This window comes from Myxine glutinosa, chromosome 2 (assembly GCF_964187855.1).
Source record: "Myxine glutinosa chromosome 2, kmMyxGlut1.1, whole genome shotgun sequence".
NCBI lineage: Eukaryota > Metazoa > Chordata > Myxini > Myxiniformes > Myxinidae > Myxine > Myxine glutinosa.
In genome coordinates, this window is record NC_136262.1 from 110354669 (window position 1) to 110416320 (window position 61652).

General features: G+C 43.5%; 1 protein-coding gene across 7 annotated transcripts; it reads left to right on the plus strand.

Annotated features, from left to right (window-relative positions):
* The first annotated feature begins 2085 nt into the window (after window positions 1–2085).
* Window positions 2086–37582, plus strand: LOC137421434 (cytoplasmic dynein 1 light intermediate chain 1). Of its 7 annotated transcripts, none has more exons than XM_078771407.1 (14): window positions 2086–2232; window positions 2552–2625; window positions 3227–3343; window positions 3518–3748; window positions 4292–4491; window positions 19681–19774; window positions 20042–20177; window positions 30906–31017; window positions 31135–31194; window positions 31622–31666; window positions 31808–31931; window positions 32101–32223; window positions 36714–36796; window positions 36898–37582. In XM_078771407.1, the coding sequence occupies exons 1-14, from the start codon at window positions 2168–2170 to the stop codon at window positions 36916–36918; spliced, it is 1485 nt and encodes a 494-aa protein (XP_078627533.1). In that variant the 5' UTR covers window positions 2086–2167; the 3' UTR covers window positions 36919–37582. The 7 variants fall into 7 exon arrangements, with proteins under 7 accessions (XP_078627533.1, XP_078627534.1, XP_078627535.1 ...); XM_078771408.1 differs by having other exon boundaries at window positions 32104–32223; XM_078771409.1 differs by having other exon boundaries at window positions 31808–31898.
* The last annotated feature ends 24070 nt before the right edge of the window (window positions 37583–61652 follow it).

A 61652-nucleotide genomic window follows, 5' to 3' on the forward strand; every position in this document is an offset into this window, starting at 1 on the left:
TGGGTCAAAACATGTGCCCAGTGGGCTGGCCATTTCAATGCAACACTGGACTGCAAGACCAACGGGTATGATGAAGTCCACCTCGTGTTTGACCGATATGATCTGCCAAATTCACTGAAAGAGGCCACACGGGAGAGGCGCCAAGGTGGCAAGCCGCCCACTGCTTACCACGTTCAAGACAGCACCCCGATTGGGAAACTGACAGCAAAACAGTTCCTGTCGCACACCAACACCAAAGATGAGCTAACTGTCTATCTGGCAAAGAAAGCTCTGTGTCACTTTGAGGGGACTACCAAGGTCTTCATCGTCACTTCAAGGCAGGATGTCTTCTCCAACTGCATGGATGTACAGCATCTCCGTAGCTCCCAGGAGGAGGCTGATACGAGGATCTTTCTTCACAGTCTAGATGCCGTCCGAAGAGGTGCAACACAGCTGTACATTCAGTCACCTGATACTGATGTATTCATCCTAGCACTCCACCGGTACCATGAACTATGCAAAGACACATACTTCATCACGGGTGTGGGGAACAAGAAGAGGCAAATCTCACTGGAACCAATAGTACATGAACTTGGTGTCAGGAAGGCTGCAGCCCTACCAGGATTCCATGCATTCACGGGAGCAGACCAGACTGGTCGGTTTGCCGGCAAGGGAAAGCTCACATGTTGGCAAGCCCTCAATAGGTGCTCTGTTGAGGTGGTATCTGCGTTTCATGACCTTGGGGCCTCTGAGGAGCTGAGAGCTGACACAGAAAGTGACATTGAGGCATTTGTATGCCAGCTGTATGAGCCTCGTACTACAGTTGTGGATGTGGGCAAGCTGAGGTGGAGACTGTTTACCAAGAAACAGCTAGAGGCACAGAAGCTGCCACCAACACGGGGAGCTTTACATGAAGCCATTGCTCGTGCACATTTCCAGGCCATGGTGTGGCATCAGGCTGATGTACCGGACCCCCAGCTTCCACAACCAACAGAACATGGATGGAGAGCAGAAGGAGATCAGCTGGTGCCCATCACAACCAAGGACCCTCCAGCCCCAGCTGCCATCACACATCTAATCAAATGTAACTGCAAGAAGACCCAATGCATGTCTCACTGCTCATGCAGGTCTCAGCATCTCAACTGTTCTGAGATGTGTATGTGTGGGGCAGATGAAGAGGTGTGTGGTAACACGGGTCAGGAGCGCCCCATGGGAATCGATAACACTGATGATGAGGAGGATGGAGATCCTTCAATGTAACAATGAACACTGCCAACTAAAAATATTGCACAAAGACATTATAAGTGTACATTTGAACACTAAAGTCCAGCCTTTATGTGATTTAGAAGTGAAAATGATGGAAAAAAATATATATATGTGTTGGCATAAGTGCGTGAAAATCCAAGATGGCTGCCATAAGAACCCTTTTGATCATATGTAGGTGTATAAATGTGTGTTTATTGGATTAAGTATCCGCAAATATGTACATTTGGACACCAAAATTAACACTCTAGGTCATTTAGAAGCCAAGATAATGACAATTTCGGTGTTCAACAAACGCCATTTTGATAATCCAAAATGGCCGCTATAAAGAACTTGAAAAAAATGGAGACATATTTTTTCTACAACTTCTATCATCCCTAAAGACAACCCAACCAGTGTCCACAAATTAACATTTGAATTCAACGGGAAAACATTGGCCCCCCCACTATCATCAGTTTGAAATTAAAACTTCTTTGGGTGTCATCCAAATACTATGTTATTCTACCTGTTAACCAAACATGTTAACATACATCGCTGCTGCATGGGAGTTCAGCACAAATCATTTTATTTCGCTCATTGTATTGTTTTTATTCTTTATGCTCTTGTAACGTTAAAAGTCCGTATCAGTTGCATTTATCGTGACTATAGTTTAATTTATATCGATTTAACAGTATTTGTTACATTGATCTGTGAATACATTCCTGTGGGTGTAGTTGGGTGCAGTGCCTTCGGCGAAGACGTTCTTTTTCTGACAGATTGAGCAAAATGTATTTGTTTTGTGTCCATGTTTAATGGGTGTGCATTGTTTGTATATTGAAATTACATTGTATCTTTAAAAAAAACGAGTCAATGATGACATAACAAGGATATTCATTCACATCACACTGACATCACCGAGGCCGACGACTGCGGGTGGGGCAGCAATATGGCGCCGGTGGGAGAGAAGGTGTCCGAGCAAGCTCGGCCCGAAGATGACGGGCAAAATCTCTGGTAATAAAATGGGTCATTCAGGGTGATGAGGGTGTTTTTAACCGACAATTGCTTTTCCATATTAAAAATGGCGGATTCGGTTTCCTGAGCTTTAGTATTATTATTCCTTCTTTTTGTTTTCTTTTCTTCCCCCTGCGCGCGTTTCGCTCCGGCTCTCTTCATTTGATGCTTATCTATAGGCCTATGCACCGTTCTCTCCATCCTCCCGGTGAACCGAAACACTCATGGAGCCGTCATTGTTCGTCTTCACCCGCCGCCTCTCCCCAATGTCGCTGTTCGTTACGCCCGTTGACGTTTTGATGCCCTGTTTCTTCGGCAGGTTGTCCATCCTCAGCGAGGTCTCGACCCGCTCCAGCTCCAAACTTCCATCGGGAAAGACGATGCTTGTTCTCGGTGAGCGGTGATTTTTGTCTGACGCAGTTTGTCCCGAGCTGTCTGCGATGTCGGACTTTGGTACCTGTGCCCCTTCGGTGATAATGCTCCATCAAGATGTCAGCTGAGTGTAAGCAAACTATGCAAAATGGAAAAATGCCTGGCTTGGTGGCCTAGAGGTGTGCGCATTCGCCTCTTGGCTGTCGAGCCTGGGTTCGAATCCCGACCCAGGTATAAACTTCCATCCAGGTGTTCCACGGGCAGGTGATTCGTCAATGTGTGCGTCGTCCCTCGGATGGACGTTAAACTAGGCCCTCCGTCTGCCAGTGCCAATGGTAGTTGGTGGACGTTAAAGGTCCCACGGTGTCCTTTGCGAAGAGTAGGTGAGTTATCGCCGGCACCATGTCCAAATTCCTACTCTAACCTACAAGGGGGCACCGCATCAGCGCACAACTGCAAACTCGGGCTGCACATGAAATGAATGAATGAATGAACCTCCCTGCTGTTAATTTGCTTGTTGTCTTTCCTGGATCATCTTCCATGAGCACCATACAAGGAAAAATAAAAGTATGGAATGTTAATGCGATGCAAAGACTTTTTACCTGGTTTTATTTTATTGCAGGTGAGGATGGTTCGGGGAAGACCTCCCTGATAGCTAAACTGCAGGGTGCAGATGATGCCAAGAAGGGCCGAGGACTCGAGTACCTTTATCTAAACGTTCACGATGAAGACCGTGATGGTGAGAATGCGGTCGTTTTAATGGCGTATCTCGATGAAGGACGTTGTCCTCTAGGTGGTCCCCTATCTGCAGGCCTAACGGCCGACCATCCGAATACCTGCATGAGTTCAGCAGAGTGTCGATGTGTTCTTGTGGTGTGCGGCTTGCTGAGATTCTTAAATTCTCGTTACTTAGACCATGCACGATGCAACGTTTGGGTGCTGGACGGAGATCCCTACCACCGTGGCCTGCTTAAATTTGCGCTGACCGCAAAGAACGCGGCCGATACCCTTGCCTTGCTCGTGGCCGACCTGTCACGACCATGGCAGGCCATGGAGGCTCTGCATCGCTGGAGTGGTGTCTTGCGCGAGCACCTCAACAACCTTGGGTTGTCACCAGAACAGCTGCATGGCATGGAGCATAAATGTGTGTGAGGGTTTCCTGTCCAATTGGAAATGAAATGCACGTGTATTTTGTTGGTTCAAAGGTTGTTTTTAGGATTCCGTTCTTTTCGCTATTATCATCACGAGCAATTTATTGCGGACAGAGTTTGGTTTTGCTTATTGCCGTGTTATCATAAATCGGCAGTAAGCTTGGACGAAATTTGGTGGGCAGATTGGGTGTGTAACAGGGAAGAATTGATTTGATTTTGCTGAAGATTGGGTCCAAATACAATATATTTTATAAATTTTCAGTGATTCTTAACGATTGAGAAATGGGGCCAGAAACTATCTATAGCACGATGTTTCAAAAGTTGTGGACGGTTGATGACAAATTGGTGGATGAGTTGGGTGGGTGACGAGAACCAGCCGATTCGATTTTGGTTCAGGTCCAAATCCAGATGCAGCCTATCGGTGGAATACAAAACGTAAAACTGTTCAGCATGGCGGAGATTTGCGCTCTGCCGAATGCTGTACGTGTTTTGTGACCATACCGTAATCGGCCACGTCGTGTTTTTGTCTCGGTCAGTGGTGCGTGACTTCCAAAGCTATTTGGAACCGAGCGAAGCTGGGACAAGATCTGGCGTTTTAGGCAAGGCCTCAGGAACCGCAAGTGCAGTGTCTGGCGTTGTCGATGTGGCTGCAGATGACGACGGAGATATGCTGCCGTTGGGCGAAACGACTCTATCGTACAACCTCGGACTGCCTATCGTCGTGGTGTGCACAAAGGTAATGGATGTATTGCAGTTTGTTTGATATTCCATCAAAACGTTTGTAACGCATGTGTCTTACCTTGAAATCTAGTGTGTGCATGTGTTTGTCTGTCAGACAGCTTGTCTGTCTTCTTTTCTTTGATTTCTATACAATTCCACATCCCTTGACCAATCTCCACCAAGTATTGCAAACCTGCAGGGGGTAGCCAGTGTCAGGTCATGGGAATAGCCCCCTCCCCCACCAGGCAATTCTCTGTATTATAGTATGTGTGCTTATATATACCCCTTGAAAAATCAAGAATTTGACCTCAAACAAGGAAGAGAGAGAGAGAGAGAGAGAGAGAGAGAGAGAGAGAGAGAGAGAGAGAGAGAGTGTGTGTGTGTGTGTGTGTGTGTGTGTGTGTGTGTGTGTGTGTGTGTGTGTGTGTGTGTGTGTGTGTGTGTGTGTGTGTGTGTGTGTGTGTGTGTGTGTGTGTGTGTGTGTGTGTGTGTGTGTGTGTGTGTGTGTGTGATGTGTATATATATATATATATATATATATATATATATATATATATATATATGATTGTTGCAGTTTTGTGTTTTTATAATAAAGGTTAATTTCCCCTCCTAGTTAGTTACACTACAACATATAGCCTCGTTTAAGATCAGTTATTTCTTTGTAAATGTAAGCGTATACCTTTCCTGTGTTTAGTTTTGCGTTGAGTAGGATAATGAGAATTAGGTCCCTTTACGATGCTTTTGGTTTTGGCGCGAAATACCACGAGGCAGGCCTGAACAAGTCGATCAAGGCCGAAGGAAGGCGGAGGAGGAGTGGACGGTAAGCGCGAGCCGCCAATCAGGGCTCGAGGGGAGTGACTTACCACTGCGGCAAAAGGCGGGGTTTGGAACGTTCGATTCGGGCTAGGGCGGGGCAATATAACCCTGTGCCCAGAGCCCTCCACCTCAGTTATGAGTCGGGGTCCTCCGTTGAGTTGAGTCGGGGCGAAATGCGTGAGTTCTCAGTTGGTGAGTCAGCAGATGAGTTGCGCAGCCCATGAGAAGAGTTACAAATCAGAGTTGTGAGAAGACGCGCGTGAGATTGCGTTGTCGAGTCAGATCTGAGGAACTGAATAACTCCACGTATACGAACTTTGCCCTGCTCCCCGCGCTCCGCACAGTATTAATCGCAGCTGTAAAGAGAGACACACGCCGGGCCACAGACGCGCGTATTTTCCCACCTGCCTGCCTTTGCCAATATATGCGCCGCGAGGATTTTCCCGCCTGCCTGCCTTCGCCGGAATACGTCCTGTGACCGCCAGAGGGCCACGCCGGGTGAGCTGTTCCTGGAGCGACCGAAGCAGGCGCGTTCGGCATGCGAACATTCTTCCTCCATCTCCCTGTGTGTGTAAGTGGGCCCATTGTCTGGGGAATAAGTAAGACTGCTTAAGACTGCCCTGTGTCTCTTCTTCTTCCAAACCATTGTAAATAGTAAATAAATCTGTTCTTCCTTTTGATTCGACGGTCTTGTGTATTCCATCATTGGCTTAGCGTGGTACGAATTAGATCGCTCTGATCGGGTTCTATAAGCAAGGTAACAGCACGGGTCACGTGGTATGTCATCCGCTCGGGCGTATTCAATTATGCGTGGTTCGTGCGAGACTCGATCCCCGCTTCCGCTGTGGCGTGGGTACTCAAGGTACGTGCGAAATTGTCCCGAGACCCATGTCCACGTCTGCCCGGAAGTGGCGACTCAGTCTCGCGGTTTCGAAGACCCAGAGAGAAAAAGGGGCTTAGTCTTCCCTTTGTAAGGGAACGGGCTTCGGAAAACCGCAACAATATATATATACTTATGTATATGCTGGGACAGTATCGGTAATCGGCATCGGTTGATTCGAATCATTGTGATTGCCGATTAGAGTAATGGACTGTATACGACCCAAAAATCTTGATCCTTGAGTAGCTTTCTCCTTTTTTTAGGGTGAATTTCAATAAACAAGTTAAAAAAACAACGTTGCATTATAGAAATTTCAAGATGTGTACACGAACATGATTCTTTATAGACAGACGTCAATTGTCATGTGGCATGCAGAAAATATTTGGCAAACAGCTCGGAATTTGGGTGTTGTCAAATTTATTTTGCTTTGAAATTCACAAAGAGGAACAACTTACTTTTCCAAAGCACAGTTGATTATACAAATTATCCAATTGCTTTCGAAACTACTGGCAGTACAAAGGAAAATGCGAACCCTCGTACACTGCTGAGATTAAAAGTTCAAACCTACTGGACCCCTTTCCTGTCCGTACCAAGATAATGTGTTACCCAAGCAGTACATTTCAACATCATACGTTGCAGACATACCCGATATCATCAAAGTGTCGTTTTAATTACCTCCACCACCAAAGGTGGATGGAGGATATATTTTCACCCCTGTCTGTCTGTTTGTCTGTACGTTTGTGAACAAAATATCTCAAAGTTGTGGACAGATTCAGGCAAAATTTGGCTGAGATGTCGCATATGTGACGAGGACTAAATGATTAGATTTTGGTGAAGATCCGGATTGGGATCCGGCTACTAAAAATTTTAAAGTAATTCTTCACCATTGGGAGATCGGGCCAAAAAGATACAAAGCAGGGTATCTCAAAGAGTTGTGGATGGATTTGGATGAAACTTGGTGGAGAGGTTGGGAGTCTGACGAGGAAGAATCGATTCAATTTTGGTGAAGATTTGAATATGGATTCGGATGTGGGAATTATTTAATTTTTTAGTGATTCTTCACCATTGGGAGATAGGGCCAAAAACGATACATAGCAGGATATCTCAAAGTTATGGATGGATTTGGACGAAACTTGTTGGACAGGTTGTTTGTGACGAGGAACAATCTATTGAATTTTGGTGAAGATCCGGATCCAGTGATTCTTCACCATTGAGTGATATGGCCGACCAGGTGGAAATATGCTCTCTACCGAGTGTCGTTCTAGTTTATACTTTTTTTAAACATTTTAAGCTAATGGTTGGTCTCACGCTGAACGTGTTAAATCGCCGACTAGTAGGCCTCACTCGTGCCCTGATATCACCATTTATAACGAGTCAACAGGCGATCAATTTATTTACTGTATGGACGATTGTTCAGAATGAAATCCTTTTGTGACCTTGGACTCCCTGTTGTGTATTTCGCACAAAACTTGCTTTTCACATGACCAGAGAAGTACGAAACTATTAATTTTATATTGGTCAATAGTTTATCGAATGAGCGCATGGTAGCTCATCATTCGTTTAAAAATGGCAGGATGCTTTGCCATTCGATGCACCAATTGATTAGGCGAGTTTAAAAAGTATCAATTCACATGCACACCACAGCATCAATCGCGGGCACGGCACCGATGAGGCACTGTATCCACTTCATATGTGCACAATGCACTTTGCCATCGTTATTGAGCACTTTATAATCAGTATTGGCTAATTTTATTTATTTATTTATCTATTTATTTATTTTTTCCTTCCTGGTTTCCTTCTTGTATGTGAGTGTGTGCTTGTTGGGTTTTTTTTTGGGTTATTTTGTTTTCATTGTGTGCCCAGAAAGAACCACCCATGGTCGTGCCCTGGAAACACAACAACAGCAAAAACAAAACAATAACATTGCTAAGATTTCTCGGTAAAGTAAATCAAAGGTAATTAATTATACATTGGATGGAACTGACTGAATAGTTTTTGGTTATATTATTTTTTTGCTTCCGGTAAGTGTGCGAACCAGCGACTCTGAACCTACACACCACATGAACCTGTGTGTGCTTCAAAAATGCACATAAATTGATATTGCGTGAATATCAATATTTTTAGACGTCTCAGTGCACTGTCCAGACCCAATAGCTCTTCAATGAGGTATCATCCAGCGTTTTACATGCTGTGGTTGTGATGCTTATCCCGTTCAGACACAATCGGGCAACTTGCATTTATTTATGTATGTATGCATGTATGTATGTATGTATGTATGTTGAGATAGAAAGATAGATAAAAAATAGTTTGTATGTTCATTTATGCATATGGACCCTGCAGGAACCAGTGCAACCAAGCTTGTGTAGCCTCCTCTTTCATTCAGAGGAAGATCGCCATCTGTTTGGGTTGTTTTTTTTTATGGATTTTTTTTTTTTTTTTTTTTTTGGGGGGGGGTTGCAAGATATTTGATCTTCGGCCTCATTTTGTGCTTATACACTGCCTGCGTTTTTTCCCCTGGAGCGATTGAATAATGTCCATTGTGAAGATTGTATGTTGTAAGACAAATAATTAGTCATACAGAGTTGTTCTAGTTTTACTGGTATTTATTTTATTTATTTTCTTAGCCACTGTATTTTGGTCTGTTCAACCGGACATGTCCGAATTAGAGTTTCTGTTGTGATCCATTGTTGTTTATGGTATATTTTTATTGCCACATGTATTGAATTGTCATTATGTAATTTATAATGATTTGTGCCAGGGAGTTGATTTAAATACACAACAACAACAACAGGCATTTTAAAGGCCATTTTCCCTGCAAGAGCGGGGGTTAGCCCTGCGGTCCCCATGACAATCTTCTCCATTTTGCCCTAATTTCTGCATCTCCCCTTGTTAACCCCCTTGCCCGCATTTCTTCTTCAACCATCTTTAGCCAAGTCTTTCTCAGTCTTCCCCGTCCTCTACTTCCTTCCACATTCATTTCCATCACTCTTCTCAACCAGTCGCTTTCATCCTTCCTCAACACATGACCAAACCATCTCAAACTGTTTCTCTGCACAGCATCCATCACAGGCTCTATTCCCATCATCTTTCGCAATTCATCATTTGTCTTCCTCTCTCTCAACGATACTCCACACATCCACTGAACCATTCACATTTCCACCCTTTCCAGCCTTCGTTGCTGCTCTACGTTCATTACCCATGTCTCGCTCCCATAAATCATAACACTTCTCACACATGCAGCATACACCTTTCCCTTCAGCTTCAACGACACTCACCTCCTCGTCAGCACGCCACTCAGTTCCCGAAACTTCTTCCATGCACATCTCACTCCAGCAACCGTTGCCGAGTCTGATCCACCTTCTCCATTCAGCATGTCTCCTAGGTAACAAAATGTTTTCACACCTTCCAGCGTCACGCCGTCTCCAAGATCCAACTCAACATTTCCTCCATCTGCAGCTCCCTCTGTGCACACCTTACACTTGAATGTAGCTGCCACACTGGTTAATGACCCTCTCAAATCACTACATTTTTGATGAACCCACTCAGCGCACATTGTACATTGAATTGAGTTCACTCCGACACCCTTCCTGCACAAAGCACATGGCCACTTCCCAGTTCTTTCCACCTCACCACATGCTTCACCACTTGCCATCACCTTTGTTTTTCCGATATTCACCTTCAGACCTTTCGTCTCCATACATTCCTTCCACTTGTTCATCTTCTCCTTCAGTCCATCCATACTTTCTGCAATCAACACCAGATCATCTGCATACAAGAACTCCCATGGTAAACCCTCCTTTACGTTCCGAGCCAGCACCCCCATCACAGCTACAAATAGTAGTGGACTTAGTACCGACCCCTGATGCACTTATGAACCGTTTTGTAAATAATGAACACAAGCTTAAGTTATTTTAAAATATATTTATTCTGAAAATCATTAAGTTCTTCAAGCATATTATAGACTGCCATTTCGTTCTCGAGATCGCCTCGCCGTACCGTCAAACATTCCAATGCGTTGATCGCGTCAACACTGCGCATGCGCATGTGGTCTAACAGGCCGATGGTCTCCCACGATCTCTTCTCCCAATCCACCAGATTATCACAGACACTTACAACTTCATGACAAACGAGATAGGATCCAGGCCTAACTAACGAGACCACCTGCAGCTCTCTAGGCCTTCTGGTTGTTTCACACGAACCCGACAAAGAACGTCTTCGTTTCAATAAATGACAATATCCAGCCGATTGGATTCATGACGTCACGGCACGCAACACTACTCATATCTTTGGAACGGCTGGTTGGATTTGGACAAACTAAACGTAGTTTTGTAAGGGAGAACCGTGCGCGAACGTCGATACCAATGGCGACCCTCACAGACCCGTATCTCCCGAGATCAGGTGCAGGCCCGGCAACAACAGGCACGTGCTGTTGTCGGTACCGTTGGAAATTTAAATAATAATAAAAAATGTTGATGCGCAGGGTCAAAATCGATGCGCGCGCTGACCAGAGACCGGAAATATATTTTTCTCGGCCTTATTCCTAAAGTACTATTGTTCATGGAATGCATGATTAGTAGTAAGTTTTAGATTTTTTAAGTTAACCTTTGATAAAGTACGGGTGACACTATATAATTGGGAACATGCCGTTGTGCCGTTTATAACATAGGCGGTGTAAATACACAAAATGGCGTTGCACACCAGAATGGAAAAACTTAACCAATGTTTCTAACTGATATGGAGTATTAACACTGATTAGTAGACATAGTTGTTAATTTTATCTCGAAGATCTGTGATATCAGCCTGCATGTGATCCTGTATTAAATTACAGGATGCTTGATGTTGATTGGCTAAAAGCATTAAACATAACCGTTAATGTCGGCACATGTCTTATTATAATTAGCCCACCTCCTTCGCAGCGGGGGAGATGGGGTTTTGCAATAGTGTGTGTGTCATGTGTCGTTGGTTGTGTTCTCCATATGCAGGTTTCAGAACGTGGAAGGGAGTCCTCCCAGGTCTCGAGTGGCCACCTCTGTTTCAGGAAGGGATCATGATTCATGTACCAGTTTGTGATGTTTTCTTATTCTCAGTTTTGTTCCGAGGGCTCTTTTAAGGAATGTCGCCATGCCTCAGACGGCTTCCAACTGCAGTTCGTTTGTGGTAATATTACCACGGATGGATTTTACGATCTCCAAGGTTCTTTTTTATCATTCCCATTGCTCCAATAAACACTGGTACAATTTTGGTGCTTTCAGCTTCCAGGATGCTTTCACTTAATATTCGAGGACTTGGTATTTAGTCATTTTCTTGATTTATGTGTTGTTTAGGCCAAAATTGCTGGGGACTGACTTCATTTTTTGCTTTTGTGTGTCAAAAGGCAAACCCCCTGTATTTGCTCAGGGGGGTTATGTTAGTATGATTTTGATCTTCCCAATGGCACTCCGCATTCCAGTCCCCAATGTACTAATACAGGATCACATGCAGGCAATTAGCAATGCCATCTTTTCTTCTTTGTAACTCAGAACTATATCCGGTTGCAGTCTTGTTTTCTATGTTCATGCTTTATTGAATCATTAGATAATACGTGAGCATTACTTCCTCATTTTCAGTGATATGAACCAAAAGCAGTTTCCACAAGTTTTCTGGAACTGGGATATTGAGACTTTTGCAGATGTTCCAGTGGATTACTCGACTTGCTTTGTTGTGCCTTTGGGTGTACAGCTGCTATGACATGAAATTTTACATCCTGAGAGGAGGTGGCTTGTTACTTTCTGTTTATACCTTGCAGAACTTGCACTTGTCCGATTGACTCGGTCCCGCCATTTCCTTACAGCCATTGGTGTTATGTCCCTAGTCTTGTTCATTTATAATGATTCGTTCTCCATCCCATTTGAGGTGACATTTTCTTAGCCATTCCAAGGAGGCTTCTTTGTCTACTTACAATCTGTCCAACTCTTTTCTTCTTTTTTTATACTTTCCTGCTCTTTTATCATTTTCCCAAGTATCGGTGTATGTCTGTTGATATTTCGTTTTATGGTTTTCTTTCTTTCTTGCAATTGTTGGGGCTGTACTCATTTCGGTTTCTTGTGTGACGTCTTCCATTCACACCTGTCTTTGGAATTTTTTTGCTAGGTTGGTTTGGAGAAACCTTCTCTGGTTTGTTGTCTTTGTGTTTGCTTACAAATTGGATTTTGTTGTCTGTTGCACTTTTTACGTATTCAGCCAATGCTACATTTGTCATTCTGTGCACTTGGTTGAGCTCCATCAGGCCGCTACTTCCTTCTCGTCTCGGCAGGTACATTCTTAGGATGCATTGATTTTTGTAAATCCTTTTTGTGGATGGTGACTAGTTTCCTTGTTTTGATATTTAGTTTATTGATTTCTGATTGTGGCCATTTTCTTATCCCGCAGCTGCACTGGGATACTGGATTACTGGTATTGTGAGTTGGTTTATTGTTTTGATTTTGTTCCTTGGAGATTAGGTATGCTTTCAGGATCAGCCTCGTTCTATCCAGGTAATCTTTGGTAATTGTTTTGCGCATTTATTTGTGACTTATTTCGTGGCCCCTCTTCTACTCCGAGGTATTTGTATGATGCTTTGTTGTCTAGCTCCTGTGTTGTATTTGTGTCAATTTTTATGTTGTCTATTTTTAAATCACCTGGAACGAAGTTCAGGGGAGCTTATGCGATGGTGCATCGTCAGTCCGTCTGTCCATAAGTCCGTCCGTCCGTAAACACTTGAAACTTCTCCGAAACCGCTGATGAGATTGTGCGACCAAATTTGGCACAAATGATATTTGTTGTGTTGTGACTAAAGTTTGTTCACCGCATTTAAAAAAATCGGGGTCTACCGGGGGTCAAAGTGGATCCAGGCTTGACCCCCAAAATAGGAATTTGCTTTTTCCTCTGAAACTACACACACAATTTTGATGAAACGACACCGCAACCTTCATCATCCGTGATGTACCAATGTTTTTTCAAGGCGTGAGGGGTTACACGGGGTTGGAGGGGTGGGGGGTTGCCCCCCAATATAGGTATATTTTTGTTTGTTTAAAGTCTTATGATTATGTTGGTATGATTCTACATGCTGCCCTGTCTTCTAGCAACCATTGAAATTGGTTTAAAATACCTTTAGTCAGTGCAGTATACTGTTTATTCTACCAGGCGAACACCAGGGGTATTGCCCCTTTGTTTTTTGTCGACCTTGTATGAATGTACACTTGGTACAGAATCTAGGCCAAATTCCACTTGAATGTCAATGGAGTACTGTTTCACTAATTTGAGTTGTTCTGCCAATTTTTCGTCGTTTGGTGCAAAGAGTTTTCAGTCATCCATGTAAAGTAGGTGTCACCTTTTTTGTCTCTTTGGACATTTGCTTATTTGACATCAGGGTGTATTCATGTCCTTGCTCATTAATGAGGTTGCTCACTGGGTCTCGGGCCAGGCAAAACAGGAGGGATTAAAGGTCGTCTCCCTGGAAGATTCCTCCTCGATGTGTCTTTACTCCTGGTATTTTGATCTTTCCTTCTGAATGGTGTAATATCAATGTGGTATTCCAAATCTCCATTGCTTTCTCTATCGATTTGATTATTTGGCTATTGATCATGTACAATTGCATGCATTTTATCATCCATGAATGTGGAATACTATCAAAAGCTTTTTTGTAGTCTATCCATGCTGTGGATAATTTTGTTTGTTCTTGTATTGTAATTTTCAAGTATTTCCTTGTTTAGTAGGAGGTGGTCTATCGTTACATAGCATCCTCTTTTACATCCCTTCTGATCTGCTTCCAGGCCTCCTTGTCATTTCTGTGATTATTCCCATCAGGAGTTTGTACATTGTTGGCAGACAGGTTATTGGTCTATACTTGAGGTAGTTTGGTCTCTTCAGACTTTGAGATGAGGAAGGTGTTACCTGCTGTGAGCCACTCGTCCAAGGTCTCCTCCCCATGGATAAGTTTGTTGAATGCTCGAGCACAGCGATTGTGGAGAGCATCTAGTTTCTTTAACCAAAAGTTTGGATTCCATCTGGGCCTGGGCTTTTAAAGTTTGACATTTGTGCTCGTTTTATTTTTTTCCGCCATTAAATATCACTAAGAGACATTTCCTTTATATGTTGTTTTTTTTTTTCTTCCAGGTTTTGGACCCAATCCTTCTTTGTTGTGTTATTTTGGGTCCTCATAGATTCCTTTCCAGAAATTTTCAAGTGTATTGCTTTCTCAGGGGGATTTGACACGTTTTGCTTTTGTTTCCCTAGTTAGCTGTTGAATCTTTTGGGGTTATTTTCAAACATTTGGTTCTGTTTTCTCCCTTTGTGGACTTTGTCGTAGTTTTATTTTCATCTTTCTTGCGATCATCTATTTTGAGTTTGCTTTCAACAGCCATTACCTCTAGGTCTTTATTTAAAATTTTGTTTTAGGTTTTAATTTTTGGATTCTCCTCATCTTTGGGCTTCAATTTCCCCTCATAAATTGTTGTATTTGTTCCGTTTATTTTATCATTTGCTACCTTTGTGCCTCTCGCCTCAGTTTCCATGGTGCCTGCTCTCTGACTGAATGGGCTGGTTTGCTCTTATTGCAGTGTTTTCTTGTTATTTTTTTTCTTGTATGAGCAGTGCCAATGCAATGCTCACGATGTTGAGTTACTTTAATGGAGACTATTTTGACGCCAAGCTTTTGAGTGCTTTGTTGGTTCTCTCAACAAGCATTTTTGTGCATTGGTTGCTTTCTATCTAGTCTTGTTTGTGTGGTCTTTCCCCAAATGGTGTCTATGATCTCCACTATTTTGTTTCTTCCAGTCTTCTGTATTCAGCATCCTTCTCCTCCTCTCCTTCACCTCTCTTTTCCCCCTCTGTCCTTCACCTCTCTTTTCCCCCTCTGTCCTTCTGCCTGTTATCATCCAACATTCTTGTTTTCATCCCCTCCAACTGTGTAGGTGTTGTCACTCAGTCCATGACTGGAAGACAGGTCTGTTCCCCCTCCCCATTCTGGTGGTTCTGTGTCTCCTCACCCTCTGTCTCACCTTGCCTTCGCAGCTGCATCCCCAGTGACTCTGGCCGCTGGGTCCCCAATGGCACTCCGCATTCCAAACCCTTGCCTTGTTGGGCAGCCCCTCCCCGCGATCCATTGCTGCCATCCATCGTGCCCACTTTTCCACCCCCTGGCGAGTCCTCGGCTCCCATCTTCCTCGTATCTTTGTCTGCTTGTGTCCTGGCCTTCACATTTATCTCGCTTATTTTCTTTTTATTTAGCACTTTATGTGCTGTTGACACAACTTTCAAATTTGTTGGATGGCACCATCTCTGCTCTGGTGGACGATCTGGTCTTCTTCAGCGGGTCCATGAATATAGTGCCCCTACCGGCCATCCCCCTTGTTCATGTCTTGAAAATACTTTACAGTAGTAAATGGCCTCCTTCTCTGTGCTCCAACATTCGTTTTTTACTTTCCTCTTAAGCTTCGTACAAGGTGTCTATGTCCCATAGTTCGTTTTATTTTCCTTTATTTCCAACACATGTTTTGTTGGTCGAAGATTTTTCCCTTCCTCACCCCCTTTCTTTCCCGTCCGGCTTTGTTGAAGTCTTTTTCCCCTTCCACTGCCCTTCCCCCACCATCCCTCGGTTCATCGGAGGAAGTTTCTCACCTCGGGAATTATTATTGTTCGAGGCTGCTCGTAGCATGTCCGATACGTGCCCTTACCCCACCCTCCCTCGGTCAACAATGTTCTGCAAAAATAATTATCAATATAACTCGGACTAACGTGTTGATAACTGACTATCAGAACTATATGAAACGACCCAGCGAAAACCTATTGGACTCTGGAAGTAGCGTACTGCAGGTTCAGTTTATCCAAAACCACAAAGAAAGAAAGAAAAAAAAAGGTACCAATGATGCCATCTTTATGATGTCTATTTTCCATCTGCACCTGACGGTCAATAAAGGAGGAATCTCCTCCTCTACACGAGTGTCAAACTATATAGTTTGTCCATGCTCTATTTTTTTAAAATCGAAATGCTGAGTATCGTGAGGAAGCCTATCGGCTTTGGTGTGACTCAGCATTGGAATTGAACCACCGTCCCAGTTCTAGAGTGGACTCGCTAACCATTAACGCCATCAAGACTGCTAAAGCTTTAATTTCATAATGTAGCTTAAAGAAAAATGATCTTTTCAGATTTTTATGGTCAGTACTGAATCTGGGTGGCAGGATGGCCCACACTAGAGGTACGCACACTTGCTTCTAAGCTGGTTTCACCTGCGTTTGAATCTCGGCCTAGCTAAGAAAAACTCTCATCGTGGTGTTTCACGGGCAGGGTGATTCATCAATGTGTGTGTGCGGTCCTTTCGGATGGACGTTAAATTTGGCGTTCCATCTGTCAGCATTAGTTTGTGGACGTGAATGACCCCACGGTGTCCTTTGCAGAGATGAGGCGAGCTATCGCTGGCACCATGAACAAATTGCAAATCCCTGCCCTAACTATCCGGTCGAACTGACTATATATGGTTAGGGTCTGTGAGGCGGGGTCTGTGAGTTCATGAAAGATTCGGGCCAAAAACCTCTCCCGTCCAATCCCATCAGCCTGTGTTCACATGAAAATGCCTTGTTGGGCAAGCTGAGTTTGGCCATACATTTGTGAATATTCAAATAATTTGAATGATGCATGATTGGTTGAAATATTCTCCTTTCAAATCCATTCTATTTTGACTGATTTGGAAATGTAAAAACTAAAAAAAATTTAATGTAAATTTTAGCCACAAATCCAGACTCGTGGAGAAGCTAAGCAGCAGAGGGCAGCAATTTCACAGCCGGACAGGATGATAGTGGAAAAGGGAGACAAACACATCACCTGTTTGAGTCTTAAAAATGAGTGATGGAGGCGGTTGGATGGTAATCGGCGATTGCATACGAGGGTTGATTACGGAATCTCACCAAGATCAGCCACAATATCATGCATTTTCTTTGCGGTTGTGCATAAACTGAACCTGCTGTACGCTCCCTCCAGAGTCCAATAGCTTTTCGCTGGGTCGTTTAATTTGGTTCTGACAGTTAGTTAGTGGTCTCGGGTTCGCAACCTATTGCACCTCAAGGCCCACTTGAGTATATGTCAAAAAGGGCAGGGCCCACATATGAAATTAAGATAACAACTTTAAAAAACAGGGTGCTCTGAACTTAGTTACATGTAGCTGTCTGCGGCAATGGATTAAATAATATATAATAATAATTTTATTTGGTTCCTTATTTAAGACATTTAAACCTTAAATATAGAGTGCTGCTTACTTCAGTGGGATACCTGGGCTTGCTTCTGAGAAACAATCATATCAGGCCAAGGTGGGATGGGTGAGACGCCGACTTGCAGAGTACCTTTCAAAGTTGCTTTCAGTTTATTCCTGGTCTTTAATTTTGTGCCAGTTACAATTGAAGAACCTGACTCACACGGGTATGTGGTGGTGGTGAAAGGTAACGATGACTTTGCTTTTCACCACCTTTTTAGCAACTCCTGAAGTCTCGCCACCACCATCGGTTTTTCTTTTAAGGAAACGGTCCATGTTTGGCAAAATATAATACAGTAAAAGTAAAATACAGCAGCTTGCCTTTTCGCGTGAAGACGAGACGCCCGAGACATTCTCTGTACTGGGAGCACCTTCGATGAGCCAAATACGGTCAATGGTGAAACTGCAAATGCCGAATCCGCGAATGTCATGGATGGAAACCCTCACGTCATTTCCTAATTCTCCTTTATACTCGATCTCTCTATATTTTATTCTAAACTGCATCATTCCAACCACAAATTAATACAATAGCATTAACGTAACTTTTTTCCGTGAGGTAAATTTTACGAACACTCGTGAGGTAAACAGATAACGTGCTTTCTCAGGTTGGTGTATGATCTCCACAGACCACTCTGGCTGCGCCTTGCAGCCCACTAATGGGTCACGACCCACCGGTTGAGAATCCGAGTTGATCAACACATTAGTCTGAATTACATTGCTATTAATTTTTTTAGACCATTGTTATCATTGCCGGAAGGAGGCATTGTTTGTTGACTCGATTTTGGTGAAGATTCGGATATGAGAAATTTTTAAGTGATTCTTCACCATTTAGAAATGCATCCAAAAATGATAGCCGATACAGCATGATATTTCAAAAAGTTTTAGACCAGTTCTGATAAAACTATATAGATGAGTTTGTTTGGTGACAAGAACAAGCCGATTAGTTTTTGGTTCAGGTCCGAATCTTGATCCGGCCTATCAGTGGGATAGAAAACATAAACTGTTCAGCTTTGCGGAGGTATGCGCTCTACCGAGTGTCATTCTAGTTACCTACGCCACCAAAGGTGGATGGAGGTTATGTTTCCACCCCTGTCTGTCTGTCTGTCCGTTTGTGAACAAAATATCTCAAAAAGTTGTTGACGGATTCGGACGAAATTTGGCAGAGATGTAGCGTATGTCAGAGGGACGAAATGATTAGATTTTGGTGAAGATCCGGATTCGGCTACTATAATTTTTTAAGTGATTCTTCACCTTTGGGAGATAGGACTAAAAACGATACATAGCAGGATATCTCAAAAAGTTGTGGACGGATTTGGACAAAACATGTTGGACAGGTTGTGTGTGTGATGAGGAAGAATCTATTCGATTTTGGTGAAGATCTGAATATGGATTTGGATATGAGAATTATTTAATTTTTTAAGTGATTCTTCAACATTGAGTGATATGGCCAACCAGGCGGAGGTATGCTCTCCACTGAGTGCCGTTCTAGTTTTAACTGTTGCTATTTTGGAAATGCATTTTTGTGGGCTTTACCATACTTCTCCTTGCCGTTATTTATTACTTGCAGAATCGAAGTTTTTTCAAGTATATTGGTCTGTTTGTCTGTTTTTGTTTGTCTGTCACCGGCCTACAGGTCACAATTCTAAACCGATCGTCACGAAACTTCACCAAGTTGTATAGGTCGTCCCACTTCAGAAGCCTATTGTTTTTGTGGTCAAAAGTTCAACATAGGCCAAAGGTCACCAACTTTGCCAAATTTCTAAAATCCTCAATTTTCATCCGATTGACTTGAAATTCTAAGAGGATTTACATATATGGTCATTGGTCACTGAATTCAACCACCAAGTATATTTGAGGTCAACATAGGCCAAATTTCTAAAATCACCAATTTTCATTTGATTGACTTGAAAATTGAACAGCATTTGCACATTGTCACTAAATAGGGAAACTAACTATTTTTGAGGCCAAAAGGTCAAAGGTCAACTCAAGGTCAACCTTCCAAATCATCATTTTTCATCTGAAAAATCGTCACTTTTCTTCCTGTTGACCCGAGCTTTGATCAAGATTGTCAATTTTCATCTTCATGAAATGGACAATTTGCTGTATCAATGGAATTTTTTTTTCTTGGGGGTGGGGGGCGGATTTTGCAAGTATCGTGCTTCGCATGATGTCTTCTTGTTTATTTATTTTCGAAATTATGCCAATTCTTGCTGTTTTATTCCCAATACCCACGTGCATCCTTCCCTAGAGTGATGCTGTGGCCTTATTGGAGAAGGAACATGACTACAGGGAAGAGCATTTTGACTTCATACAGTCTCAAATCCGCCAATTTTGTCTGCGGTGTATCCTCAACCTCATAATCTTTGGGGCTAGGAACCACAGGAATTTAATCTATCATCTGTGTTTTTTGTTGTTGTCGGTTTTGAGGTTATTCGAAAACGATGATTGAAGTTTCAAAGAGATGTGGAGATATCTTGTTTTTGGCATCACCTATGGAGTTACTTGCAGAATCGAAGCTTTTTCAAGTATATTGGTCTGTTTGTCTGTCTTTGTTCTGCATGCTTTCTTTGTGGCTTTTTCCTTGACTTCGGTATTCCGGAATCACTCAGATGGTGCAGCACTTATATATACATCGCTCAAAGAAGGAAAGAATGTGGAGCTGTTGTACAAGTACCTCGTCCATCAACTGTACGGTTTTCCCTTCCAGACGCCAGCCCATGTTGTGGACAGAGACGCTGTATTTATGTAAGTTGTGCTCTTGATAACTGACAAATAGCTCGAGTACCATGTCTATCCAACATTCGGTAATGTTACTCAACTTGAACTTCAATAGGTTTTCCATTTTATATACAGATATATACGAGCGTGGCTCGCCTCACCAAGTGTCGTTACTGAGGAACGGGCTTATTTTAGCTGAGGATAATGACTGTACCTGAGTTGCTGTGTTGTCATGATTTACACCAATCATAATACAAACAATTATTTTGCACAAATGTATTTGTTGTGTTTGTGATATTACATTTTTTAGGCAATTTAGGTTGAAGATTCAGGTTGAATGTTTTTTTGTTTTTTTTTTCAAGAAAGAACCCCTCAGCACATACATAGGGGACGGTAGGTGCAGACTGGAAGTTTGGGACGATTACACCTCACCACCACGAAATTCAAAACACCTCACCACCAAGTAATTTAAAACACCCATCAAGTAATTGAAAACACCTCACAGCCATAAAACACGTAATAACACCTCACCACCACAAAATTGAAAACACCTCACAGCCATAAACACGTAATAAAAACACCTCACAGCCATAAAACACGTAATAAAAACACCGCACAGCCATAAAACACGAAATAAAAACATCTCACAGCCATAAAACACGTAATAAAAACACCTCACAGCCATAAAACACGAAATAAAAACACTTCACAGCCATAAAACACGTAATAAAAACACCACCACCACGAAACACGTAATAAAAACACCACCACCACGAAACACGTAATAAAAACACCTCACAGCCATAAAACACGTAATAAAAACACCTCACAGCCACAAAATTAAAAACACCTCACCACCACGTCATTTAAAAACACCTCACCACCAAGTAATTCAAAACACCTCACCACCACGTAATTAAAAACACCTCATCACCACATAATTAAAAACACCTCACCACCACGTAATTATAAATACCTCACCACCACGTAATTCAAAACACCTCACCACCATGTGATTTAAAAACACCTCACCACCATGTGATTTAAAAACACTTCACCACCACATAATTCAAAATACCTCACCACCACGTGATTCAAAACCACCACAACGTTATTAAAAACACTTCACAACCACGGAAACAAAAGTTTGAGGGAGTCGTTAAGTGACAACACAGACACTGCCCAGATGTGTAGATATATAGATAAATGACTGTACCCGAGTTGCCGTTTTGTCATGGTTTAAACCAATCATAATTCAAACAATAATTCAAAATATTCAATATTCAAATGTATTTGTAATATACGTGATATCACATTTTATAAACAATTGAAGTTGAAAACTTAAGTTCAAAAAAAAAAAATTCCCCCAAAAACTTCCAAATTAAAAATAAAAAACGAAAATTTTTCAAAAAGAATACCCTTAGGACATACCGACAGGAGAGATATGTGCATACCAGAAGTTTGGTACGATTTCACCAAAGTTTGAGAAAGCAGTTCAAACACAGGACAACACAACACAGACACTGCACATATATATATATATAGATATAGATAAATGACTCTACCCGAGTTGCCGTTTTGTCATGGTTTACACCAATCATAATTCAAACAATTATTTTGCACAAATGTATTTGTAATATACGTGATATTACCTTTTATAAACAATTGAAGTTGAAAACAAAAATATTTCCCAAAAAAAAATCCAGAAAAAAAAATATTTGGAAATTTTTCAAAAACAAATACCCTTAGGGCATACCGACGGGAGAGATATGTGCATAGCAGAAGTTTGGTACGATTTCACAAACGTTTGAGAAATTAGTTCAGTAACAAGACACAACACAACACAACACAGGACAACACAACACAGACACTGCACATATATATATATATATGTATATATATATATATATATATATATATATATATATATATATATATATATATATATATATAGGTATATATACTTTGGTATATATATATATATATATATATATATATATACTTTGGTATATATATATATATACTTTGGTATATATATATATATATATATATACTTTGGTATATATATATATATACTTTGGTGCAAACGGTTCACGTATTCTGTAATTCCTGATTGTTTCTTGTAACTCCAGGTTGTATTTGTTGCTGTGTAGATACTGTGTTACGAAGTATGTTTGTTTGGCCATTTTGAAACGAAGTTGACCATTAATTCCACTTGCAGTGGTTACGAGGTGTTGGACTATATTGCCGTTCCTTCAGATAATCAATACTTTGTTCGATTTCGGGTGCATGTGCACGTGTGTGTGTGTGTGTGCATTGGTCGAAGCCACAATTATGGCCGGTTCACATGCAGATCACATGCATGCTGACTTGCGTAAAGTTTTTGCCAAATCATAGTGATCTAAGCCTGGTGTTGGCTTAGCGGTTAGGGTGCCGGCTTGGGATCCTAGGATTGGGTTCGAATATCCTGGGTTCGAATCCCGGTCGATCGCTGAATTAACGCCAGGGGGGTTGACTCAGCCTGTCATCCTTCCGAGGTCGGCAAATTGAGTACCAGCTTGCTGAGATGAATGATCACGGTGTGTACCCCGATTTGGAATAGGTACACCGTATCCCTGCGCATCGTAAGAGGCGACTAAGGGTTGGCGCCAGGAAGGGCATTCGGCCATAAAAACCTTGCCTCAAACAGGGAACCATGATTGTCATGGGGCCCGCAAGGCTAACCCCTGCTCTAGCGGGGAAAATGGCCTTAAAACGATCATTCATTCATTATATAGTGATCTATTTATATTCCACACCAGGAGGGGTTTTTAAACAGGCAGGACAAAGATGTTGTGGTTTATTTATTTTTGTTTTTAAAGGAAGCATTGTTATGTGAGGGTTGTCATTTATTTATTTATTTGTGCTTTTATTTTGTTTTGTTTTTTGTTTTTTGTTCATTTGTTTTGTTTATTTTTCTATTTTTTTGCTGTTTTTATTATATATTTTTATTTATATATATTTTTATTATATACATATTTTATGAGTCGTGCTTAGCCTAACATGAACAATACTGCCCATGTTACATACACATTTATCTGACTTGATGTGCTACTTCTGGTGTTCTAACTTGTGATTTTTAATTTCTTAACAGGACAAGGCAGACCAAACATGGCTTGATTTGCTCAATATTGTGAAATTGGTTGTAAAGAGTTTTGGCAGGGCAGGGCAGTGCAGCATGAGGTGTATGTAACGTGGCAAAAACCACAGTGGAGGTTTGGTAAATGTGTACTTCAGTAAATAAGTATGGAGGATAGATTTGTTTTCTGTCATTCGTGGATAGACCTGCTTAAAGCAACGTGGTATTGTTGGGCTTGAATAAACAGGGTATAGGTCTTGGAATGACGTCCAGTAGAATGAAAAATAAATTTGGTCATTGGAAAACAAATTACTATGCTAAACTTAGAAGATTAGTTAGAGGGGCAGAGGCTCCCATCTATTGTATTTTGCTGAATCAAAAGTGTCTGGAACATTGTTCCATAGATGAAGAAGTGAGGGACAAGAGGGCTATTGGAGTTGCTGGGAAGGGTCGGAGGACAGGGAGCAGACACAGACATTGGAGGTGGATCAAAACAGAGACAATGGACCTGCCTGCAATGTGAAAGCAACAGACCTTGTGCTTCCACGTCATTGTGGGAGATTCCAATATGTGGAGAATTTTAGATTCCGTGGAATCCAGGAAAGACTTATGTGATGCTTGGGCACCAGCCCATTCTGGAGAGCCATTGAGTTGAGATGCCAGCCAAAGGGCTTGCAGGCTGTGTTTAGCTCTGCTTTTCCAAGAAGAGACTTGTTTGTATTGGTGGAGAAGGCCCAGTTGGCAGCTGGATTTGGAGGCCTGCTTTATTATGTGGTTGGCCCAGGAGAGGTCATGGCTGATGATGATGATGATGCCTAGAAGTTTAAGTGATGATGATGATGCCTAGAAGTTTAAGAGACCGAACATATTCCAGTAGTTGACCATGGAAATGGGTGTGCTAGTTTGATGAGCCTTACGGAGTGACAGGGTGAGACAATCACATGTTTGAGGAATGAAGGACAGGTTTCATTTATCACACCAGCACCTAATCAAATCCAGATCGGAGAGTGATTCAGCTGTAGTCTGCCTCTTAGTAGATTGGGTACTGCATGACATTATGTGGAGTCGTATGTAAAAAGTAAGAGAGGGTTTTCCAGAGCATCAGAAATGTCATTTGTATATAGATTAATAACAATGTTGGGCTTAATACTGCCTTGGCAAACTCCAGCCTTCTCTGAGGGAGGAGAGGAGAGGAGAGGAGAGGAGATGGTTCCATTGATGGCAACACTTTGACTGTGAGTAAAAGGCAGACATCCAGGAATTAAGAGAGAGAGAGAAAGAGAAAGAGAAAGAGGGAGAGAAGAGAAAATGTCCAGAGTTGAGTGACTGGGCAGAATCTAAAACTGCTTGTCAGAGATCACGTTGTTTGAAAACTGGAAAGGCTTCACATCTGTAGCAATGATGCATTCCATAATTTTTCTTGGAAGTAAATTCAGTGGTCTGTAGACTGTAGTTGATGGAATCATTTTTTGCACCCTTCTTGCATGAGTGAACCTCTTTCTTGGGTGTACGGAAATCCGTATTTTTATAACTCCCTCGACAGAGGTGTCCGTATTTTCGTCATAAAAAAAAAACATGCTGCATTTATGGTAAATTGGGGTGCTATTCCTACATGCGGATTAGTTTCTTAACCCATTTCAACCAAATTCATAGAATACCTTAGCCCGAGCAGTCGTAAGGACAAACAACCTGGGCGGGGTCTGCGAGGAGCAAATTTGATTGCTCGTGATGATGTAAAATACTGTAATATTTTGGCGGAGTACTGCTTATGGCTCAAGGACGTTGGAGATGTGTTCCATTACCAATTGGCTTAGGCACTCCATTGAAACAATTGATAAGGAACGGCTGGCTTGGCAAGCGATAGCAAGCTTCTTGGTGATGAGCACACCCTGGGTTTACTCAAAATTATTTTCAGTTGTGACTGTTTAAAAAGAAAACCACTGACTAGTGACTGACTGGTAATCATATACTGGAAAGATTTGACAGAAGTTCTTTTATTTATTTATTTATTAATGAAGGCTCCAGTCATGTACTATATAGTCCTCATCGAGGCCAGGCTTTAATAAACGAGCTGCATTGATGAAAAAAAGTGAAGAGAGACATCTAAATTTTTTAGGAAGTAAAGCATCTGCTCTTTGAAAAGGGGAAGGGCTTAAGTGTTTGGAAATACATTATTAGTCCAGTCAAGTTAGTCAATTTAGAAGCCTAACCCACCACTAATTGGAAAAGATTGTTTCTCTGTTGGATTCTCCTCTGATATACCCCAGGAATACCATATCAAAAATAGAGATGAATGGGAGGGGTGGAAGGGGTCTAAATATGCTAATTTATGTTAATTAGGTCCGAACATCAAAGGAACAAACTAAACAAGAAGAAATCTTGCATTTGTCTGAAGAATAATCAATTTAATGCTACCCAACTTCATCAATAGTGTTGGTAGAAATTATAGAAACTCAAATTAGGTACCTACTTGGATTATTACCTGATTATGTAATCATAATTATTCTAATTAAGTGTCGCCATTAATGAAAAACCGTCTTTTTCTATTATAGTCGGTGCATGTTTTAGGTATGCCTATTTTGTCCTGTTTGGCATCCCATTGATTTCTCCTCCAAACAGCAGTGCCATCTATACTGAAATCCAGGTAATTAAAAGATTAAAACAAAGGGAGCTTCCTTCCTCCATACTGTTTTGATTGGAATCATGATTCTTGATTGTTTCTTCCTTGTCATTCTGATTTGATGAAGAAATTACTAGTAAAAATGAATGTTGGTACTTTGTAGCATGTACAGGTGAGTTTTTAGGAACTTTTTTTTTTTAAAGTCACTTTGGTAAAGCCAAATGCATGCCTGCATGTGCTGACATTCCTTCCTATGTGATGCCATTTGGGCATTTACGGCAATAATTGGTGAGGTTTCTGTCAAGTATGCTGATCTTTTACTTTCATTACTGGTATTGTGTATCCTCAGCCATCAATTTGGACATCTGAAATGTATTCAGCTACCCAGCAGCCCTGTTCGAGTCACCCGTCCTCAGAGAAGCCAACAAACCCACCCTCGCTGATGCAATATGGGAATATGTGAAAGATTCGCAGCCAGATTCCTTGCCGTCTACTGAGCTTCACTTTGCTTGATGGGGGATCACTCATACAAAGAATTCCTTGGCCGAGAAAGGAGTCAATAGATCACATTTGTCAGTTGTATGTGGACTATGTAGCTCGCAGGTACTCTAAACCAACCATTGTATTTGATGGATATTCGGCAGAACCATCAACCAAGGATGTCACTCACTTGCGCTGGACAAAGGGTTGCTATGGGCCTCAGGTACACTTTTCTGGGCAAACTGTTATTTCTTTGAAGAAAAACGAGTTTTTGTCAAACACAGTGAACAAGCAGAGGTTCATAAACATTTTGAGGGAAAAACTGGAGGGAGCAGGATGTGTCATCCAACAGGCAAAGGGAGATGCTGATACGCTGATTGCTATGACTGCAGTAAAATCTGCAGAGTATGTCGACACTGTTCTCGTAGGAGAGGACACAGACTTACTTGTGCTTCTTTGCTATCACGCAAAGAATCTTCCAAACGCAATCTATTTCACACCAGAACCAAAGTCATATTCAAATAGCTGCAGAGTATGGGACATAAAATAGACGAGGGATATCCTAAAGGAAACTGCATGCGAAAACATTCTATTTGCACATGCCATTTCAGGTTGCGACACAACTTCTAGACTGTTTGGGGTTGGAAAACCACTTGAGTTCAAAAAGCTGCTTAACAATTCTAAGTTCAGGAAGCACGCAGAAATCCTTTTGGCTTGTCCAGATACCCCGCATAATCTAATTTTTGAAGCTGGTGAGAATACACTTGTGTGCCTCTATAATGGAGGGGAAAATGACAGCCTGGACACACTTAGATGCCAGCGGTTTAAAGAAAAAGTTGTCAGGTGTTCAAAGGCGGTTCAGGCACAGGTTTTGCCTCCAACCTCAGCTGTGGCAAGGTACCACTCCCTACATGTTTTCTACCAAATCGATGAATGGAAAGGAGAAAGTTCCAGACGAAATGCCACTGACTGGGGATGGAAGGCGAAGGATGGCAAATTCATTCCAGAACAAACAGACCTGCCTCCGGCTCCTGACTACTTACTTGAAGTTATTCACTGTAACTGTAAAACTGGCTGCAACACTCTGAAATGCACTTGTCAGAGGCACGGTCTTGAAAGCACATTTGCTTGTGGTGAGTGCAAAGGTACAAGTTGCACTAATTCAATGGACCCACAAGTTATTGAGGCTGAAATTGATGACTGAACGACCGCACAGCTAAACAAGTGTTTTAGAGACTTACATGTAGGTTTGTCTCCTCTATTTGTCTTACCTGGTATGAGCAATTACTTTTTATTGTAATATGTTTCTTGGTAAGGGCCTTATTTGCATAATTTGGATAACTTGTATAATAATAATAACTTCATGAAGTTCTGGCCTGTACCATTGAACACCTTGACCATGAAAACCCAGGTTTTGACACCATTCTTATAATTTTTGGTTCACTATTTCAAAAGGTTTTTCATTACTGGCGACACTTTTGAAGTTGGGTAGCATTAAATTGATTATTCTTGAGACAAATGCAAGATTTATTCTTGTTTAGCTTGTTCCTCTGATGTTCGGACCTAATTGTCCCCCGTCGCACCGCGGAGCGAAAGGGGGACTATGGTTTGTCAGTCCGTCTGTCTGTGCATGCGTGAGTACGTGCGTGAGTACGTGCATGTGTGCGTGCGTAAGTGAAGGACCGCATTCGAATTTGGTGTGTGTGTGCAACCCACGTCAAAATCCAAGATGGCCGCCGCCATATATATGTCTGAACCCTGTGAGCGAAATATCTTGAAAAAATAAGCGAAGTACTAACTTCTAATCTGGTGTGTGGGTGTATCTAGGCACAAGGAAGAACCCTATTGAAAATTGGGTCGCCACGTCAAAATCCAAGATGGCCGCCACCATATATATGTCTGAACCTTGTGAGCGAAATATCTTGAAAAATAAACGAACTACTAACTTCTAATCTGGTGTGTGGGTGTATCTACGCATAAGGAAGAACGCTATTGAAAATTGGGTCGCCACGTCAAAATCCAAGATGGCCGCGGCCATGTATGTCTGAACCTTGAGCGGAATATCTTGAAAAATAAGCGAAGTACCAACTTCTAATCTGGTGTGTGGGTGTATCTAGGCATAAGGAAGAACGCTATTGAAAATTGGGTCGCCACGTCAAAATCCAAGATGGCCGCCTCCATGTATGTCTGAGCCTTGTGAGCGAAATATCATATCGTAGCATGTTTTCTGTGTCTTCCACTTTGTCAACTCGCATCACTTCCCCGACTGGGGACCTAGGCGTAACGCTTGTTAACATAAATTAGCATATTTAGACCCCTTCCACACCCCTCCCATTCATCTCTATTTTGATATGGTATTCCTGGGGTATATCAGAGGAGAATCCAACAGAGAAACAATCTTCCAATTAGTGGTGGGTCAAGGTACCATTTGACTGGACTATATGGTAAGGTAAAGAGGTAAAGGTAAAGGTAAGCATGGGAAGGTACAGAGTTTGTGGTTATAATAATTTTTACTTCCAAGGGCTACTGTGCCCCACGAAACGCCATGCTGAGCTATTTATACACCTTAAAATGGAGTTCGTCCAAGGTGGACATCCACTTTGGGAAGTGAGCAGTTAAGTTGCTACATCCTCTGTCGTGTGAACCTTAGTCCCCATGGCAAGTTTGATTGAGATTGCAAAAGTAACGACTGAATGTATCACGGGCCATACAAACAGACAGACATCAAATTGTGTGTTTTAGTATGATGAAATGGAAAACGAAACTGAAGTTTACCAGTACTTTGGCTCCGAATTTGTCCTGATCACGCATGTATGGAGGATTGAGATCATTTTTACCTGCAGTATGTTGCAGGTCTATAACGGTTTCGCGTTGCTGTTGCTGTTGTTGGGGTTCTTGTTGGGGGTCGATTTTTGAAATGTGCACCCATTGGTCAGACAGCTGCCAGACCACACCCACATCTGTTGCTTGACTCCACCCACCATAGCCCTGATACTATATTATATGGCTGCTTTTTGGTTTTCTGATGGGTCTAACACATTAGGCCTGTAGGACTCTGCTGATTATACACTTCCCTGGTTTGTTGCGTCAGATTTCCATTGGCTTTGTTTGGGTTGAGTGTTATTCAAGATGAGGAACCCCGAAAAATCGAATCATATGTTGAATAATAAGATTGAATCAGGCCGGTTACAACACACAATGATCAAATGTTACATTGCGTTACCAAGCGTTACAACTTACGTTATGTAAATTGCAAAAAAAACAAGTGGTACGTAATTTTTGAACGGCCCCATGTTGAGGTGAGGTTAAGCAATATCTAACTCTGACGAATAAGCTCGTTCTAATATAACTGTGGCGGAGGGTGATATGGATGAGAGGCGTCAAGTTAATCTTTCAATAGCACATTAAATGTGTTTTCCAATCGGCCCGCTACCGGATTTTGTCGCATGTTGTGACCACAGTGCGGTCATTCTTGGTTTACCGTATGTCTGTCTTGCAGTCAAACAAAATTGAAAATCACTCCAAACAGGAAACGTACTTTTTTAGGGATGTCATAAAGGATACAAACAGGCACAAATAACAAATGTAATGTGTTAAATAAGGTAGTGTAAAAGACGCTGCATCAATGGCGGTAAACTTCCGAAAAAAAAATTTCTATCAACTTTTAAATCATTATTTGATTTCAATTGATTCATAAACGTGAACATAGAACACACATCGCTGTATTGGCATTTTCAAAACCCATCTGTTTAGCAGTTAATATTGAATACCACAAATTATGTGGTATTCAATATTCATTGATTTATGATAACATAATGCTGCTAATATATATATATATATATATATATATATATATATATATATATATATATATATATATATATATATATATATATATATATATATAAAATATATATATATATGTATATATGGGAGCGTATGCTGGATCAGCACGTCGCTGCATCCTTGGGCACCATCCCGACACCCACCACTGTGTGTGTTACGGAATGAGGTGTTTTTACGGCGGCCGGAGTGCAAGTCCTGCCACCAACCTCCTTCAGAGAGGACCAAGTACCCTGGTACTCATTTCGCCGACCTCAGAAGGATGACAGACCGAGTCAACCCCACCTGGTATCAATTCAAACTCAGGACCTTAGAATCCCAAGCCCTCCACCAAATTTGCGGACTTTTTGTTACCACACTTTTTGTTACCACACCTTTTGGTAGCATTTGGACAGGATCACCTCTAAAATGTGTTTTTATGTCAATTTTTCAAACTTTTCCTGAGGGGACTGTTCCCAGCCATCCCCACTCCCTACCCCACGGTCCTGTATTATGGATTAGATTTGCTCGGTGTTTTCCTTCTTCTTTTTTCGATGATTCTGCACTTTCACCCATGTTCTTGTAAACTGGAGTGATGTTTGCCAACTTCCGTACCTGTGTGTGCGTGCTCCTGATCACATCATTTTGTTTAGCATTTCCTTTTTAGCTGAAAAATCGCACTAACCAGGCAATGTAACGTCATGTCATTGGACAGACCTGCTGGCTGGGACAATGAGAAGAAAATAGGAATTTTGCATGAAAACTTTTCATCTGTTCGTTCTGAAGATAGATTCGAAGACATCATTGTGAAGCCATCCATACGAAAGGTGCAATTGTGAATGGATTTGGGTCACAGTGGTAACTAATTGGAGCCATTTTTGCATAACTGTTGAAGCCCTGGCTGGTAAAGCCAAGCTCTCGCTGATTTGTTTGCCTGTGTGTAGTATGTGCAAGAGAAGGAGGTCTTGGCTGAGGATGAGCAGATGTTTCTCATGAAACAGCAGGCAAGTCGAGTGGTGTACCACATCACTAAATCTGACGTCAGCTTGGCCCTTTTTGAAAATTCAGCTGCTCTGACTGGTTTTCTTTTCTATTATTTATGGGTGGTCTAAAAACACTTCCTTACACCCACTAAGGAACGGGGTCAGGGATTATTTAATAATGCCTTTCACATAGCTACCAAAAGATTAGGCACTATAGAGCATTGGTTAAAAAGAAAATTCTATTTTTTCAAAAAAACATTTTGCCTAAATCACTCCACAGCACTCAATGATGGACCTCTGAAAATCTGACCAATCGCACCTGAACATGTTTGCCATTTTTTTTCTATGACATGTTTGAAAGTGGTGAACCATGGCTTGGCTTTTAGTAGAGGTTTTGGTTCTGGACTCTAGCCTTTCTTTGCTTGACAATTATAATTATTTTCTTCAGGCATTGATGTCCAAACAACCTCCAGTGACAATGGGAAGGTCCACGGTGAGTAATGGCTGCCTTTTTGGGGACTATCTAAGTGTAGTTGATCTTGTGATTAGCAATATTTGAGTCCACAGGGATCTGCAGACTATAGGAGGGTTGTTGAGTTGGGCAACTAATTGATTTTTAACTTGTTTCTTGCAGGATATGAGCCCGCGAACGCCTGGCGGCTCACCACGTGCAGTAGCTCGTCCAAGTCATCCGAATGTCGCCAGCGTGTCCCCCATACCCGTTGGTAACAAGAAACTCGACCCTGCAAACATGAAAGGTTTTGCATTAGATCATAACTAACACTTCCGGTGCTTTCTTTAATGCCGGCTGAAAACTACAATTGGCATTAGGAATGACATTATCCATGACTTAAATCGCTGCTGTAAAATTATACGCACAGCATTTCCAGTTCAATGTTTTCCTGAACCGTTGTCGCCTTGTTCAAGCAGGTGGAGCCACCAGCGAGGGTGTCCTGGCAAACTTTTTTAATAGCTTGTTGAACAAAAAGCCTGGCACACCTGTGCCAGCTACTACATCCGGAGGCTTTCCTGGCAGCATTCCAAAGCAAGGTGAATGCCTTTACATTTTATTTATTTTTATTCCTCCTCTGTTTTGTCTTCCTGATGGACATGAAAACGAAAACATCCATGTGCAAGACTCATACTGATGTAAACCTTTGCCCATCTATGTGACCATTGCACGTTGTCCCTCTTCTTGGATGGTGTTCCTTGGTCCCTTTTTCCCCGTAGTTATTATTTTCCTTGTTTTCCGCTTTTAGTACTTGTTACTCCTGCCCCTAAGGAAAATGCCTTCTTGTAATGACCTGCCACCATCTCAATTTTATAAAGTACCAAAATCATGCACTTCAAATGAGTTATTATTCCTTTTCTCTTTCTTCCCCATACACCACAATCATAACGTGATAGTGTCAGGTTCATATGATGTGACACAGAAGCAGTTTGTCTTCCTCCCACTTTAGGGTGGTCTTTATTTTTGAAGTTCAGATTTTCAACACTTTTACTCCTCATTTGTTCCAATATACAAATAAATAACACCAAATTTTGATCAACATTTAGTGGTTGCTCAATGAAGTTGAAGTTTTACCCTGTGGCTCACATTATTATACTGTATCTGAATTTTTTAATAAAAAATTTGGAAACAAAGGTGAAGTTTGTGGAGTAGCGAGAACATAGAAGGGATCAGAACGTAACAATAAAGGAACACCAGAAAGAGAGGGTGTTTGAAATGGTGTGCAGTGATTCTGAGTTTTGGGAATTTGACCAGAAGGAGGTTGCTGATGGGCCATGTGCATGGGGAACCAAGCAGGGAAGGAGCAAAGGGTGCAAGACCAGAAAGTAGGTGGTAGGAGACAAAGACCACCAACCTGTTTGTGATGGGAAAGAGATAGGCCCATAGAATCAGCTAAATTACAAGTGAATGCAATGATCTTGTTGAAGGCCTTGGTTTCTATAGCGACAAGCTGAGCAAAGGGTGAGGCTGGGTCACCTCCCCAAAAGGGACAGCAGTACTCCATTAAACTGCAGATGAAGAGCTTGTAGATGGATAAGGGTTTGCGTGCAAAGGAAGGACTGCATGGTGGAGGATACCTCGTCAGCGTTTGGCTTTGGGAGCCAACTTAGAAGTGTGGTTTACCCAAGAAAGTTCATGGGTGGTAGTGAGACTCAAAAGGGTCAGTGATGGAACTTCTTTAGGACGATTGTTAAGAAAGTAGATGGGAGGGTTTGCCATACGGTCCTTTCGGAAACAGATTGAAAGGGAGAGATATTTGTCAGGATTGAAAGACTTATTCTAAGTATTTGACCAGCTTGTGATTCTATCAAGGTCTGAAGAGAGGGAAAAGGCTGCTGCCTGCCGATCTGAAGGATGGAGGTTGTTACGACAGAGGGTGGAGTCTTCAGCAAAGGGATAGAGGATTTACCAGAGTCAGAGAGATTGTTGATGAAGATTAGAAATAGGACTGCCTTGGGGCACTGCGGCGAGGAGGAAGATGGGAGGGGTTGGGCCGAAGAGGGAAGATGGTAGGGGGAAGCGAGGCGAGGTTTAGCACAGAGAAGATGGGAAGGGGGAGGATGGGAGGAGGAGAATGTTTTGAGGGGGTGAGATGCATTGAGGGGATGGGTGTAGGTGGAATTATTTGAAGGAGTGGAGAAAGGGGGATGCTTTGATGGGGTGGGATGAGTGGGGAATGCTTTGAGGGGGTATGGTGTGAGGGGGGTGTGTACCCCGGTTTAGAATAGGTACACCGTATCCCTGCGTGTCGTAAGAGGCGACTATTTTCTGGGTCTCACAATCTGTCATGATCTTTCCTGGGAAAACCACGTTTCAAATCTGGCCTCCAAAGCCAGTCGCCGACTGGGCATCCTCCGTCGTGCGAAGTCCTTCCTTGGCACACCTGAGCTCCTCACCACATACAAGGCTTTTATCCGCAGCTCAATGGAATACTGCTCTCCCATCTGGGCTGGTGCTCCTGCCTCACACCTAGCTCGTCTTCACGCTGTTGAAACCAAAGCATTCAGAATCATTGGAATCTCCCGCGATGAAGCTAACTCCAAGGGCCTCTCACTCACTCACCGCAGGCAGGTTGGTGGTCTTTCCGTCTTCTACCGACTCCTCTCTGGCCTTGCCCCCCCAGCTCTCTCTCTGTGCTCTGTCCCGCAAATATTCCTACAGGTCGCACAAGATCTGCCTGCAACCCTCTTGTGGTTAAACTGCCAAAATCAAGACTCTCTGCTCACCTTCACTCCTTCATTCCTCTTTTCTCCTGCCTCTGGAGCAAACTCCCTCACTCTCTTCAATCCCACTCCACCCTCCAGGTCTTTAAAACAGCTGTTCACCACCATCTCTTATCTTCCCCCATCCAAAACCTTGATCTTTTCTATCCCCGCTAATTTCACCCCAAATCCACTTTTTTGAAATACTAACTTCTGTCCTGGAAGTCCTTGGTGTCCTTGTGTTTTATACTTCTCCCACCCCCCCCCCCCCCTTCCCACGCCTCCTCCCCCCAAGCCTTCTCCCTCCCACACATCTCCCTGCTCTTAAATGTTGTGTGCTCTCAAGTGTTTGTGTGCTTCCCCTTCTCTTGTCTTCCGCTCTTCCGCTCCCTCTTTTTATATATTTTGTTTGTCAGGTTGATTTGTTTGTGAAGTAAATGTCAGCTTTCACGAGCCTCGATTCAGCATACAAAAAAAAACAAAAAAACAGCACATTTACCTTTGAGGTGTCGAGTCTGGGTTTGATTCCCAACCCAGCTAGAAACTCTCGGATTTGTCCTTTCCAGGCAGGGCGATGCATCACAAATTGTGCCGTCCCTCGGATGGACGTTGTTGGGTGTCCTGTATGCTGATATCCGTTGGTGGATGATAAAGATCCTACGGTGTCTTCCTGAAGAGTAGGCGATTTATCGCCAGCACCCTGAATAAATCACAAATTCCTGCTCTAACTTTCAGGGGGCACTGCATCAGTGTCAGTCATGCTCCTTGCAAAATGAAGGCAAACTGCACACATGTGCTGCTTATGAAAGAATGTGCAAGGTGAGATATATGATATTAGCCAAACATGTTGGCATGTTCATTCTGAGCACACGTCAATTTTGTCAGATGTGCAAGGACGATTAGATTATTGCTTCACGTGCACGAAGCAAAAATGGAGAAGATTGTCATGGGGACCGCAAGGCTAACCCCCGCTCTGGCAGGGAAAAATGGCCTTAAAATGCATGTTGTTGTTGTTGTTGTTGTGCACGAAGCGAAAAGCGGGGTTAAACAATTGGTTCACTTCTGTCTGTCCATCCATTCATCCTCAAACGTCAATTTATTATCAAGGAACAACTTGATTTCAATTAAATGTTATATTTTGAACATGAATCTGAGGACTAACCTGTGGTTTAGCAGTGCTTTGACTCTGAATTTGGCCCGATCGCACATGCCCAGAGAGGAGTGAGATTTTTTTTTTTTTTTTTTTAACTTTCTGCCTTTCTGGCAGTCTAACAAAAGAAAACTAGAACGACGGTCTTCGACACGTCACGCCGTTGACTGTTATGCCTCCGTCCACATTATTACATCATTATAATACTTGTACCAACTTTGATTTAAATCCATACAGCTGTTCTCTCGTTATCAAATTTTTAGCTGACATGACCTATGACTTTTGACATCTCGACCCCAAAATTTTATCAGTTCATGTTTACATCATTATACATACCTGTACCAAGTTTATAATTTAAATCCCTTCAGCTGTTCACAAGTTATCGACCTATTACAGACTTTGACCTTTGACCTCTTGACCCCAGAATGTAATCAGTTCATCTTTACCTCATTATACATACCTGCACTAAGTTTGACGAAGATCCATTCAGCCGTTCTCAGGTTATTGCGGTAACGAAAACCTTTTACGGACGGGCAACCTGAAAACATAATGCCTCCGGCGACTTCGTCAACAGAGGCATAAATATTATTCTAAACGGGGAACTTGCTGTTTTTAAGGATGTCATAACGGACAAAAACAACAGGTACGAATAATTAATGTAACGTGTCAAATAAGGTCGTGTAAAATCCGCTGCATCAACGGTGGTAAACCTTTTTTTTCTTTTTTTTAACAACCTTTAAAATTATTTTATTTCAATTATTTTATTTGTATACTTAAACACTGTAGAAAACAACGCGCCTTATTGGCACTTTCCTAAACCCGTTTAGCAGTACTTGGACAGACTACTGCGGCATTACATGTCATCACGACCAATCAAATCTGCCACTCGCGGACCCCGCCCATGTCCTTGTTTCTCAAGACTGCGTGGGGTATGGTGTTCTATGAACTCTCGTTTATGTGAGACGTACTTTGCACTATTTGGGTAATAACAGACGAATTGGAAATAAAGGATGGGCTTTTCCCATATTTTGACACCAAATAATCTGGCCATCGTTAGTCTGGCTTTCTTTTGTTTAGTTCCTGTTCTGTATAACACATTTGCCATGCATGCTGCATTTTGGTGAGAAACCATTCTTTGTTGTGTTTGTTCTCGCGTTTTTTTTCTTACCGTTTGCAGGCTCAAAGTCATCGCTCACTGACTTCCAAGCAGAACTGGATCGCATGGCACGGAGAGCAGATGGCACCTGTGTATCCCCAGAGGTGCTGGCAGCACCAACTGTGGATAGTGAGCCCTCTTAAAAAAAAAAAAAAAATCATTCAAACTTTCCTTGGCTTTTCTGCCTTTTTCTTTTGCCCCCCAGTTGGCCCACTTTGCCTCATAAGTCCATGCATTTTGTAATGCTGCTCCCAAACTTATGTTTGCATCCAAGGCTGCGCGCATCTCGAGAGCAAGGCTTCTCTGAGAAGAAATGGGCATGAAGGCAAGCTCCGCACTACAAGGCGAAAGCTTCTGGTGTAGTCCTGTTTGTTCAGGAACGTTACAGCCACTTGGGAGTTTTTATTTTAAAATTGCCTTTTTATTTGTGTTGTTTTTATTTTGCATACATTCATCTGTGTATATAGGAATGCCCATGTTTTATTTAAGATTAGATGATTGAGGCAAAGCCATGTCACCGTCTCCCAACCATGGATGCTGTCTGGGTCTGAGTTATGCTGTGGGTGAATGGAGAATACAAACTGGAAAAGAATGAGTGTGGATGGGGATATTAAAAAAGAGGCTTTTGGGAGTAAAATAAAGTATCCATTACAAAGATACACCTTGAATGAGTGCTGAGTTTTGTATAAAAAAAAATTACACCTATCAATATTTCATCTGCTTTGAATTAACCTTCTAATTTGTCGTAGAAAATGGCAGTTCTGTTTATTTCTCCCAAATACCCCTTCATCCTATTTCATAAATCAAAAGTTTTAAACGTGGCTGCGTGCTCTACAAATTTTGGTGTATTCCCAATATCACTTAGGAATAAACAACTTTTTCCTCCCTTATTTTAATTATCAGAATGATTTGATGGATTGCACATGTACCCCTCCGCACAATGGGCACGGAGGTTGTCTGTCCTGATATGTGCGTCTGTGGGTGCACACGTTTTTTGTTTTTTTTTACTCTTCTTTTATTGCAGTTTTATGTATGCGGCACCACCAAGTCATTGTTGCTGTAGTGTGTACACCAACAGGTTGCATTTATACATCTTTTTTTTTTTTTTTTTTTTTTTTTTTTTTTTGTATACTGAATCGAGGCTCGTGAAAGAGCTAACATTTATTTCACAAACAAATCAACCAGACAAACAAAATATACAAAAAGAGGGAGATATATACCATGAAATATCAAAGGATATAAATGGATGAAACTTGCATTCAGTATGTGATGGCTTATAAGTCAACTTGAGTATGTACATGTCTGTTGCTTAGTTGAGGCACATTGTCGTCGCTCGTTGGTGCGAGCAGTATAATTGCAGTAAGTGGTTGCAGTAGCATTCTTTTTTTTTTTTTTTTTTTTTTTTTTTTTTTTTTTGGAGCAGAGGGAGTTAATATTACGGAATAATTGCTTACAGCAGGATACAAAAGGTCGAGTCCACTTAAATCAGTACCACGATTTCAAACAGCCATCTTTCGTAATATTGAACATTTTTATTAGAGGACCAAGCCATTCTGGCTGATATCCTATTGATTTTGTTCATATTATTACTATTGGCTCACCTGGAACATAGTTAAGGTTAGCTTTTGGGATGTCGTGGAGTCAATTGTTAACACTTAAAACTTCTCCGGAACTGCTGATGTGATTGTCACCAAAGTTGACTAAAATTATCTTTGGTTTGATAGATCTGAAGTATGTTCATGGCATCCTTCCCCTCCCCCACTTACAACTAGGTCATCGTATGGTTTAACGGTCCCAAAAGTACTTGAATTTTGATCTAGTTTGGCTGGCATTTTGGATTGCAGGAAAACCTTTAACGTTCTTCTTCTCTCAAATTCCATAACGATTATTGCGAAGCTATAAACTTGTGATCAGCTACCCAAGGAAAATATAGTTAACCATGACATCTTCAGTCAAGTAGTATGGCAGCCATATCGGATCCTAAGAAAAACTTTTAAAATGTTATTCTTTGAAACCGCTTAACCAATCGGTGCAAAACTTAAAATATATGATTGACTACCTACAGGAACGTTTGATTAAAATGAGCTATTCCAAAAAAACAATATGGCCACCGGTGATGTGATTAAGAAAATGGGGCAGGTCTTGAAAAATATGACACCTTGGAATTGCACTTCCTTATCAAATAGGTCAAATTTTAAGGAAGTGACATCATCATACCGGTGGATAATATCAAAAATTAAGGTGGCACATAGACAGCAGGGAGTTGCACTACTGTTAACATTGTCAATACTACCCGATTTAAAACGTGTATTCTAAATCCAGTTCTTATTTTTACACTGATCCAACCATCACTCCACTTTTTGGCAGCAGCCAAGTGTGTTACAGGACCATTGGTCCTCAATTTCTACTTCCGCCTCCGTTTTGCACTTGTATTAGCTTTTTAATTCATTTTTCTCTGCCACTGCTTGTCAGATTGATGTGAAACTTTCAAAATAGGAGTGAATACCCACTGGCGATTTTTTTTTTTGTGTTACATCCTCAGTTATGTGCTATGGCAGCCATATTGGATTGAAGGAAAAGCTTTGGACATCTCTGTACGCGCTCAACGAATAAAATGTAAACTTTACACATGACAGGTACTCGCCATGGGGATAAAACTTTAACGGTGATATCATCTGTGAAGTGGTATGCCATTCATAGTTGGTTAAATTGAAATCCTTATCCGCTCAACACAAAATAAATTGATCACATGGTCTGGCAGACCTTTTTCTTTTTTCTTTTTTCTTTTTTTGGAATTTTTTTTTTTTTAACCTCCCGGATGGCTTACTAGATTGATTATGACACTTCATACATATGATATACTAGCTATAGGAAATACAGTTTGAAAATGAAAGTGTCATCGTTTGGCACCCTTGTTGGATTTAAGTTAAAACAATTAAAATTCTTCTTCCCTTAAATCGCTGAACCAATGGAGGCAAAACTAAGCATGTCCTGCACTATCCTTGGGGATATGCCTGATGTTGGCTTAACGGCTAGGTGCTGGCTTGGGATTCTCGGGTCCCGAGTTCAAATCCCGGTCGGTCGTTTAATTAACCCCAGGTGTGGTTGACTGAGCATGTCATCCTTCCGAGGTTTTTTTTTTTTTTTTTTTTTTTTTTTTTTTTTTTTTTTTTTTTTGTTGTATACAATATCGAGGCTCGTGAAAGAGCGAACATTAATCACACAGAAAGACAAACCGACACATAAAACATATAACATAGGGAGCGGTAGACAAGATGGGGAGAGAGGGGGAAGGACACAAACACAACATTTGAGAGCAGGGACCGAGAGACATGGAGACATCGAGAGATCTGAGAGAGGGCGAGGGCTTTGGGGGGGGGGGCGTGGGAAGGGGGCAGTGGGAGAGGTATAAAACATATGGACACTGCCAGGACTTCCAGGAAAGAAGTTGGAATTTCAAACAAGGTGGATCTGGGGTGAATTAGCGGGGGTAGAAAAGATCAAGGTTTTGGATGGGGGAAGATAAGAGATGGTGGTGAACAGCTGTTTTAAAGACCTGGAGGGAGGAGTGGGATTGAAGGGAGTGAGGGAGTTTGTTCCAGAGGCGGGAGAAAAGAGGAATGAAAGAGTGAAGGTGAGCGGAGAGCCGAGATTTCGGCAGTTTAACCATCAGAGGGTTGCTGGCAGATCTTGTGCGACCTGTAGGACCACTTTTGGTGAAATGAGTACCAGCTTACTGGGATGAATGAGCTATTCGAGTGTCCTGCGTAGGAGACGCCCCAACCAGGATTGTGCCCAATAGTCAAGAAGCTTCTTCGGCAGCCATATGCATGTGATGATGCAGGAGTGGTCATCATCATCATCAACATCCTTGGGGATAAAAGTTTGTTCAGCCAAATGTAATCACTCGTGGTTTGGCAGCCATATTGGATTGAACGAAAACCTTAAAACAATTCCTTCTCTTGAACCGTTTAATTAATGCAAAACGTTATGTATCCATATGATCAACTAATCTGGAATATAGGTTGATAATTTAAACATTATTCATGTGGTCTTGCAGCCATATTGGACAGAAAAATAAACCTTATATAATCAATGCAAAACTTTTGAATTTGTGATCGATTACCCATTCTGAATTCGGTTTTATAAAGATGAAATCATAGGTCACGTTGTATGGCAACCATATTAGATAGAAATATAAACCTTTTCCGATCAATTTGAAACTTTAAATATGTTATTGCCTACCCAATGACGTCATGGGTCACGTGTCTGATAAAAGTGGTGCAGCTTGGGCCCCAGCATAACTGCTCACTGTTATAAAATTATTATTGACTGAAAAATTTTCTTAAAATAAATGGGTACATTTGAGAGAGCTGAAATTTATGTGAGCATTCTGATTGTTCTGGAGTGCATTACAAAAGTGTTGGAGGGAAAAAATAGATTCAAGCATAATCCATAAAGTAATTTAATCATTGCCAAACAGAGTTGAGGCAGTTCTCAATCCAAGGGGGAGATGGGGGGTTGTTGGGTATATGTAAAGACCTTTTTTTTCCATTTTATAATGAGTGTTAGAATATCCTTGAGTTCATGTAAATCCCTTATTTTGGTTTTGTATTGCAACATTTTTGTTTGTATTCACATCAAATTTAATAAATTTGCAACTGGATTCAGACTTTTGTACCCCACTGTAATTTAAGCTGAAGAGCATGTCTTGTGCTTATTTCAGTCCCAACTGCCCATCTGCTAACATCCTGAGTTCACCTATTTCTACTTGATATCCTGTAGTGTGGTGGTCTGGACAGCAGCTCCTACACGACAAAAAAGTTCACATACCCAGGTTGCTCGCAAATAAATATGTAGGTAGTGGAGATGGTCGCCGACTCTCGGCCTGCTAGCTACACCTGTCCTTCACTGCCTCCTTGAGGTCATTGATTTGCATCTCTGTTGCTGACTTCATTCGTCCAGCCATCTTGATGTAGGTCGCCCTCTTCTTCTACGACCAATCTGGTCATCAGCGATTTCTTGAGGTGGGTTTGGGACTTTGGAATGTCACCAAAGTAGACCAGCTTCTGGTGGAGGATTACACGTTCAAGTGGAACAGGATGGTCGTGGGTCTGGAAGATGGAATAGTTTGATCTCCTTGCAATGCAGGGAATCTGAAACATCCTATCCAACACCATTTCAATAACCTGCATGCTCAACTTGCCTCTTTTTGTGGTGATCCATGTTTTAGCAGCATAGGTCATGACGGGGAAGATGAGTGGGTGAACAAGTCATATCTGTGTTCCAACTGAAATATTAGTCATTCCATACCTTCGGAAAGGTAGCCATCTGTCATTCTTCCAAGTGCTGGGCTTCTCTTGATCTCTGCAGACCAGTCTCCAGTCGAAGTGAAATTCGACCCAAGAAAAATTAATTCTTACTCGATGCCCTCTCCGACAACATGGAACTGTTGTAAATTTGCTGTAGCCATAATCTTTGTTTTCTGGATCTTGAGGAATAGTCCTGCTTTCTCACTTTCTGGCTGTGACCCTCTGCTGTGACATCCCACATCCTTCAAACAGGAAGGCAGCAGCCTCTTCCCTCTTCGACCTTAAAAAAAAATAAAATCACAAGCTGGTCCAACACTTGAATATGCCTTTCAATCCTGACAAATCTTACTATCTCTCTCTCAACAGACCATTTAGCAAACACCCCCATCTACTTTCTTAACAATCCCCTTGAGGAAGGTCAGCCATTCAAACTCCTGGGTCTCACTGTCTTTCTTGGGCAAACCACATTTCAAAGTTGACCTCTAAAGCCAGCCGCCGATTGGGCATCCTCCATTGTACAAAATCCTTCCTTGGCACACCTGAACTCCCATCAACCGACGAGGCATATCCATAGCTTGATGGAGTACTGCTCTCCCCTTTGGGCTGGCTCCCCTGGCTACATATATTGCTCGGCTTGACGCAGTGGAAACCAAGGCCTTCAAGATTATTGGATTCTCCCACAATGAAGCTGAGTCTATCACTTCAGCATTTCCGACAGGTTAGTGATCACTCTTTTTCTGCCACCTTTCTGGTCTTGCACCCTCTCTGTTTCCCATTTTTCTTGCAGTGCTTTGTTTCCCATGCCCCCAGTTTCTGCAGGGCTCACATGGTCCACCATCAACCCCCTTATGGTGAACCTACCTAAATCCAGGATCACTGCTCACCTCCACTCATTTGTTCCTATTTTTTCTGCCTGTACAATCAACTTCCACATTCTCTTCAATCTCATTCCTCCCTCCAAGTCTTCAAGACAGCTTTTCACCACCATCTCAGGCCATTCCTAGTCCTAAACCATGCTGAGCTAGTCTGTACCCTTGTTAACCACACCCAAAACCCTCCTTTCAATTTTCTAGTTTTCCCTCCTTGGAATTTCTTTCTGTGTCCATCTTGTCCACTACATGTATGTTTTGCGTCCTGTTTTTGTCTGTTACGTCCTGCCTGTTCAGTGTACAACCTTTTCCATACTCTTCTTCGACTATGTATACAAAGAAAAAAAGCCTTGCTGTGGCCAATGAAGTGAACGTACACGTCTCCGTTTCTCTCCACAGTTCCATGAGCCATCCGATGTTGGCAATATGGATCCCTTTTGCCTCGGTGCTTCCTGAATCTAGCTTGTTCTTCAAAGTTGTTCATTCATAAATTGTTGGTCGTCTTGAATTATCTTTAGCAGCAAGCACTTTGCGGGAGTGTGAAATCGATGCAATGGGTCAGTTATTACCCTGCGCTCGCGAAGCGAAAAGCGGGGTTAAGCATTCATATACGTATGTACGTGTCTGCATTTAAAAAAATCATTTTCTCGGCAACCGTTGGTCCGATTGACATCAAATTTTCACCATAGGACCACCTCTTCCTGTAGAATATTTTAATAATTATTATAATGTCATAGGTCACGTGGTACAGGCGCCATCTTGGAAAAACTTCGCACCTCTGAAATATCTCTGAAACCACTCCATTGAAAAAATTGAGACCTGGCTCAGTCAACTACTCCCCATGAGGAATAAGATGTGTTAATGATGTCATCGGTGCCTTCGTTATGACGTCATAATTCGACAAATACAACACTTATCCATCTGATCATTATTTTAAAATTTTCAGCAACTGTTGGTTTGATGGACACGAAATTTTCACCATCGGAACACCTCCTTTAGAATATTTTAATGATAATCATGACGTCATCGGTCATGTGGTCCAGCCGCCATCTTGTAAAAACCGAAAAATGGTGCACCTTTATATCTCCAAAACTGCTGCATGGAAAAAATTGAAACGGCTCATTGTAAAGAACTCCATATGGGGAATAAGTGTTAACGATGATGTCATTGGTGCCACAATTATGACGTCATAATTCAACAGGGACAATGCTTCGTCTGATCAGTTTGAAATGTATTGAGTGTGATCTATGCAACAATTATATTAGAGAATATAAATTTATGATGTCATCGCTCACGTGGTCTGGCAGCCATATTGGATCAAAGGGAAAAAAAAATGTTCAAAAACAGAAGAGTTGGCTCGCAACAAGTTGACTGCGCAGGGTAAGTATTCTATAAATACCATCTAGTTTTTATGGCATTTGGCATCCCCTTATGGGCAGTGGAATGAAAAAAGACCAATCGGCCACACTACTATTTCCCAGATTTGTTGGCAAATTTTGGTCAACATGTCAATGCCTTCCTTTCTCTGGGTGATTTCCACAGTTCGATAGGGATTTTGTCACTTCCAGGTGGCTTGCTGTTGGCATTATTTCCGAGAGCTTTCTTAACTTTTCTTTTCAGGATATCAGGTTTGGGGTGAGGTCTTCACTGTACTGTAAAAATGGGCATGCCATCGTTTTTTTTACCTGCAACATGTCGCAAGTGTGCAAGAGCTTTGTGTTGCTGTTGTTTGGGTTTTTGTTGGGGTCAATTTTTGAAATGTGCACCCATTGGTTGGACAGCTGCTGGACCACACCCACATCTTTTGCTGGACTCCACCCACCATAACACTGAAACGAAATGATATGGCCGCCATCTTAGTTTTTTGGTGGGTCTAACACATTAGGCCTGTAGGCCTCTGCTAATTATACACTTGTGCGAGTTGCTTCAGATTTCCATTGGCTTTGTTTGAGCTGAGTGTTATTCACGATGAGGGACCCAGAAAAATCGAATCATATGTGGAATAGTAAGGTTTATAATCAAGCCCGTCAGAACACATGGTATGTCAGAATAAACGGTAATCAAGCATTACGTTATGCAAATTACTGGAAAAAATAGTGTTACGTAATATTTGAACGGCTTCATATTGGGGTTCAGGAATCTATCACCGTGTGACGAATTAGCTCGTTCTGATATAACTGTGGGGAGGGTGACATGGATAAGAGGTGTCGAGTTAATCTTTTTATTTGCGCTTTAAATGTGTTTCCCAATCGGACCGTTACGGGGGTTTTTTTGTTGGTTTTTTTGTATACAACATCGAGGCTCGTATACGACATCAAACACAAAAAACATAAACGGATACATAAAACAATAAAGGGAGGGGAAGACAATATGGGGAGAGAGAGGGGGAAGCACACAAGCACAACAGTAGAGAACAGGCACATTGAGAGATCTGTTCAAAGGGAGAGGACTGGGGGGAGGGAAGGGGTACACGGTACAAAACAAATTGACACTACAAGGAATTTCAGGAATGAAGTCTGAGATTGAAAGATGTGGATTTGGAGTGTATTAATGGGGATAGAAAAGATCAAGGTTTTGGATGGGGGAAGATAAGAGATGGTGGTGAACAGCTGTTTTAAAGACCTGGAGGGAGGAGTGGTATTGAAGGGAGTGAGGGAGTTTGTTCCAGTGGTGGGATAAAAGAGAAGGTGAGCAGAGAGCCTTGAATTTGGCAGTTTCACCAGAAGACAAACTGACAGAGACAAACTGACTCGTGTAACATTGATCACAAACTGACACACAAAACATAAAGCATATGATAAAGGGAGCGGGAGAACAAGATGGAGAGCAGGGACATGGGGAGACCTGTGGAAGGGAGAGGTTACATACGAGTTTGCCTGTTGTTATCTCTGGTTATTAGTGCAAAAACGAGTTTCGGCCACATATGAGTTTGCCTGTCCTAGGAGACGCCATGTGCCAGGTAGCACCACAGTGCGGTCACTTTTGTCTTATAAAGCATATCAGTATATTCTTTCCATCTATTTTCGCTTCTTCCTCCTCGGTTCAGCTTTCGCCATTTGCGTCCTTTACCACTCCAATCGTGAGTACGAACTTTCCGGAACATTTTAAAAGGTCTTTCATGTTGCTTTTCCTTCTTTTTTCCCCTGTTTTCTAGCTCTTTGCAGATGGAATGTGCTTCCTTGTCTTTTCTTGCTTGGCACTAGATTTCTGTGGTTAATTTCTTGCAGCATCTCTTGGGTGATGTAAAGTGTCGTCCTCCGAGTTTCCGACCTTTTTCGGCGATCTTGATGGCTGTGTCAGACAGGCATGGTGATCTGCCTTTTTTGTTTGGGAATGTACTTCTGCTCATTTAAATAAATTGTTGTTTTATTAACTTGCCAGATGCCCTCCGGGTCTCTTTCACCCAGATTGAGAACTTCAAATCTGTTCTTGACTTCGATGTTAAATTGTTCAGGAATGTTTTGGATGTTGCATCTTATTGTTACATTCCCTTTCTTTAGATTCTTCAGTTTGACGTTGAGTCTTACAACCAGGAGTTCTTTATCAGATGCACAATTTGCTCCAAAATGTGTTGGTGGCCATGACTTGGCACTTCACCATCACTTCTCAATCGGAACGTAATCAATTTGGTTCCTGTGCAAGTTGCTAAGAGTTGTCCAGGTGTACAACCTGCATTTGGTTGCTTGAATAGCATGTTAGTTATGTATAGTTCGTTTCCAGCACAGACATCTAGAAGCTTTTGACCAGCATAATTCTGGTCTCCTAAGGGGAGATGGTAATGTGCATAAAAATAAATAATGACTCACAAAAGCAATACACCATCCTGTACAGTTGGACCCCGCCATTCGCGGGTTCTGCGTATTCGTGGTTTTTTTTTTTGTTGGTTTGTTTTTTATATACAAGATCGAGGCTTGTGTAAGAAACAAACTGACTCGTGTAACATTGATCACAAAAAGACAAACTGACACACAAAACATAAAGCATATGATAAAGGGAGCGGGAGAACAAGATGGAGAGCAGGGACATGGGGAGACCTGTGGAAGGGAGAGGTTACATACGAGTTTGCTTGTTGTTATCTCTGGTTATTAGTGCAAAAACGAGTTTCGGCCACATATGAGTTTGCCTGTCCTAGGAGACGCCATGTGCCAGTTATCACTCGTTCTAAATGTAAAAACACGTTTTGATAACACACGAGTTTGCCCTTCCTGCGATACGCCATGTGCCCGTTTTCACTGGATCTAAGTGTAAAGACGAGTTTCATCCACATTCGACTTTGCCCATCCTGAGACAAGCCATGTGCCAGTTATCAATCGTTCTTTCATGCAGAAGTAATGGTTCCCCACAGTGGTGAGCGGCATTGGTTCAGTTATGTCGACTGCAACCCTCTTATTGGGCACACTGACTTGATAGCACTGTATTTGAGCTCTTCCCACTCACCTGGGTCCTTTCTTAGTACAGCAGGTGTTGCAGGAGCGATACCACTCTTCTACGTCCCGCCACATACCGACCCAATAGAAAAGTTGCTGGGAAGATCGAGAGTCTTCTTAGCACAAAGGTGAGGTGCATCACTTGATATGGATCAGGTTGAGCTTCGCTCACCATGCTGCACGCGTTTGTCTTTGCATTAGTTCAGTTCATTGTGAATTAGACGCTCTAATATGACGGAGGATATCATGAGACAGAAAATTCGCGCTGTACACTTGTATTCTGGATCTGGAAATCCGGCTGAAGTTCACAGACAACTTGTCAAATAATGTGGCGCCGACGCAATTGACAGAAGAACCATCGGCAGAATAAACAAGCAGTTTGATGAAACCGGCAGCATTCTTCCAAAACAGTCACCAGGTAGGCCTTGTACTGTTTGAACTGAGGAAAGCAGAGCGGTCCTTCAACAACAACTTGACAGTACCACACCATTATCAACTCGTTTATCAAACGTCACCAACATAAGGCGATCATCGATTCGAGGAATACTAAAAGACCTTAATGCGAAACCATACAAACCCAGATTAATTCACCAACGATCTGAGGATGATTTTGACAGGTGTGTTGAGGCATGTGAGACATTACTTGGGTTAATGGATATGGACAATGATTTGCAGAGCAACATCTTGTGGTCAGATCACTGTCGTAGCAAAGGGGGGGGGGGGGGGGCAAAGGGGCGGTCACCCCGAGCGGCACTTTTGGGAAGCAGCAAATTTGTTATTTTGCATCTATCATTATCGACACTTCGTACCATTTTGCCGCAGCGCATGAAAGCACAAGCGAAGGGAGGAGTTAAACTGTGCAAATGGCCCCGCCCTTCATTTGCTGATCAATGGTTGCGGCCAACGATATTCCCGAGAGAGGGGGCGGGCAAAAGGAGCGCGTGGCATGCCGGGAAACTAAGCGGACGAGGCGTTCGCACTCATTGTAGTTCCCCGTTCACGCCTCATTAGTGTTCGCGGCTCATTTGTACAGGTGAGAAAGGTATAAGAACAAAAAAGCAGAATTTATCCGACGATTTTTAAAGGTTGAAAATTAATTTCCTTTATTTTCCTACCGGATAAAACACAATCATCTATTTATTACGTAAACAAAAATGGTAGAATTCCCCTTTTGAAGGCCATGGGGGTGGCGAGCTGATGCAACATGGCCCTTCACAGAGGGGAGAAGCCACAAGACCTCAGGGTCTTGCTGCTGATCGCCATCTTAGCAAAATCTTGAGAAGTCGTACTTGTAAAAGTACCCTTCCCCCCCAGTGTCACAGTGTCCGGATTCTCTTGTGATCAATATGTTGTCATCATCGTGGAGCTCTCCTTCTCTCTGCTTCCCTCTTTGCAAGGTTAGTAGGATGAGGTTGCTCTTTTTAGCTCACCTGGAAAGAAGTTCAGGGGAGCTTGTCAGTCCATCCGTCCGTCAGTCGGTCCGTCAGTCAGTCCATCCGTCCGTCAGTTAGTCCATAAGTCCATCAGTCAGTCCATCCGTCAGTCGTTCAGTCCGTCAGTCAGTCAGTCACTTGAAACTATTTCTCTGAAACCGCTGATGGGATTGCGACCAAATTTGGCACAAATGATACTTGTTGTGTTGTGACTAAAGTTTGTTCACGGCATTAATGGAATCGGGGTCTAGGGGGGTTTACCGGGGTCAAAGTGCATCCAGGCTTGACCCCCCACCCACCCCCCCACCCCCCCCAAATAGATATTTGCTTTCTTCTCTGAAACAACACACTATTTCAATTAAACTTCACTACAACCTTCACCACCCATGCTGTACCAAAGTTTGTTCACGGCATTAAAAATAATCTACCCTTTTGGGGATCTACGTGGGGGGGGGGGGGGGGTTGCTCCCCGAAATCGGTATTGGTTTTCTTCTCAGAAACTACACAAGCAATTCTGATGAAACTTCACCACAACCTTCATCACCCATGATGTACCAATGTTTGTTCAAGGCATTGAAAAAATTGGGCTCTGAGGAGGTACACGAGGTGGGAGGGGGTGGCGGGGGGGGGGGGGGGGGTTCTTGTATACTGAATCGAGGCTCGTGAAAGAGCTAACATTTATTTCACAAACAAATCAACCAGACAAACAAAATATATAAAAAGAGGGTGCGGAAGACAAGATGGGGAGAGAAGGGGAAGCACACAAACACAACATTTGAGAGCAGGGAGATGTGTGGGAGGGAGAGGGCATGGGGGGAGGAGGCGTGGGAAGGGGGGGGGGGGTGGGAGAAGTATAAAACACAAGGACACCAAGGACTTCCAGGACAGAAGTTGGTATTTCAATAAAGTGGATTTGGGGTGAAATTAGCGGGGGTAGAAAAGATCAAGGTTTTGGATGGGGGAAGATAAGAGATGGTGGTGAACAGCTGTTTTAAAGACCCGGAGCGTGGAGTGGGATTGAAGAGAGTGAGGGAGTTTGTTCCAGAGGCGGGAGAAAAGAGGAGTGAAGGTGAGCAGTGAGTCTTGATTTTGGCAGTTTAACCATAAGAGGGTTGCAGGCAGATCTTGTTCGACCTGTAGGAATATTTGGGGGACAGAGCCCAGAGAGAGCTGGGGGGTCAAGGCCAGAGAGGAGTCGGTAGAAGACGGAAAGACCACCAACCTGCCTGCGGTGAGTGAGTGAAAGGCCCTTGGAGTTAGCTTCATCGTGGGAGATTCCAATGATTCTGAACGCTTTGGTTTCAACAGCGTGAAGACGAGGTAGGTGTGAGGCAGGAGCACCAGCCCAGAGGGGAGAGCAGTATTCCATTGAGCTGTGAATGAAAGCCTTGAATGTGGTGAGGAGCTCAGGTGTGCCAAGGAAGGACTTCGCACGACGGAGGATGCCCAGTCGGCGACTGGCTTTGGAGGCAAGATTTGAAATGTGGTTTTCCCAGGAAAGATCATGGCAGATCGTGAGACCCAAAAGCTTGAGTGACAGAACTTATTGGAGAGGATTATTCAGAAAGTGGATGGGAGGGTTGTCCAGTCGGTCTTTTCGGAGAGACATCGTAAGAGTGTGAGATTTGTCAGGATTGAAAGACATGTTCCACTTGTTTGCCCAGTCTGTGATGTTGTCCAGGTCTGCAGAGAGTGAGGAGGCTGCAGACTGCCGATCTGAGGGATGAGGAATGGAGCGACAGAGAGTAGAGTCATCAGCAAAGAGATAGAGAGGATTTTCAAGAGAGTCAGAGAGATCATTGATGAAGACCAGAAAAAGCACAGGGCCCAGAACACTGCCTTGGGGAACTCCAGCCTGAACAGGAAGAAGAGATGAGAGAAACCCATTCAGGGCCACACGTTGACTATGACTAGAGAGGAAGTCCGCCAGCCATGCATGGAGATTTCCATGGATACCAAAGGAGGAGAGTTTGGTGAGCAGAGCGGGGTGCCAGACCGTATCAAAGGTATGTGATATGTCAAGGGAGACAGCTCTCTTTTCCTGTTTGGCATTGAGGACCTCCATCCATTGTTGAGAAAGCAGAAGCAGCATGTCCAGAGTAGAGTGACCAGGTCTGAAACCAAATTGATGATCAGAGATCAAGCCATTGGAGAAGAGGAAAGATTTCATATCTGAAGCAATGATGGATTCCATGACTTTGCTGATAATTGGGAGAAGGCTGATTGGTCTGCAGTTGCTAGGATATGTTTTTGCACCTTTTTTGTGCAAAGCGGTGATGTTGGCTGATTTCCAAGCAGATGGCAGATGACCTTGAGCAAAAGAGAGGGTGAAGAGAACAGAGAGAGGGAGTGAAAGAGCGGGACCCACGCACAGCACGGGTTGCCCCCCAAAATAGGTATTTTTTTGTTTGTTTGTTTAAAAGTCTTATGATTATGTTAGTATGATTCGACATGCTGCCCTGTCTTCTAAAAACCATTGAAATTGGTTTAAAATACCCTTAGTCAGTGCAGTATACCGTTTATTCTACCAGGTGAGCGCCAGGGGTATTGCCCCGATGTTTTTCTTCTCTTATTGCGAGGACGTGGAAGTGACATTGTATTTATGCTTTTGGAATACCTCTGTCATCTTATTGAACAAGTTGGGCCAATTTTTATACAATTTATCAAAGATTCATTTTTTAAACATTATTTCCATAATTTTTTGAAAACAAAACAAAACAAAGGCAGAAAACAAAACTTTAACTGTTTACTTGCAAATGTACTGTACCTAATTTGATTTGTAATAAAGTTATTTAATTGGGCTTTGTGTTTAATTCAGCGTGTGAGTTGCGAGGGGGCGGAAATTTGACATCTCGCCCGGAGCGTCATTTTTCCTCGATACAACACTAGGTCAGATGAATCAAAGTTTACTTTATCTGGTTCTGTGAATCGTCATAACAGCGTGATATGGGCAGTGGACAACCCACAATTTACTGTTGAGCACAATGTCCAGTATCAAGCTTGTGTGTCCGTCTGGGCAGGCATTTATTCGGGAGGAATTGTTGGACCAATATTTTTTGAGAAAAAGTGAATGCTGCAAATTACCTTCTCATCTTGGAGCAGCATATATTTCCACTGAATGATGGCCAAATGTGGTTCATGCATGATGGTGCGCCTGCTCATTATACTGCCAGTGTACGCCAGGCCCTTGATTTGAACTTTACAGACAAATGGATTGGCCGTCGTGGTCCGGTTGAATGGCCACCATAGTGTTGTGATTTAACACCCTGTGATTTCTTCCTTTGGGGTTTCCTCCAACATAAAGTGTATGCGAGGAATCCTACGACCCCGAGAGACTTGAAACAATTCATCCGTAATGAGACTGCTGCCTTAGCGACTGAAACTTGCAGAACTGTGTGTCAGAGTGTTTCGTCACGGCTACAGCTGTGCATAGACGATGAAGGAAAGCAATTTGAACTGATCTGTTTCATGTATATTAGACTGATTAGACAGTTTAACGAGTAATCATGTTTTGTTTTGCACCAAAGAACAATAATAAACGTAGCTGTTTGTTGCAGGTATCGTTCTTCAAAATGTGCCCAGGGTTTCTGGACCACTGTTTATATGGATGTATATGTAAATGTATATGTTACAGGACGATGGGTCATCAAATAATAGGCCTAAATTGGGATCCCACACACCAGACTTCAGAAACGAACAAGGGATGAATTAACGAAAAGAACACGTCGTGTATTCGTGAGTGTGGTGCGTCTTAACTCGTCTGTAGTCTTGCGTCCGTTGACGTCCCATGCGGCCCCCTCCGTCCGCCTCCGAGCACCACAAGGCCTCGCTCCAAGCACCACACGTCCAACGCAGGCTTGCGAGCTCCACACACGGTCGATCTCCAAAATGAGGCACAAACTCAGAACGAAGAAATTGCAGGAGGAAAGAACGCAAGTGCGACTGCACGCTATCAGCCAAGTCCAAGTGAGCTCTCTCAAGAGTTGGACGTGCCAGAGAGACAAAGGGACATGCAAGCGAGAGAGGGACGTGCCAGAGTCAGAGCCGGATGTGCAACTCTAGAGAACTCTCAAGAGAAGAGAACCAGGGGTCGAGCAAGAGGGAAAATGTCGTTTGGCCCACCCCTAAATAACCTTGCCGCAGTGACGTCAGCCTTGGCGCGCCACCCAATCAATGCCCTCCACTGCCCCGTTGGCTCTTTTGATCTAAGCATGGTGACGCCGCACACTTCAACAACAAAGAGCAAACCAAACGAAATGCCTGAGGTTCAAATAAGACAGGTTCCTCCAAGATTCTCTCTAACGATGTTCTAATCATTTGCATCTGAGCTGGTGCACCTGATTATAATTTTAGGTATTTGAAGTAGTGATAAATGTAGGGGTGTACTTACTTTTTCCACATGCGAAATTTGCATTTATGTTTATTTAAATTATACAATGGACTACAAAATGTAAATGTTTCATGATATTTGTTATATTATATCACCTTTATCTATCAATATTGTTGAAATGAAGATCAAATAGCTGTATGTTGAAATATGTTGAAAAAGTCAAAACTTTGCATGGGGTGTACTTACTTTTTCACATGACTGTATATGTATATATGTATGTATGTATGTATATATATATATATATATATATATATATATATATATATATATATATATATATATATATATATATATATTGTTACGGACCGCGGATAAGATGTTGTGTTTGCCGAGCGGATGGCACCGCGGCCGAACAGTTACCCCGACTAACCCGATTCCCGAACGTTGGCCGGATCGCGCCACAGATATTCAATATGGAAAAGACAAAAGCGACACGGATGTGAAGAAGAAGAAGAAGACAAAAAGGTTGGCAATACTACTAAATTTATTCCTATTATATACACGCTCAAAGTAACCAAGGAAGAAGGAAAGATAAGAAAATAATTTACAGAAGATATTAGACACAGTGCAACGCTAGCTTATACAAACTTAATTAACCCAGGGACAAGACACAGAGAACAAACTCACGTATACAAAAGGATGGAAAGGCAGGAGGTGGATGGCTGGAGGGAGAGGAAGGTCTAACGGACACTGCAGCACGATCGGCGCGTTTGGCAGCCGCCGTTCCTTCGCGGCCCCGCTCAAAACTGCCGTCAAGGCCCCAAGTTGCTGTGTTGCTGCTGTGGCTGCCGCTGTTGCTGCTGAAGCTGCCGCTGTTTGGACGTCGCGTGCTCTTTTTAGGACTCGTCTCTCTCGTCTTGTCCAAGCTCATCGGGTCAACAACAACGCACGTCTCCCTGTCCAACAACCCTTTCTCTCTTGGTCCAACAACTCCTCTCAACAACGCAACAAATCAACAACTCCTCGGCTCTTGCACGCGCGCTTTTTATAGCGCGTCCGGCGATCAAGCCATCGGCCTTCAGGACCCGCCCCCCGGTGAGCTCGCTTCGGCCCTGGTTGGTGGGCACAGGCCCTCTGACTCCACCCTTGATGACGATGGGCGGGCACGCCCTTCTTCCCCGAGCTGAGCACATGCTTAATGGCGGCTTTGGGGCGAAATCAGCAACCCACCGCTGTAACAAACCTGGCAAACTGCCCAGTGCAGTTTGCAATGGAGACTTGGAGGGGATGTAGCTGGAAATGGAGATTTTGGGAATGGGAATGAAAGGGAATCTATCTTGTTTCACTTGGTGCAATGGAGTGTCATCTTAATGGAAGACAAGGCCTTACCCTAATGCACATAATAAAGATATAACTACCAACAAGGGGGGAAATCTATGATTGGCAAACGTGTATGCTTTATGGAATTAACTACGGGAATGCCCTTTGACCTTTATACAACAATGGAGTAAGGAGGGTCCAGAATAAAGCAATAATAATAAAAAAACTCAATAAAAAAAACACAATCCTCATATCCACAACACTGCACCCTCCTCCTCTTAGGCACGTCCCGGGCCTATAACTTTAACTTAGTGTGACACGTAGGTGTAGTTCCCTCTACTTTTAACCCTGACCTTGAGTGCGACAGTTTTAAAACATAAATAAATATGTCCCGCTGCTCCATTGCACCCTACCTAACAGACTCACGCCCACAGCTAACCGAATTGCGAAATGGTCTTCAAACTATACATTTACGGTGGGGGCGCATTATTTACAATGGCTCTACTTTATTTACAAAACGCAACCCAGGACCTGTGATTGTTCTTTCTGGGGGGGAGACAGTCTGCTCTGCATCGACGCACCATGAAAGCACCCATAAATGCACCAACACACCCTCAAGCACCAATCGGTGCACAGTCATCACTGTTCATCAATAAAAATAAAAACAACAACCCCTAACCCTGCAGGTGGTCTCTTGCTCTTCGGCTCCCTCTGCTGGCTATTACTCTCTTCCTGATGTTGTCATTTTCTTTCATTTTCTTACTGGCGGCCTATTTGAACATAAAATGAAATGCACCCAACGTGTCCATTTTTATTTATTTATGGCCCACAGGGGCCGACTAGTGTGGTTCACCTGTGGGGCATCGGTGCCCTGTGGCCAAGGTCCGCCAGCAAGATCTCGGGCCCTCATGGCTGGTTCCAGCACAGGGGCCATGCCCCAACCCATGGGGTCCATAAGTGGTGCTCAGTCACAGACATGTGGTCCATAATGTGGTGCATCGATGCAGACAGCTGGTTCTGGGAGTTCCGGGTGCACAATGGCGGACTCATGCACGCTCCCCTCGGCGCCCAGCGGCGCACAGGTCCTCATGTGGGAGACAAAGGGGGGGGGAAGACAGATGAGCGAGGGGTAAGGTCACAAGGGTACACATCAATAAGGCAATGCAAGGTGAAGTGCGTACGGAGAGCGAAGTGAGAAAGCTCGTCCCTACCGTACGTCACCCCCCCTGTCACCTACACTACCCTTGCCCTTACCCCATATGTACAACAATCTACACATTTACAAATTCGTCGCTAATGTCACGTCTTCCCCATATTTCTTCTATTCCAAATTCGTCACCACAATCCCTCTAGCCAAAATTTGCCATCACCCAATTCATCATCAATCCTCATAAGGAGGAAGAGATGGAACAACAAAGCACAATGTCACACCCACGTCATGATGCGTCTCACAATCCAAAACATTTGCATCATAAAAATAATAAAACATGGCATGGTGTGGAGTTACGTCACCCCAGGTGAGTGGATGTAGATGGTGTGAGGAGATTCTTAATCCTAACTATCCTCTAAATGACATTAACACACTTTACACTACCCGGGGTCTTTCGCTGCCAATCCATTGGCCAACTTACACTATGGGTTCTAAAAACCAATTCCCATTGACCAAACTGTGGTGCTTCTCAATTTGGGGTCTCACTCCCCCGATTCATCTCCCTGTGCCCTTGCACAATTTCTGGGCTGGGGCGTGTAGCTCTCCCAGCAGGTCTACCCACCTGCACACCTCCACCACTGTAGTTGCCTCCGAGCTTACCTGCTCCTCACCTAACCTAACTAACTGGGGAAGGCCCCTCCTGGCTCTGTCACCCCTTGGTGCCCTCTGGCACTGGGCTACCCGGGTCCGTCCTCCGGATCCTCGGGCCCCATCCACAACAACTCTACCGGCTCCCAGAGCCCACCTGCGGCCTCACCTGGCCGACATCCTCACAGTGGTGGAGTGCCCAAACCAACTACACACACTAACAGGCTACACGCCCAGCCATTTCCATAACACTAATGCACCCATCCAAATACCATTCTTTCACCCGCACCACAGATGCCAATATCCAACCACAATTTACCTGTACCCTCTACCTAACACTTACACTACCCGCCCCGGGTATTCGTGATGGGGGTCCACTCTTCCCCCATTCACACCTTCGCACCATCCACTCCACTCCACAATTTCAACCATACTCACTCCACGACCATCCATTCCAATACTCCATATATTCCACACTCCATGTATTCCACATTCCATGTTTTCCACACTCCACGTATTTCACACAACCATTCTCCATACACCTGTTGTTGCACACCTGTGCAATCACACCTGGTGCCACCTGCACCCTCCTTCCTTCCTGGACCATTTGGTCAGCACAATACTCATCACCATCACTCACTCAAACACTGCTCCATACACCTGTTCAGTTGCACACCTGTGCAATCACACCTTTTAACCATACACACGGCATCATCTGAACTACCTGTTGCCCTGCTAACTTAGTGCTCCCCGTCTTCCCTTTAAACTAAGCACATACCACGTCATTATCATCCAAACTACCCTCTCTATGTCCCCAGCTACCTGTCCAATGTAGCTACCTAACCTTACCGTTACCTATTGTCAATCTCTCGGTCCCTACACATTATCCAAACCCTCCCTCGGCGAGCTTTCACTGCCAACCCCATAAATCTAGTGCTCCTTTGCCCCCACTGTGAGGGATGACAGAGTTGCCATCCCACCACATCGGGGACGTCCCACTATCAATTTTACTCGTCCAAATTCAACCAATCAAAAATTTGCCAATCATCTGCCAATCATTCTACCAATCATCAAATTTTGTTTTTCTAATTTCGGGGCCAAAACACTATCCTCGTCATCAGTCTACTCACTAGTGCCTCTCGGTGCGCCAATTCACTTCTACAGCCCGGCTTCGCACGGCCGAGCAATGAATGCGGGTTGTTTGGTGCCGGCGGCTGGATGCGTCCGGCATTCGGTGCAGGGAAGGACGCTTACCCGGGCCGAGATCCCACGCACCATCTCGGCACAGAGCCGTCCAATGGCCCGATCTCGACCTGCCGGAACGCCTCAACAAAAAGGGGTTGCCATGACGACCCTTCCTATTGGGCTGCCCGCTCCGCCTAGTGGAGCACGGACGCGGCCGTTCAAAGCGCGGCCCAGCGTGGATCGCGTACGGCGGTTCTTTCGAAACCGCCGTGGTTCGGATCCCTGCTGGTCCTCGCGGCACGCGAAGCTGCCCGGCGCGCACCGAGGGCCCGATTCGGCTATAAGTCGCTCTAACCGCTAACCCGGTCACCGTCGATGCTTCACCTGCATGCTCACACCCCGCAGCCCGTTCCTTGCTCATACATCCAGCTGTCTCCATGCTCTTTGTCATTGCACCTTCCCTGACACACCTAGGTACACTCAATCCGCTTACAGACTTGGTCACACACCTGACCACCGCACACCTTTGCACACACTCGTTGTTCGCACACCTCACCAACACACCTCTTCGCGCCCCCTCCTCGGTCACCTCCTCTGTGACAACCACAGGTGTGCTCTCACTTGCACAGCCAATCACGTGCCTCACTACCAATTCAAGTGTGCATTCCCACACCCGCTCTACCATTCCAGGTGTGCATCCTTCCATTCCAGGTGTACATCCTCTCTCACCTGCCACAACCAACTCACGCTTCGTGTCACTCTTACTACTCTCACCTCCACACTCGGTCGCGCACTCACCCTTACTTTTGACAGCGCACTCTTTCCTCATGCACCCGTCCGTTACACACCTTTCTCGCGCCCCCTCTTGCGCACACTCACCCGTTACATCCTCTGTAACACTCACCACAGGCGTGCATTCTCCCTTACTCTTGACAGCGCACTCTTTCCCCATGCACCCGTCCGTTACACACCTTTCTCACGCATCCTCTTGCGCACACTCTCTCGTTACTCCCTCCATAACACTCACCACAGGTGTACACTCTCTCGTTACATCCTCTGTAACACTCCTCACTACGCGCTTCCATGTGCTCCCTCGCACACGCGCTACGACCGACTCACTCTCGACAGCACACTCACTCCTCGGCGTGCACTTTTTCCTCACACACCCCAGAGTCGGACATTCTCGCACACCTCCTCCGTCGCACACTTCACCAACGGCCTCTCACGAACACCCGGATCCAAATCAACCCCCGCAGCCGACTGAAGCTCACCTCACATCATATGCATTTCCGAATATATCGCCACTCACCTTGGCACCTCGTCTCCGCACCTCCTTCGCCACCTGCAAACTCTTTATTTCGGTAGTGAGCACATCATCACGATTTGAGCACCGACCTTGTACATATTCCATCACCTCCTCCTGTATTTCTCTCTTAGTTTCTGTCCATCTCTTCTTAATTTCACTCACCCCCTCTTCCACCTTCTCTAACTTTTGCTTCACCTCTTTTATTTCCCGGTGCGTCTCCTCAAGTTCGTCCTCTAAGGCTACCTTGACCGTTTCTATGTGCGTCCTCACCTCCCGGTCCTTCGTCTCCATTACGTCTGTCACCTCGTCCAACCTCGTTGTCAGTCCCTCACGTACCATCTGACATTGCCTCTTCGTCGCTATCAAGTCGTCCTTGATGTCTCTTTGTGTCGCTTTTAACCCCCCGATTATTGCAGTGTTCTTTTCCACTTGGTCCACGAGTTCCTTTTGTCCCACTGTCAGCTGTTCTACTCCCCTCGTCAGACCCTCTATGCCCCCCTGTAACCTAGCCGTATTATTCCTCACCTCTTTCTCCATACGCTTCTCACCTCGCTTTACCTCCTCGCATACCCCCGAGACCTCCTCGCTTACACCTCGTCGTATTTCCTCCTTCATCTCCTCCATCTCTTTTGTGGATGCCGCCCTCATCTGTCCTAATTCATCCCTTTGGGCATCCAATTTAGCGTCTAACCCGATTTTCACCTCCTCTATCTGCTCTCCCATCCGTTTGATTTCCCGGGCGGATTGCTCCCCTATCTCCCGCAATTTGCCTTCCATCCTATCTTCTAGCCCCGTTAACCCATTTTTCACCTCTTTTATCCCGTTGTCTAACACCTCAAATTTGCTGTCTATCTTCCCAATTTGGGCACTGGTACCCCTCGCTTCGTCCCTCATTGCTCCCATTTGGCCCTCTAATCGCTCACTATCAGCCTTCGCTTCGTCCCTCATTGCTCCCATTTGGCCCTCTAATCGCTCACTATCAGCCCTCATTCGCTCACCCATTTTGTCCATAAGGGCCCCCATTTGTAGCAAAAAAAGGTTCGAATCCACCGGCGGCGCTGCTACGGTCGCGGGCGCGGTCGCCGTAGCCATGTGCGAGGCGCCATTTTGCGCGCCTGAAACCTCCTCAACCACCTCCTCATTGCCCTCATCCACATACATTTCCCCGAGGTCCTGGGTCGATTCTACCCCGTCTATCTCTCCCACCGGCATCCGATCGCCTTGACTATCCATGGCGCGATTTCAAAATTCGGGTTTTTCTTTAAAACAAATCAAATTTCAGCAGCTCGTAATTTTGAGTGCATTAAGCACGCTTCGGGTCCGACCCCGCTCCCGACACCAATTGTTACGGCCAATAGTACAATTGGTGTTCCAAAATTTGGGCTAAATAAATTTAGTCTCAGGTCCGAATCCCACTCCTGGCACCAATTGTTACGGACCGCGGATAAGATGTTGTGTTTGCCGAGCGGATGGCACCGCGGCCGAACAGTTACCCCGACTAACCCGATTCCCGAACGTTGGCCGGATCGCGCCACAGATATTCAATATGGAAAAGACAAAAGCGACACGGATGTGAAGAAGAAGAAGAAGACAAAGGTTGGCAATACTACTAAATTTATTCCTACTAGGGCATGCCCGTACTATATATATGCCCGTACTATATATCTATCTAAAATTATATCCCCCCCCTCTATTTACATGAAATGGTTTGGTCCATTCGCAACGCCAAAGCGAACGGCGAACGGCTTGCGAGTACAGTGACAATCCCCCCCCTCTATTTACATGAAATGGTTTCGTCCATTCGCAACGACCACAGAACCCCCCCCTCTATTTACATGGAATGGTTTGGTCCATTCGCAACGCCGGCACACGCGATCGTTCGCTGCTCTCTGATTGGTTGAATCGTTTTTTGGACATAGCTCGGTAAGTAATTGTCCGATTAATATGAAACCTTGAAAAGGCACATCCTCGGGTCCCCAGCAATATACCTGGCAAGTTAAAAGTATATCGGACCCGTGGTTGTCGAGAAACAGCGGTCACAGACAAACAAACGTACAGACAGACAGAGATTACTGGAATTATAGATAGATTATATACATGCTCAAAGTAACCAAGGAAGAAGGAAAGATAAGAAAATAATTTACAGAAGATATTAGACACAGTGCAACGCTAGCTTATACAAACGTAATTAACCCAGGGACAAGACACACAGAACAAACACGTACACAAAAGGATGGAAAGGCAGGAGGTGGATGGCTGGAGGGAGAGGAAGGTCCAACGGACACTGCAGCACGATCGGCGCGTTTGGCAGCCGCCGTTCCTTCGCGGCCCCGCTCAAAACTGCCATCAAGGCCCCAAGTTGCTGTGTTGCTGCTGTGGCTGCCGCTGTTTTCTGCTGAAGCTGCCGCTGTTGCTGCTGAAGCTGCCGCTGTTTGGACGTCGCGTGCTCTTTTTAGGACTCGTCTCTCTCGTCTTGTCCAAGCTCATCGGGTCAACAACAACGCACGTCTCCCTGTCCAACAACCCTTTCTCTCTTGGTCCAACAACTCCTCTCAACAACTCAACAACTCCTCGGCTCTTGTGCGCGCGCTTCTTATAGCGCCTCCGGCGATCAAGCCGCCGGCCTTCAGGACCCGCCCCTCGGTGAGCTCGCTTCGGCCCTGGTTGGTGGGCACAGGCCCTCTGACTCCACCCTTGATGACGATGGGCGGGCACGCCCTTCTTCCCCGAGCTGAGCACATGCTTAATGGCGGCTTTGGGGCGAAATCAGCAACCCACCGCTGTAACAAACCTGGCAAACTGCCCAGTGCGGTTTGCAATGGAGACTTGGAGGGGATGTAGCTGGAAATGGAGATTTTGGGAATGGGAATGAAAGGGAGTCTATCTTGTTTCACTTGGTGCAATGGAGTGTCATCTTAATGGAAGACAAGGCCTTACCCTAATACACATAATAAAGATATAACTACCAACAAGGGGGGAA

What these genes read in the sequence shown, in the direction of transcription:
- LOC137421434 (XM_068107490.2), top strand. Translation starts at nt 2,168, where the DNA reads ATGGCGCCGGTGGGAGAGAAGGTGTCCGAGCAAGCTCGGCCCGAAGAT. An exon ending in GATGACGGGCAAAATCTCTG is followed by an intron (nt 2,233 to 2,551) that starts GTAATAAAATGG and finishes TTTCTTCGGCAG; the next exon opens with GTTGTCCATCCTCAGCGAGG. An exon ending in TGTTTCTCATGAAACAGCAG is followed by an intron (nt 31,195 to 31,621) that starts GCAAGTCGAGTG and finishes TATTTTCTTCAG; the next exon opens with GCATTGATGTCCAAACAACC.